Raw genomic sequence first — 72,089 nt, forward strand, 5'->3', positions numbered from 1 at the left:
TCGATCTCTATTATACTGGGATGAAGTAGGGGAGCGGAAGATGCTCGGACCCGAAGTGGTCCAAAGGACCAAAGACATAGTGGATCTTATCAGAGGGCGGCTTGTAGCAGCCAAGACAGACAGAAGAAATATGCAGACCTAGCCCGAAAGGACAAGGAATATGAAGTAGGGGACTTAGTACTGCTGAAGGTATCCCCTTGGAAGGGATTAATGAGGTTCGGAAAGAAAGGAAAACTAAGCCCAAGGTACATTGGACCTTTTGAGATATTAAGACGGATTAGGAAGTTGGCTTACGAGCTAGCCTTACCCCCAAACCTACACCAAGTTCATAATGTGTTCCATGTGTCAATGCTAAGGAAGTATCATCGGGATGCCAGACACATAGTGGAGTACGAGCAGGTGGATATGCAACCAGATCTGACTTACGTGGAGAAGCCAGTAAGGATTATCGATAAGAAGGAGCAGGTGCTTCGGAACAAAGTAATCAAGCTAGTCAGAGTGCTATGGCAAAATCATAATGTGGAAGAATCAACTTGGGAACTAGAGAGGGCAATGCTAGAAAAGTACCCCCATTTGTTTCTATTTGATTCCGGGACGGAATCCTTTTAAGGAGGGGAGACTGTAATAACCCCCAAAATTTTCAACTTTTTGTAACCCTTATGAATAGTGTTTTCGCTGAATGAGAAAACTTTTCATGCCCCACTATGTAGGGGTTCTGTTATGGATGTTCTGAGATTTTATTGGTACTCTATAGGGTATATAAGTGTATGTAAAGATCGTCAGAATCCAAATTTGAACCTTTCGATTTTTCCCAGAAATCCACTAGATACGGAAAGAATTAAGTATAAGGTAACAGGATAAAAAGGATTTAAATTCAAGGATTTTAATAGAGGGATCATAAAAAGGAATATAATGTATTGAGAAAGGTTAAGGGAACCTAAGTAATAAGATCCCGGGTATGATCCCTCAAACGATAAACGAAAATGAAAGTTAAGCGAACCGTATAACAGATCAGCGGTCATTAGGCAAACAATTAGGAAGTTAATCAAAGAGATTAGAGGGGATGATGTCATCCAACCAATGAGAAGAGGACAAAGAGGGGAGGATGACATCACATGATGACATAAGCATGACAAAGGGAGGAAGGAGATGTGGTTGGTTTATAACCACACAAAGATAAGGTTAATAAGGTAATTAACCAAAACAAATCAAAAGAAAATCAACCAACCAAAACAAAGCAAACACAAAAAAAAATCATTTCATTTCTCTCCACCAAGAAGCTTGCTCTCGGCTTTTTACATTTTCAAAGAGAAGAATTTTCAAAATCCAAGTTCCAAGCTTCCTAAATTGGTAAGATAATTCTCTAGTACTCCTTATGCATAGATATGGCTATCCTATGAGTTTAAGCCTCCAATTCATTCTCAATCTTCTCCAAGAAATCAATGAAGAAGACAATGAATAGTGATTTCAAGGTTTTTAACTTGATTTTTCTTGTTTTTCCTTTAAGATCCAAGCATCCCTAAGACTCCTCAAGGCTTCCTAAGGCTTCCTAGCTACTCACACCACTTCAAGGAAGGTATATCATCTCCAAACCCTAGCTTTACTTGGTATATTAGGATGATTTTGGTTGTTATGGTAATAGAGTAGCTTAATGATGGTTGGTTTAGAGTTGGGTTGGAATGGTGGTGAATGAAATGTTGAAATCTTATGGTTTGGTTAAAGGATTTAGTATAGTTTAAATTCAAGTTTTAGGAACAAGTATAATTGTTAATAATGAGTTGATTGGGGCTGTTTTAATGTGATATGGATGGACTTTGATTGTATTAATGGATTGGGGTTGTTTGATGATTGAATTCGAATGGTATAAAATTGGGAAATCGCGTAAACATAGCCGTCGTAATGTCCGATTTACTTTACACTGCTTTTGTACATAACATTAGGACTCGAGAACTCCCTGCTAGGTTTTGACCATTGCCATGTTTAGATAGTTCATGTTACGAGCTTCGTTTTGATATGTGGATCGTTTGATTCCGATGTACGGTTTAGGAGAAACGGCCATTTTAAGTAACGACGTTTCGCGAACGAACCATTACCCCTCGCCTTACTTTGAAACGTAGGTTAAAGGCCATAAAGGGTTAATTAATGTATGAAACAATTATGTTAAGTGTGTTAGGCAGTTGGTAAGACACTCACGAAGGAATCGCCTTAAAACTCGTAATGGTTAAATTATTAAAAATGGTGGAGCCGAGGGTACCCGAGTGACTTAAGAGAATCAGTAAGCGCAAAGCGAGCGTTAGAGTCTAATTTGGTTAAAGTATAGATTTACAAGTGACTTTGGTTTAATTCCAACTCACATGTTGTTTATAGGTTACCAGACTCGTCCCAAGCCATTAATCACCCTCAGTCGCTCAGGCAAGTTTTCTATCCGTTATACTGTTATTGTGTTGTATACACTTGTATATGCATTATCTTGTGATAAATGCATAATTGTTATTTAGAAAGTTCTTGCGATATATTGTAGTATATAATATGGTACATATGCATGCCTATTTCGTATTCTTGCCATATATATCTGTTGGTTCAGTTGATAATACATATGCTAGAGAATAGCGGTAATTTGCATATACCCTTAGTATAGGGACCCAAAGGTGAAAACATTTTCTAAAACCGGGAGTCGAGGATCCCGAGTAGATTTTATATATATATATATATTTATATATATATGGTTATAGTTTTTAAAACTATGAATCAAATAAGGTTTATTCGATAACTTTATTTTATTAATGAATATTATTTTGAATATTCATTCGAGGACATATGACTCCGTTTATTTTACTTTTTGAATATTATTTTGAATATTCATTCGAGGGCTTATGACTCCGTTTATTTTATTAATGAATATTATTTTGAATATTCATTTGAGGGCTTATGACTCCGAGTTATTTACTAATTAATATTCTTTATTTTATTAAAGAATAATGTGTCGGTAATCAAAGTTGATTTTGATTATTCAAATAAAGATATTACTTTCGTATAAGTATATCTTTGGTTATTTAATAGTCATTTCAAGTATAAGTTTTACAACATCTACTTCAATTATTTTTATAAAGATTATTCTTTATGGGAATATTATTTAAATAATAATATTCAGATATTTTTTTTATATATTGGGACTGGTTTATTTTATTAAATCAGCATCACTCCGAACATTCTTAAAAATGTTTTGCGAGTCTTCAAAATGATTTTTAAAAGTTAGAGCGGATCCCAAAACTCATTTTTATATTTAAGATCCTCCTTTCGAAGGGGATTTAAATACTCGCTCAAAACCTGAGGGATCCGGCTCTGTGGTGTGTTTTATATTCGCAACAAGTTTGCTGCCTTGATAAAAGAATTTTGATTACTTACCCAACACTCGGGAAGTAAAATTCTTGGAACAAGTTAATCCATTAACAGGCATCGCCTGGGAAATATCGGTGAGTTTTCCTTTCCAACTAGATATGACTTCTTGGTGGAGCCGTATCAACAAGTTTCTACTTGGGGAAAGTGGGGACGAGCTTTACGTTTCAGAGTCATGGATTTCATCTGAACTAGGAGTGGCGTAAGTGGTCGAGTAGCGCCGGCCCAGCCTTATTATATTGGCCCAAATGGCCTGGAAGTTCCGCTAAGGCGGTCCATTCCTTAGGAGTTCAGTGTTCGGTTGACAAGTAAATCCGATAGGTTCTCCTCTACATGTAGAAAATGGTGGGGTTGTACTACTACGACTGATCATCGTAAGTGGTCTTCCTGGCGCGGCAAACTCCCGTAATGAGTTCATCATCCAGTTGGATAATTCTGTAACACTACCCGTAGCATTTCGATCGAAAGGTTATGAATGGGTGGTTGCCGAAGCATTGACAGGGTCAAACAGTTTTATTGGTGTTTCCATTGAATGAAGTATCTCGTAACTTCATTTCTTTTAAAAATATTTCAAAGATTGAATATATTCAAGTTTTAATTTATGGTCTCATCTATGGGATGACCTCTTGAATCTTATTATACTTTGAGCAGTAGTAGTTCAAATAGATTTCTAAAAATGGTATAAGTATAGTGAAGTAATTGGTAACTTCATCTTCTTTTAAACTTATATCCAGTAAGTAATTACCTTACACATGATAAAGGATTCTAGTAAGTATCCATTCAGATGCTTGTATTATTGTTACCACTATATATTATCTTGCGAGCTGTAATGCTCACTCTTGCTTCATTTCTTCATCACACAACAACAGTTAGGAAAGATGGCCAGGCTCAAGCAGACCCAGCGCAAGAGCGTGGGAAGCGCCCCGCGCCTTCCCGTTGAGATCGTAGCTGCTATAGCTGCAGAGGTAGATCTACTTGTAGATCAGACATTCTACTTTTGGGAACCAAATATTGTATAATTATAACTTGTGGCTGATAATGGCAATTAACTGTAAATTTATCAAGTAATCATTTTGGGTTGTAATAACTTTTAATTGTGGATTCAAGGACTTGTACTTATTTCAATTTCATCTCTGAGACTATGACGTGTGGTGGTGTGTGTTAGTGTGGGGTCACAGCTTGAGGTTGTTTATTATTAATTAAGTTAAGTGATAATTATGGAAAGAAAGACCGTGACGACCCGGATCCCTGACCCCGGATCTGGGGGTGTTACAGAAAATCCAGTACAACATTCAAGGACAAAGCACATAGATATCAAGTATCACTTCATAAGGGAGCATGTAATGAATGGTACTGTGGAACTACACTTTGTTCCAAGTGAGAAGCAACTTGCAGATATCTTTACCAAGCCACTGGATGAATCCACCTTTTCAAGGTTGGTAAGTGACTTAGGTATGCTTAATTATTCTTAAATCTATATGAGATAATTTACAAGTTGATATGCAGCCAGAAATTTAATTGATTTTTCAGTCTTGGATGAAATTTTGGCTAAGTCAAAATTTACATCTCGACGGATGATCCTTATCCATCGAGTTTGATCATTCGTCGGTATACTATTTGCTAACAAAAATCAATTATTTTTCTGGAATATTTTATGACTCAACGGATAACAGTCTATCCTCATCCGTCGAATTGTCTTAATTTCAGCCGTTAATTCCCTGAATATTATCCATCGAGTATACTTACAGTTTGAAAGCATAACACGACAGATAATGGGTGGAATTTTTACAGTTTATTTTTGAACGGCTATTTTAGGCAATTTTTATTGGTTACTTTATTTTACTTTATTATTTTTAGCAGTTATTCTTTGAGATAGTATAAAAGCTTATTTCATTTCAATTACTTTTCTTTTATCATTCTCAAATCAACTGCTCAAATTTCTTTCTCTTTCAAAGCACTTACTCTTTCTCTTCAAGCTCTCATTCTCTAACAATGACACCCGTTGTCAAGATTATATCTCAAACTGGGTTATTTATGAGAAGAACAATTTCAATGCATTAGTAAACAAGGGTATTCAGCAATCTGGTGACTATCACAAGATGAAGGACTTTATGAAGAATTGCAAGCTTAGCTATGCCATGCTGGAATCACCCACAATCTTTTGTGAAGTTGTTGAAGAGATGTGGACCACTGCTACATACAACTCAATAGATAAGACAATCACACTCACCATAAAGGTAAAGAATTATGTATTAATAGTGATGTTATAAAAGCATGTTTCAAGATTCCTGATAACACTATGACCTCACCACGCATTGACACTGATATAATCAATATGCTTAATTCCATGAACTATGCACTTTCTACTTCTAAGTTAAGTGACATTAGGAGACTGGGCCTTAGGAAAGAATGGAGTTTTATGGGTGATGTAGTGACAAAGGTCTTTTCAGGTAAAATGTGTAATTTTGATTCAGTCAATATCTCCATGCTTAACATGCTCTACATGCTAGTTATAGATAAATTCTATAATTTCAATGACCTTGTTTTGTTTGAGTTAGGCTTTAAACTAGGAGAGTTAAATAAGAGAGGTAGAAATGTGTATTATGCTAGATTCTTCATGATGTTAGCTAACCATTTCTCTGAGGGTATTGTGCTTGAGAACCCTAACAACAAATTAGATTGTTGGGTTCAAGAGAGAAGGCTCATTGCAGATTTGAACAGGGCCAATCATCACAAGGAGGTGCCACTATTCTATTTCCCTGTAATGGAAGCACCTCAGGTAAGTGAGGTAAGTTCATCTATTCCTACCATTACTCCAACCTCACTAATTTCTTTGAGTTCTAGTGTGGCTATGGCAACTGTGTCAATGATCCAACAATTGCCTACCCAAGCTACCAAACCTGCAAATATTTCAAAATCCAAATCGAAAAAAGCCCCCTCTGGTATCTCTCAAAAGATGCCAGTTGCAAAATCCACCAAAACCAAAGAGGGGAGTGTGCAGGTGGGTAAGACAGGTGAGGGAAGGGGTGAACATAAAAGAAACCCTAAGGATAAGGATGGAAAGTTGAGTGGTTCCCAGCCTAGCCACACTGCAGTTTCCCAACAAACTGCAGTGCTTAAAAAGGATAAAAGCTCATTTCTAGCTGCATCCTCCCAAAAGGATGTAGTTATTGAACAAAGCTCTCAACCAAGAGCATAGGCCAAGAGGGTTAGGGACACAAGCTCACCCCAAACTTATGCCAGAAAGAAGAAATCTAAAACCCTTGGGGATGCACAGGGTACACATACTATGCAAATTGGTATTAAAGACACAGTCACTGCACCTTCACAAATTCAGTTTGATGTGACTCCAATAAATGTGGAGTCACAGCCAAAATCTCTAGTAATAGAAGCACCTCAAACACCAAACTCACCCACAAACTCACTGGATGTGGATATGATAAATACATCAATTCCTGATTCCCCTTCTTTAACTTTGTTGGGGAAGCCAAAATCTAGTACAAGTGAGCATCATCTTTTTGATGATTTGTTGGCTCACTTGCCCATTCTTTCAGGAACTGTTGAATCATCTGTGCCCAAAATATCTTCAATCAGCACAGAGTCCACAATAGTTTCTATTCCTAGTTCATTCATTTCTACTCTCTCGATGGATATTGCTCATCCGTCGAGTAGTGATTGTATCCCGACGGATAAGCTTAATAACAGTTATCCATCAGATAGCAAAACCACTCACCCGATGGATATCACTCATCCGTCGAGTATCTCTGCACAACTTCAAACTTTATTTATTTCAAGTGCAGAAGAATTAGTGCTTATACAGTCACTATTAGGATTGAGAGAGAAGAGTATTTTGAGTGAGAGTCTGGGTTGCTCCCAGGAAAAAGGAGAGGAAATGAGTGAAATTATGCAATCCATTTCTTCAGGATTGGCAAAAGAAAGTGAGAGGAGTCCCACCTTAGAAGGTGAAGGTGAGGGTATGAGGGTGGGGAGCCAGGGTGAGACCCTGATGCAACAAAAGAGAGAAAACGAGAGAAATGCAGGTACTGGAGCTATAAGGATGGATGTCATTGCTAGTGAGTTAATGGATGTCCAGGATGCAGATAGGGAGGGATTATCTTAGCAATCTAAAGCTGTTATAGATTCCACCTCCCTTGATGCTGAGGCATTTACTCACCCTGTTCCAGCTTATCAACTTCTAGCTAAACAGGGCAATGACAATGCAGAAAGGATGCTCAATCTGGTGCATACCACACAGTCTATGATAAGAGCTAAGGATGCCATCACAGCTTTGCCCTTTACAGCTGGTGATGTGGATTATGAAACTGGTGGCTCAGCTGATTTCTTTGGTGATGAAAGTGAGGATAGTGAAGATGAAGCAATGGACATAGGGCGAGAAGTAGGTTCCAGTTCAAGATCAGGTATGCCATCATGAGTATTTTCAAAGCACTGTGATGAGCACTACTTCAAGACAACCCTAATCCAACTAATCAATCAGATAAATACTGGTCTTCAAACCACTTCAAATGCCAGCACCAAGAAGCTCCTTAAGGCACATCTAGCCTCTCTGCAACTTCAACAAATTCAAGGCTTCCAACATGCTAGGGATGTAAACACCATCAAGGGTGATATTGAGGAGATGAAGAAGGCCATTTCAGACAAAATGGACTCTAAGCTTCCAGAAGCTACAATGCTTGACATCAAGAGGCAATTAAGGAAAAATTCTGATCTTGCAACCAAGATAGATGCATTGGATACAAGAATGTCAGCCATGGAAGCATCTTTAACAGCCATTCATCTTCATCAAGCCCAACAGACAGATTTACTTCAAAAACTGGTGGCTGCTCAAACCCCCTCCTCTACTCAACTTGATGATAATAAAAAGGGGGAGAAAGGACCAAGTGAGGGGAAGAAGCTTCAAATTCAAATCAGTAAAGTAATTGTGCCTTCAATTACTATCTCAAAGTCACCAGTTACAAACAGTATAGATCTGATAAATGAAGCAGCAACCAACATTAGAGCAGCTGAAATAAAGCAGTTGAAGCCAATCAACTGGGAGAAGATTGATGAGGATATACAAAAGAAGTTTGGACTAGTCAAGGAGCCAGTAAAGTCATCCATCCATCACTCTCAAGTCAAGCAAATTTCTGTGAATGAAATGAGCATGGACTATCGGGAAAGGGGACAGTCATCCTGCATTAAATCTCCAAAGGCTGAAATAATTCTAAAACCAACGGTGAATTATTCAATATTATCATTGAAGAACCCTTTGGACATTGTGTATGAGACACCTAAGCCTGATAAAAAGAAGCTTCTGTCAAGGTCAATTGTTTTCTACAAAGATCAAGCTGATTCAGCTTCCAAAAAGAGAATTGCTAAAATTTTCAGGAATGGGAAAGAAATTTGTGTGGTGGCTGGACATCCTCAATTTGCTCAAGCAAAGAGAGAAGAAAAGGCTAGATTGAAGCAGGAAAAGAAGCAAGCTGCTCTAGATGCTAAAAAACAGAATCTTAGCTTGAGCCTAAGAGCAAATTGCTATCTTGGCCAAGCTACATGTTGTAAATTCATCACAACAAATTCCTACTCAGCCATCTGAAATCATTGAATCTCAAGATCCAAAGAAGCAAGTTGAATAACAGAAGAAGTCTCCAAGAATCAAGGAATTGGCTAGAAGAACCAAAAGGAAACTGGACATTATTGATAAGGAATTGGAGAATCAGTTTCCCAAGGAGTCCACTTCAACTACAACTCAAGCATCAAAACCCTCTATGGTATTTGAAGATATCAAGGTGGTGGATCCTTACAAGAACATTCATGGTGAACTTATTGTGCCTAAGGATGAGCCAATAGATTGGGAAAACATACCAATTCCTGACTTCAATTTACCAATCCTCAGCAAGCCAAAAAAAACAAAGTCAAGAGTAGTCAAGAAAGTGAAGTTGTCACCTCTCAAATCCAAATCTCTAGTTAAAACTCAATCTAAAGTCAACAAAGGAGATCATATTTACTTGTGTGACATCAAGGAGTTTTCTGATCTAAATCTCTATCTAGATGAACTAGAAGAAGTGAGAGGAATTGATGCATACAGAAACCTACCTGAAAGGTTAGTGTTCAAGTACAAGGGAGGAAAGGAGATTCAGTGGCCACTTCACAGGATCCTTCAAGAAAGCCCAGCTGTACTGATTAAGGTTTATTCATCTTTCAAGAAGAACTTTGGGTTCAATGTTACTGCAAGAAGATTGGTTCTAAAGAAGATTGAAGAACTACAGAGTGTTAGAGCTAAAGATGCACTCCCAAAGACTCTAATCATCCCTTACACAGGGAGAAGAGTGCATCTAAGGCCCTACTGGCTGATGGAGTTCATAGATGACAAAGGTGTGAGAAGATTTTTCAGATTAGAAGACCAATTGAGCATCTCTAGCAATGAGACTCTCTTGGAAATGCAAGAAAAGCTTGGAAAACAACAGAAAGCTTGGAAAGAGATCCAGACCTTCAAGAAACTAGATAAATCTGCTCAGGCTAGAGGAGCATCTTGAAAATGACTGTGAGCAAAACTTTGTACATTTTGTTAATTGAAGCACTTTTCAATATAATCTACTGTCTTTTAAAGTTGTATTTTTAGGGTGTTTTGTTATCATCAAGTATCTCTTAATTTATGGCTACAATTCCAGCAGACATAAATTGGGGGAGATTGTTGTGTATATGTTGTGTACTTGATGATTTCATGAAAAAACACCTTGGTAGATTTTACTTAGTGAAAATGTAGCACTCGACGGATGAGAATTATAGTCCTGATGGATAACTCATTTTAGTCCCGGCGGATGATGACTTATTATCCATCGATTGAGTAGCTTATGTAATAATAAGTCTGTAGCATATTTCTGCATACACATTGTTTAGAATCTGTAGTAGTACTTAAGTCATGTTGACTTTAACTAGATATGCAGAATAGGTTGATTAATTGTACATAGATGATGTCTTGTAATTCTGCATAAATGAAATAGGGTCAAGTGCCTGATTGCTACCCGACGGATAAACAACAATAAATTCGACGGATAAACAACAATGAATTCGACGGATGATCAACAAGCCGACGGATGATCAATAACTCGACGGATGATCATAAACCCGAAGGATAAAGAATTCAAATATCTGTTGACAGTGACAACACAGTCACATGCGTCGAGTGTATGCAAATGGAATGTGGTAGCTTATTCAACTGGGTTTTCGAGAACAAAGAAGCATTTCCATTTCCATGCTATTATGAAGATATTCAAAGATGCTGGAATAGAGTAATGAAGTAGCATTGTATTAGAATTGATAGTTTTTGTTTTATTATCCTGTCTTATTACTTTGTAATCTTGGTGATATATAAACCAAGAAGCAGTAATATAATAGTAACTAAGGAACTAAGCAACCAAGAGAGAAACATTTGTAAGCTGTATTCTTAGCATTTCTCTCGTTCTTAGTTGTTATCATTTTGTAAGCAGCTGTGAGCTTTTTGCACATAGAGTTCTCTCGATATATATTATATATCTCTGGTGGAATCATTCAAATCTACCCGAAAGTTTTTAAAGACTCTTGTTTTTAATTACTTGTGTTTTGATTCATTTCAAGTAACCATTCAACATTCTGCTAATCAATTCACACTTATATATATATATATATTTGAGTTAGGACATTTTATTCAAGAAAAAGTTTCAAGAATTCCATTCAACCCCCTTCTGTAATTCTTGTTACATTGTTAAGGGACTAACATATTCTTAGGTGCACCCCCGAACAAGGGGTTAGATTATATCTATTATAATCTAAAGGGTGACTGGCCGGATCCTCCCGTGCCTACAGAGGATTTTTCTCGTGCGCAAAAGGTAGTTGATAGGACTGGTGTTGGTGATGAGCAGTACAGGCGATTGACTAGGCGTATGGAGGCCATGCACGACATTCACAGTCATTTTGCTAAAGATTTGATACACGCTCTCGGTACTGTTTTCCGAGACACTGGTGTCGAGGTTGATTGGCCACCTAATCCTCCACCCGAAGAGAGTGATCCTCCCGCTAACTAGCACAGAAGTGAAATGGGCGGGCGAAATTACGTGAGAGAGAGAACCTCTTGGTGGAGACTTCCCTTGAACCAGTCGCGGAGCTCTCAATGACAATTCTTCACATTTTCCTCAGACAGTGAGGTCTTTTTCAGTCTCCCTCCTTTCCCTTCATTCTAAGTACTATTTTGGATAGTATTTATGGTTCTATTTTTTTTAAAGTCTGCTTACGAGATGAAGCCTTCCAGTTGTTATTTTATTACCGAGACCAGTGGGACCTTTTTGTTTGATAAAGAGATGGAATTTATTGCATTTTAATAGTCCTCTAGGAAGGTCCCCGATTATAAGTTCTCGTTGACCACGGCCTATAGGAACCAGGCTATATAGGATCTTATGGAACAAGATTTGATTCTGCAAGCGGTTCCGTAAGAACGAATATATTTCGAATCATTGTTGCTCATCCAGTCCCCGCCGCTGCAGTAGAGTTTACTTTATAAGAAGTCTATAAAATCAAATATGCTCCGTTTTTTCTGTTGCAGAAAAAAAATCCCTTCCTCCCGTGGGATCGAAGGCAGTTCTCCATGTACCGGACACGTAGCTTATCGAATCAGTTACGACACGGATGGGAATGTATGCCTGCAATCCTTATTATCACCTTTAATGAGGAAATTGAAAATTTTAAGTCTGAGGGTGATAATGTAAGGATTAATTTGTGTGTGTTCATATAGATTCATATAGATTCATGTAGCATGTTTAGTGTATTTCATTCATGTTTTTGCATGATTGTTCATTTAGGTCATTTTTGTTTGCATTTTTGTTCTTATTATTATGTGAGTCCATTTAGTTGCATTTGCATGCATATAACATGATCCCTTAAGTTGAGCTATTTCTGATTGATTAGTAATGTTAATTTGAGTGTGGTGATCACGAATAGAGGGTTGTTTAATTCTTAATGAATTGATTTACATGCCAGAAGAAAAAAATTTCACAAGTCTTATAGGTTGATTTTAAGTTAGATCATGATCATACTTGTTTGTTGTTGAGATTTAATCACTTGGTTATATTTAGAATTTGTGATATTCCCGTAATAACGTAGGAACACTGAATTTAAATCTGGATAAAAACTTGGATTTCATTGCCAGTTGTGAATAAGGCTAGGCGTCAAATGGCTAGTAGCCGGCTCATATTTTTATGAGTAGTCTAGGATTGAATGAGATGGAGCGAAAAACACTCATTCAGAAATCATTGAAAAGAGAAAAAAAAGAAAAAAAAGTATATGTTTATGCATAATTGACCAAGAGTGAGCTCTTTAATACTCGAGTTATTAAGTTCTAGGGGACTTTGTGCCTAGTGACCTAAGGCTTTGATAGTCTGGGATCCGCTAACCTAACGCTCGCTACATGGGTATTATTATATAAGTCTTTTGGGACCTCATTCATTGCACGGTCAATTAAGCATCTTTATTATGTGTTCAATAATAGCGTGAATCCTTTTATAACTCTAGTATGAAGGAGGTGTTGTGAGTCATTATGCATTTAACGTCTATTTTGTTTATAAACTTGTGATTGTTTTGATGAAAGATAAGTTATGGTTATTGATCTAGTTTCAAGAGTATATCTGTTAAGCATCCACACACGCACGTTTCTGGTTTGTGAGATTTATTCGAACTCTTTTAAAAGTCATGGCATTCTTAGAGGCATTCACTTGTTGGTTGGTTATGGTTATTCTGAGAGGATCGATGACATTATCATTTAGTTGCATTCACGTAGTTGCATTCATGCATTAGGTTTGTTTTATAGATTTGAGTCTGTTTATGCTTGAGTACAAGCATCAATTCAAGTTTGGGGGTGTGATAAGTGTATTTTATATCTACTTGGAACGCTTCATTACAAGCTTAAGTTGGTGTTTTGGACTCAAGTTGCTGGTATTTTTGATATATTTTTGTGTTATTGCATTTCAGGCATCAGTTAAATGAAGAAAGGAGTTTTTCAAGGAAATATGCTAAAAAAAGCTAAGAATTGGAAGCCTAGGCCATTCTCAAGTTGAAGAGAATCTCGTTATCTTCGTGTGGGCAGTTGAATCGCTTAATTCTGACGAGCAGAACTCAAGATACGGCCAAAAGAAAAATCAAAAGAAAAATCCAGAAACCCTGCGCGGCCGCCCCCAAAACCAGCGCGACCGCGCCGAGTTTTTGCCAAAAAAACCAGCGCGCCCGTGCTGATTTTAGCACGGCCGCCCCACCCTTTTTGCCGCAGAATCCTGATTTTAGTAGAAATTGATGATTTTGAGGGTCCAGGTCCACTAGGGGCTTATATATACCAATAAAAAGACGTTTTTAACGATTGAGAGCAAGGAGAGAGCAATAAGAAGACCTAATAGTACAATACAACGAAGGAGAAGAAGATCTTGTTTTTACTTGTGATTCTTTGCTTAAGTTGTAATCTTGGATGCCTGTTTTCTTTGTTGTTTGACCTAATACTCTTGTTAACGTACTTTGTTATTATTATTCAGTTATTTCAGACCTAGTGTATCTTAGTTTATTTACCATGCTTTCATTAGAACTCGTGGTGATGATGAGTTCGGTTATGAACTAATCGTTATCGTGGGGTTCTAACGAATTTACTTATGGATTTCTATAGTTAATTTGTTTCAATATCTTGGTGTATGGTGATTGATTAATATCCTATTATTGGTTGTGCTTATTCGTCTTATGTGCGTAGCTAACATATAAGAAGCGTGTTAATCTCTATTGAAGCGAAAGTGAATATAAATGTTTACAATTTTCCATGCTAGCATAGGTTCATGTATAATTGTTATGCATGATTCGTAGGTAATTTTAACGATCTTACTTGCCCTATGTAATCACGATAGATAACTTGTTCATTAAACCTTTATGTTGTCAAATTCTATAGACATATAGGGTCTCAACATAATTGGTGTCTATTCAGCTTCTATCTCTTTTATAGATGTATGGTAGTAGGGTATTCGTACAATGAAAGTTGGCATTTACTAGTTTCGTGTTATCTGATTAGTTGTCATCACCATTGCATGTTAAGGTTAAGAACAATGACTTTGAATGAAGTATTTAATGAAGTTAGAATCCCATGTTTGTCTCATATAGTTACTTCAATCACTTTTATTCTTAGTTAACTGCACGTTAGTTTAATCTTAGTTATAAACATATCAACTTGTTATTGTGTTAGCATTGAGCGATAGCCATACCATTGTTGCATAAGTGCATAATCTTAAGTTAACTAAAAGAGTCTCTGTGGGTTTGAATCTGATTTATATCTTATACTACTTGCGAACGCGTATACTTGCGTGTAATTTTAGCGCGTGTTTCTGCCCTAATAGGAAGCTTACAGAGTGGGTTATCAAAGAGGTTCGAAAGCACATGACTGACTATCATACAGTCCCTCCTCCACCCCTAGAAAAAAGGAGAGGGCATCTCGGGCTAACATCATTCATATAATTCTAGGAGGGTCTCATATCGGTGGAGATAGATGGAAGGCGATGGACAAATATGCCCAGGAGGCGAAGGACAAGCCCCAACGTCAACCATCTGAACCAAAAGCCCCCAGAGCTCTTTGAAAGAGAGGTCGATGACATCATGTTTACGGAAACTGATGCCAAGTGGGTTTATTACCCTCATACTGATGCCCTGGTGATAAAAATGAAGATTGGGATGGTGAATGTGCACCGAGCGTCGGTGGATACTGGGAGCTCGGCTGACGTATTGACTTATGATGCATATAAGAAATTGGGGTTGTTGGACAAAGACCTCACCTCGACAGGTGGGCACCTGTACTGGTTTACAGGAAACTCAATCGGAGTAAAGAGGACGATCCGGATCCCAGTGACTTTGGAAGAAGAACCTTATGCAGCCACACAGGTTGCCATGTTTACAATCGTAGATCAGCCATGTGCTTACAATGTTATAGTCAGCAGACCCCTTTTGAGGGCAATGAGGATGGTGACCCCGATCCATCATATGACAGTAAAATTCCCAACTCCCACGGGGTAGGCTTCTTGAAGAGCTTTCAGTACGAATCGAGAGTTTGTTATAATCAGGCACTCAAGGCAGCAGAGTTGGGAAATGTATTGAAAGACGATCAATCTGGATAAATGTGATGTCCTCATGAAATAGGCTAAGGGGAGGAAAGAACACGTCCTGAAGGCCGCGAGACATGTAACATGATCTCGATTGAGGAATTGCCAAAGGGCTATTTTGAGCATATGGGGATTCAAGTGGAGTCGCGCCCTGGGGTCTTGCTAATAGAAGCCTCTCACCCTATCATGGTGGGGCAAGAGGGGATTGTAGAGGAAGCAAGTGATGATGAAGATAGCTCTGAACATGTTACATCAAGACTCAAGAAAGGAAAGGTAATCAACCGTGAGGTTACCATGACTGCTGAAGTTTTGATCAGTTTAGGTCGAGCTCGTGAGCCCGTGCTCGAGGTTACAGAATACTTAACAATCACAGAAGAGGGGGAAACTAGTGAGGCTATGGCAGACTTGGATCCGAGAATACACCTGATGGTTGAACGAGATGGGGTCGCAGAAGACATGATCTCAATTTTGGCAGACCCGAATGATCCTTCCAAGGTGCTAAGAATAATCTTTAACTTGAGCCCCGAGCTGAGAGAATACCTGGCTCAATTATTGAGGAAAAATTTGGATGTCTTTGCATGGTCGCACTCTGATGTGGTGGGGATCGACCCGAGTGTCATTTACCACCGACTTAACTTAAATCCAAAAAAGAAAGGGGTCAGGGAGAACAGACGGGCGATTAGTGGAGAGAGGGCGGGGGCCCTCAAGGAAGAAGTGGATAGACTAATGGAGGCAGGGCTCGTAAGGGAAGCCTTTTACCCAATGTGGCTGGCAAACCCAGTGCCTGTCGAAAAACCAAATGGCAAATGGAGGACATGTGTGGACTTCACTGACCTCAACAAAGCCTGCCTGAAGGATAGTTTTCTTCTACCCCGAATCGACCAGCTGGTTGATTCCACGATTGGGCACGCATTACTTAGCTTTAGGGATGCTTAATCGGGATATAACTAAATCCCAATGTATGGGCCAGATCAGGAGCATACCATCTTTATCACTGATCGGGGCCTCTATCATTACATTGGGATGCCCTTCGGGCTCCTTAATGTTGGAGCAACCTACCAAAGGTTGGTGAATAAGATGTTCAAACACCAACTGGGAAAAACTATGGAGGCGTATGTGGATGATATGTTAGTGAAGTCATAGGAGGCAAATGACCATGTTCGTCACCTATCAGACATGTTCTAGATCTTGAGGGAGTACATGATGAAGCTCAATCCCCAAAAATATGTGTTCAAGGTCGAGTCTGGGAAGTTTCTGGGCTTTACTGTCGACCATTTGGGTATTGAGGCCAACCCTGCCAAGATACGAGCCCTACTTGAGATGAAATCTCCACGACGGGTAAAGGATATGCAGAGCTTGACAAGATGAGTGGCTGCTCTGAACGGCTTTATCTCAAGGTCCTCCGACAGATGCCATGAATTCTTTAAAGCTATCAAGGGAGTGGGGAAGAACTTTTAATGGACAAAGGAGTGTGAAGACGCATTCGAGAACATAAAGGAGCACCTCGGTAGCCTTCATATGCTGTCCAACCCCAAGGCAAGGGAAGTCCTGGTCCTTTACTTGGCCGTCTCCGACTTCTCAGTTAGTGCTGTGTTAGTCCGGGAATATGATGGTATCTAGCTCCCGGTATATTATGTGAGCAAAAGACTAGCCGACGCAGAGACTCGGTACACAAATCTCGAGAAGCTGACATATGTTCTAATCCTAGCCTCTCGGAACCTCAGACCCTATTTTCAAGACAATAAAATAGAAGTGAGAACCTCTTATCCACTTAGACAGATGATGCACAAGTCTGAGGCTTCTAGTCGAATGTTGAAGTGGACAGTAGAGCTTGACCAGTTTGAGGCGGATTATAAACCTAGGACCGCATTAAAGGCCAAGCCTTGGCTGACTTTATTCTGGAGTTTCCCCCACACCAGGAAGTGGACCAGGGGGCCCTCATTATCATACCAGGGTAGAGGAGAGTGAGCAGGGGAAGCAGAACTGCGCCCCAAATCTTTGAAGGTGAATAAAAGAACACCTTTTTTAGCAACCATCTTTTCATCCAGCCTCACGCTAGCCTTGGAAATGAGGGCAGAGAATTTGAACGTGTTTAGTGACTCTATGATCGTGGTCAACCAGATAAATGGGGGGGGGGTACCAAGCTAAGGGGTCGATAACGGAGCTTTACTTAAAATGTACACAGAGGATAATTGGGATGTTCAACGAAGTGAGGCTGGAGCTAATCCCATGCGGGTAGAATGAAGGTGAAGACGAGCTAGCTAATCTCGGCTCGCGCTGGGAGGCCACTCTGTTAGGGATCGTTCCCCTTGATATACAGAGGCAACCTAGTGTGCCCGAATATGAGATTTGCACCATTGGTAGCGGCCTCAGCCCAACATGGATGACCCCCATTTTGGCTTATATAAAAGAAGTATCGCTTCCAGACGAAAAGAATGAGGCAAGAAGGATGAGATACAAGGCAGCTTGCTATGTGGTATATGATGGGACTCTATATAGAAGAGGGTTCAGTGTGCCCCTCCTCAAATGTATTGATGAAGATAAGTAAAAAGGTTGATTGTTAAAAATGAACTATTAGAAAGAAAATAAATGCGGCCCGAAAGAACTTGTCTTATATGGGTTGTAGTAGAAATGAGTTTGGATTTGAGGAACCTCGTGAATGTAGAAATAGGGCTCTTCCACTTTCCTGAGTTGCTCGGCCCGCTGTGGATGAGGTTTTTCTTATTATAACACGACCAGACAGATAAATAGAAGTATCCAAAGTCATTTGGCGAATGTTTCAAGTTGAGAAAATAACCCAGCTGCCTCGCGGTGAGAGGAGGAAACCCGCGCTTATGGTACATGATGTGCAAGGCGATAGCGGCCCTGTATCCATTCGGGTTAATCTGAAGTGGGGCGAGCTGGTAGTATATACAAACATCTTTGATGAAAGGGTGAAGAGGTGAAGAAATCCCAAGCCTGAGTAGGAAGATGGAAAAAACCATGCAAGGCACTCTACCTCCATTATCCTGATGCTTGAATCTATAGCATCGCATATGCGGCCTGGAAAGAATCACATGACCCTTGAGCTTGAAATGGTCAATGATATCGACTAGATAATTCTGGGTAAGTGAGGATGCCAGGTCGCGATAGGCTAAGATTTTTACCTCCTCTTAGGCCGAGCTCGAGCTCTATTCTCCATCTGAAATAATTTGTTTCCTGAAGATGATCTCACCCTTGAGCTCAGGTCATTAGGCATATATGGTTCAGGGGAAGTAGCATGGACATAAGTATAGTTGCAGATATTGATCTGACTTGTAACATCTGCCAACTCCTCGCTCATTGGGGGGTGCGAGCCATCCTCCTCGCCCTCGAGCACAAGGATGGTGTATTTTGTAGCAACCGATATTTTTCCTTTATTGGTATCATATTAGCTGCTGCCTAGATCACTGTCAGTTGATTCAGAATCGAGGTGAGTGGGGTCAAGATTGGTTTCTGCAGCTAACTTGAGACGAACCTCCTTTTGTCGAGCCATTTCCCTTAGGATTTCGTTTGCTTGCTCCTTGTCAATAGGGGCGGGCTTACGGCTTAAAAGCTCCTCTAGCCCGAGCGATGCATGAATATTGGAAAAATCCATAGGTTTTCTTCTCCAATTGTAAATGTTGGTCTCCCTTGTGTAATCTTCAAGGTTGGGGTCGAGATGGATATTCAACGAGCTGGAACCACTGTCACGCATTTCATTTTCGACTCTAGCTATGTTCATAGCTCCCTGTGGGGTGATAACGGAGCTGGGAAAAATAAGCTGGCTAAGGCATCCAAAGATAGAAGCGAGCTCGCGTTGGAAGTATTTTGAGCCTCACTGCTCAGGTGGATATTAATTGAGAGGAGAAGGGGTGGCTGAAGAGCGAGCCGGGCTCGAGGAAGAGCGAGTCGGGCTCGAGGAAGAGCGAGGCGGGCTCGAGGAAGAGCGAGTCGGGCTCGAGGAAGAGCGAGCCGGGCTCGAGGAAGAGCAGGATGATCCATAGGAGCGAGCTGAAGATACACTCGATATCTGTAAAAGATGGTGAATATTAGTGTGTGGCCCTAAAAAATGAATATAAAAATAGGGTCGCACCTAAGTGTGCTCGCGTCGCACACGAAAGAGGGGTCGCGCCTAAAAGTCTAAGCGAACTTGTGGGCTCGCATCGCAGTTTGTGAGTGTGTGAAGTCAAAATAGGATTGCATTGAACATGTGGTGTGTGCTCGCATGTGGCGTTATAATGATGAAGAAAAAACAACAAATATGAATGATTTCAGATCAAAATGATACCTATAGATGATACAAACGAAGATCCTGAATAATATATGGCCGGAGAGTAACGCCGCTGGTAGATGGTCATTGTGGTGATGATTGTTTTAGCCGTGGTAGATCCCTGAGAAAAATGGACAACAATTCGTTAGTGTTCTTGGAAAAGTGAAGAAATGAAATGCGGAACTCACATATTTATAGAGGATATGCGAGGGAAGGTTGTGTTGACACGTGTCATCATCTTAGAGGTTGACACAGATCCCCATGCCAGCTGTCTTACAGCTGTTATACATTCAAAAGACACGACCGTTGAAAGGAATGTGAGGCTGCCGGTGCGACCCCATTGGCACGCAATTGTAGGAGCATAAAAAATAAATGTTGAAAAAATTCCTAGCCTAAAACATGCGACCAGAAATTTTTGGGGTAGTTGTTATGCCCGCTTTTGGGGCATGAGCCCTAAACAGGTCCCTATGGCCATATTGAAGAATCGGGCTTAAATAATTGGATGTACGAGCTGGGCTAGCACATGCGTGTTGGGTTTGCACATGCGTGCTGGGCTCATGAGCTGATGGGTGAGTTGGGCTTATAACACGTGAGCTGGGCTCGTGTGCTAGCATCTAATGGAATAACGAGGGGGAAGTCCTCTTAATGGGTTGAAGAAGAATAGGTGCGGGCCGAGGTGACCAGGCCGGCTCGCACTTAGATAATTTATTTGAAAAAATGGAAAATGACTCATAGATGACTGAGTTATTCGTAAATTTCGGGGCTGACACGGGACATTCCTACAACCACGAGAAGAAATGCGGAAATGTCGCAAGATTGTAGGAAGCGTGTGGGGCCGGTCAAGGTTTACGTGACTAATCGGCTAAAGGCCTGATTTCGGTCTGGGCTTGGGTTGCACGAGTCGAAAAATCCTAACCCTAACCTAGATGACTTGTTCCTCAATAACTACGTGAGACTTGATCCCTATAAATATGATACATAGGCACTTGTATGAGACATGAGTCGAGACTTGATAAAGAATAACGAAAACCCTAATTTTTCTTGAGGAGTCAACCTACAAGTTCAGTCACCATCATATATACCCTTCCTCCGCCACAAAACATCATATTTAATCTTTATTCCGACCAATATGCTCTAAAATAGTGTAATACGAAATTCTCCTTATAACCGTCACGTTAACATAACAATTGTTGATCAGAGTTATCATAACAATTGGTGGATTAGAACTCAGGGCCAATTGTTGAACCAAGTTTAAGCTTAATGATTACCATTTACCAGCAATAACTTTTTTATTTGTATACATATAAAAAAGGGAAAAAGAATAAGACAATATGTTAATTGGATAGGAAAGTGAAGCCCACTTTGAGTCGGTGGACCCATGAGATTCATAATTTTTCCCATCCTAAAAGTCTTGTAATAAGGCAGTTGCAGTACTTTGGTTTTTTACGTACAAATATTTGCACCATTCAACACGTTAAAGGCGACTTTGAAAACGATGGTTACTGCTGCTATACACAAGAAGTCTCCGCGAAGTTTCCTTTGATAAATACTTACTCTCCTCAGTATTGTCCACTTACAAGCATTCTTGGGTTTTGTTTCCAACCTTGTTTTTGCTCTTTCTTCGGTACGCTCGTCTCCTCCCCCCTTAATTTTACATATTTTTGGTATATTTTCTTGTTTTATTTACTTATTTTCATAGTTTTACAAGTCAATGTTTTGATGTTATAATTAAGGTTATGTAAAGATACTTAAATATATTGTGTTTGCATACGTGGTGGTTGTATGTTTTTGTATGTATGTTCAGAAGTTGTGTGTTTATGGTTGATGAATGATGATTATGTATACAAGTTGCAAATACTGGATTATAAATTTGTGATTTTATGTTAACAGATTTAACTAAATTAGTGAGTGTTATAGCAAGTTAGTGCTGAGTACAGTTATTTATCAAAATAGCTTTGTGATCACTGACACACCATAGTGTTTTTATTTGTTCGAGAATTCTAAAAGGCCTTATTACTTGAGTTTCGTGTTGAATTAAGGTTTTTATGTTGCATGAAATTCAGGGGTAATGGATTTGATTCTTGTATCATTGTTAATGGAATATTGTTTCTTCTTGCAGTATTTCACGGTCATGGGTGGACCTTTGATGCTACCTGAAACAGTTTTTATATGAATTGCTGCTTTTTTTGAATTTCGATTGAATAACAGAGTTTTATCATCCTGTCTCTGCCGTGTCTTGCATATAAATTAAGCTATGAATTACAGACAAGAGAAATTTGTGCAGTAAGTCATTCTTTTTTGAATCATTGGCCTTTAAATGGCCTCTATGATTGCTTGTGCAGTCTTATATATATTTTTCATTGTTATGATGTCCTAACTTACAATCTACTTGTGTTATATGCTTCCTCAATATTTGTAAATGTAAACTCTGAACCTCATTTTTTTATTGAATCACTGAACTCTTGCTTGAAATTACCCTATGTTCAGGTTCCAGGATTGGAAATCAGAGAAAAGCTCTGATGTACTGATATCTGATAATGAAGGAATTCAATCGGAGAAACTTGGATTATCAATGAACGCAGTCTCACGCAAGTTAAGACGAAGCTTTAACCGCAGTTCTGAGAGGATAGAAAACCTGCATAGGTCATTTAAATCTCAATCCTTCAGTAGCCTTTTGGCAAAAGGCGTGGGGTCTAGCAAAACAATACTTGATCCGCAAGGACCCTTCCTACAGAAGTGGAATAAGATATTTGTAATATCCTGCATCGTTGCTCTGTCTCTAGACCCTTTGTTCTTTTACATTCCAGTCATCAACGATGTCAAGAAGTGTCTAGTGCTGGATAAGAAGTTGGAAACTACTGCCTGCGTTTTGCGCTCTTTTACCGATATATTCTACATAATTCACATTTTCTTTCAGTTTCGTACTGGTTTTATTGCTCCATCTTCACGAGTTTTTGGAAGAGGTGTTTTAGTTGAAGATGCTTCTGCAATAGCAAAGAAATATTTGAAGTCATACTTCTTGATTGATATTCTAGCAGTCCTTCCACTACCGCAGGTAATGATAGACATTGACACGGTTTTTGTGCTTTTTTTTTATAGTGAACTAAGAAGTATTATCTTTGCTTCCTAATGTCTGTAGGTTGCAGTTGTAATCATCATTCCACATATGGGAGGCTCACATCCGCTGCACACTAAGAATTTGCTGAAGTATATTGTTCTTTTTCAATATATACCCAGGGTTCTTCGAGTCTTCCCATTGTATAAAGAAGTCACGCGAACTTCGGGGATACTTACTGAAACTGCATGGGCTGGTGCTGCATTCAACCTTTTCCTCTACATGCTTGCTAGTCATGTAAGTGCTGTTGCTAGCTAACACGAGCACATCATACAAAGAATAGATGAGCTACTACGAGACAAATAAATAGGCTCAAAATTCCCTACACCTGTACATGCACATCTAACATCACTATTCATAATCTAGTAGTTTTTTTAGACAAATTACTACTAAGCTTTATACATAGGCTACGTTTGTTTCGTGGGGTATATAATGCCAGTGTTTAAAAAAAAATTCAGATGAGGATATTTATCCAGAAAAAAAAACACAAAAGACACGGCCTATTTTTGTTTATTGACTATGCTTGTTATCCAGAAAAAATAAAGAACAAAGACACAGGCCACTAATTAGCTTTATACATTGGCTATGTTTTTTATTGACTGAATGACTTGCACTTTCTGAATTTATACTGTATTAAATTTTATTTATTTCAAGAACTAAACCCAGTTTCCTTTTTGGTTAATTACCTTGAGATTAATTATACTCAGGGAGAGAGTGAGATCAATAGTCTCCTCATATTGAACTAAAAGGTGATTGGAAAAAAATATTCCAGAAGGTTTATGCATCGTAAGTGCAAATTCTAGATTAAACAAATCCTTGCAAACAAATATAGATAATGTTTTCCTTAATCTGTATTCAAATATTGATAAACTTTATCGTCTTCTTATGTTATTGATATTCTTTCATTATTAGAGCTCTATATGACTTGCTGAACTTTCAGGTGCTTGGAGGCTTTTGGTATTTGAGTTCGATAGAGCGAGAAACAACATGCTGGCGTAAAGCATGCAACAATTCTACCAATTCTGAGGACTGTATACATTCTTCATTTCATTGTGATGAGAATAAGAATTTTGATTCACTTTTGAATGTATCATGCCCGATAAAAACACCAAACAAAACACTCTTCGATTTTGGAATTTATCATGATGCTCTTGATTCTGGAATTGTTGAGTCCATGGATTTTCCCCAGAAGTTATTTTATTGTTTCTGGTGGGGCTTGCAGAACTTAAGGTATGAGTACAATAAACTCAAGATGGTATAATTTAATAACATGAAGCACACCATAAGTATTCTTAAGGCGTTTGTATGAATATTAGTTCAACTTTCTTAATCTTTTTGTAAGGGGAAATAATAGTTAAAATGGGTACATAACTTAAATATTTCTCAAAAGGCACTTCTTTTTATCTTACTTTATTTTGTTCGATATTGTAATATTGATCTGTTTCCATGTGTTTCACATAAAAATACGTTGATTTTGCAAAATTCATGTGCATTCATCTACTTGTATAGTAATAGAAGCAGTCAAATACATGAGGCCTGGCTTTTGAATGACTGTAACCACAGTGGACTCTCTCGCCTATCTTGATCCTTGTCATGTTTATGTGATAGCTCGTTTATTCATCAAAAATTGCAGTTTAATTTAAATTGATAACTCTCTATGTTAGTCTTGAAAGCAGTGTGTGATTTTTCATCTATTCTATTTTGCAGTTCGCTAGGCCAAAATCTACAAACAAGCACCTATGTTTGGGAAATCTGCTTTGCAGTATTCATTTCTATCTCTGGCTTAGTTTTATTTTCGTTTCTCATTGGAAATATGCAGGTTTGTAGTACTATTTCTTTAAGTTTTACATTATTGAGACTTAAATGTTCAGTCAAAGTTATAAATTGCAGTTCATATGACAATGTGTTTGTTAACATCAATGAATCCTTTGCGCCTGATATCACTCTGTATGGATAAAGTATTTCTTCATTGAAATGAAACAAAATATGTTATTACTCTTTGTTTCCTTTGAATTTTGGTTATTTTTAAGTCTACTCTTTGCATTCCAGACATATCTTCAATCAACAACTAAAAGGTTGGAGGAGATGAGAGTGAAAAGACGAGATGCAGAACAATGGATGTCCCACCGCCTGCTGCCGGGGAATCTGAGAGAAAGAATCAGGCGGTATGAGCAGTATAAATGGCAGGAAACTAGAGGTGTTGATGAAGAGAATCTGATCCGTAACCTTCCCAAGGATCTTAGAAGGGATATCAAACGGCACCTTTGTTTGGCTTTGCTGACTAGGGTGGGTTTCTCTTTAATTATCTCTGACATAGTAGCCTCTAGTTAATATGATAATATAGTCTAAATGTTCTATTAGGGTTGTTTTTCGGCATTTGGTACTTTAATATCTCTGGAACATATACTTTCAATTCTAGAATGTCCTGTCTACAAAGGTTTAGTTTTGTGCTGTGGTGATCTTGAAAAGCGGTTTGGACATTTGATGATAATTGATCAATATATATTGTAGATATTAAATGTTATGGCTTTTCAAGGTGCAACTAAAATGATGGTTAGTTTCAGCTCCACATTAACACTTATGTATCTTATTTTTTCTATTTTGAAAGGTGCCCATGTTTGAAAAGATGGATGAGCAATTGTTGGATGCACTCTGTGACTGCCTTAAGCCGGTGCTGCACACTGAGGATAGCTATATTGTACGAGAGGGGGACCCAGTGGATGAGATGCTGTTCGTAATGCGAGGCAAGTTACTAACTGTTACCACCAATGGAGGACGGACAGGCTTCTTCAACTCTGATTGTTTAAAAGCTGGTGATTTTTGTGGAGAAGAACTACTCACTTGGGCCCTGGATCCCCATTCGTCATCAAATCTCCCAATTTCTACAAGAACAGTTAGAGTCCTCTCAGAAGTTGAGGCCTTTGCTCTTATGGCCGATGATTTGAAATTTGTTGCGTCTCAGTATAGGCGACTCCACAGCAAGCAGCTACGCCATACATTTAGGTTTTACTCACAGCAATGGAGGACTTGGGCAGCTTGTTTCATACAGGCTGCTTGGCGACGACACTGTAGAAAGAAGATGGAGGAATCACTTCGAGAAGAGGAAGATAGGTTACAAACTGCACTGGCCACAGGCACTGGTAGCTCACCAAGTTTAGGTGCAACAATCTACGCTTCAAGATTTGCTGCTAATGCACTTCGTGCTTTACGACGCAATGGTACAAGAAAAGCAAGGATTCCAGACAGAGTACCACCAATGTTGCTCCAGAAGCCAGCAGAACCTGATTTTACTGCTGAAGATAAATAAACAGTACATAATCTCATGAGTGTTCTCATTAAATGTCAAAATTGTAAGCATTTAGTTATTGTTCTTTCAATTTCTTAGGCCCTTCTGTATTGTAAGTTGTATATACCCTTAACTTCGGTTTTTCTTTTTAGGCCATATTCTTGCTGCATTCTTTGTGTTGTAAATCTCACTAACAAATATAGCAACATATAAGCAAGTGTATAAAGAATTTAGCAAGTTTAGGCCAAGACCACAGTTAACAAAACAAAACATGCAGGTAAACAAAAACAAAATCAGTAACTGAAATAACGAGGAGAGAAAGAAAGATGTACCTGAAACCATAGCTTTTAACAGTGACTGAAATAAAGGTTCACAGATACAAAATGCCAAGAAAAATGATCACAGCTGAGTCACCAGGCCTTACTCGAAGTCCTGACTGCTCTTGAAGAGAATATTGCCCCTACCTGCTGCGTTTGGGATGCGCACAATATCTCCACCAGGATAAAACAGCTCGGAGTTTATGTTAACAGCAGCAACAAAAGCTCCACTTCGACCAGCACCTCAGTCACCGGAAAATATCAGCACTTCAGGACTTGTGGGAGAGAAATGCAGAGAGGTTGAAGAGAAGAGAAGAGAATGTAGTGTGTATATTTCTTATACATTCAGTTTAGCCTCTATTTATAGGAGAGGAAAAATGAAACTGTCAACACACTTAATGTCTGAATTAAACTGCTTCATTAATGAAAAAATCAAAACTGATCAGATTTTGAATTTAAATTATTTGTAACAGCTTTTCACATTAACACCCACATTATTATCAGAACTTAAGTTAAGTTCTGATTTGATTCATCAGTACTTAAGTTTTGATTCTGATATCAGAACTTGTTAAGTTCTGATTTTATTCATCAGTTCTTAAGTTCTGATTCTGATATCAGAACTTATTACAGATCAGATTATTTGCAGGTTCAATGTAATTAGACTAAGCCCACTAACAAAGTGACTTAGCCTATTTCAGTACCCAGCCCAATAATCCAGTCACCGATAAATAAATTCGAATTAAAATAATTCTCAAATAAATAAAATCCTCGCCCAGGTTGCCTCGCGTACGCGAGACGCCGAGACATTCGCCCATCGACCCGACCCGGTCCGGTCCGGTCCGGTGCGGTGCGGTGCGTGGCGGGGCGCGCGTGTGTGTGTGCGCGTGAAGCACACAACAACACAATGGACCATCACACACCTTAGTAGTTGTATACTACTCATGTGGGTAATACCATATAAAGCACACAACCCCCTTTATTTATTTCAATGTGGGACAAACATTCTCAAATTTTCCAAGCTTTTTCAAGCTACTTTCAACTCTCATTTCATATGGATTTCATTAAGAAAATTCTTAAAACCATACATAAAAATTTAAGTTCAAATATCATTGAACAATTTCCAATCATTAGATTTTAGGATTAACATCAAGAACATAATTAAATTAAGCTCTAAAATCCTAATTTTCTAACAATCCCCCACAAATCCATACAGAAATGCGATCAATTTCTCATCATGACTTGTTTTTCAGAGTCGGTACCCTTCCGGGTTTGAACCCTCCTAATTCCTCTACTTCAATGGCTATCGGACTCAGATGGAATGTTTCACCTTGAATCTTAATCCGTTTGGTATAACCATATTCCATAGACGATGACAAGTCAAAGGTTATGGTGCCAATCTTCGGCTTTGAGACATTAATGGTCATGTCTCGATCCTGTTCATCGAATGCTTCAAGGATTAACCCTATCCTCTAATTGCGACCACACAATTATATTCGCTTAGCTGGGCATCTCCAGAGATATACTGCCTCTATCTCGTCAAATGACTTGATCCCATTCAGAGTTTTAACACTCTTGCTTTTCTGGCAGTGTCAGTACCTTCTAGGTTTACAGGGGATAGACTCAGATACTATAGTATCATCTATGTAGCAAAGGTACTACCAACTCATCCTTACAGCTTGTTATTACCCATTGAATACACTTCGAGGGATCTCCTCTCATGTGTATTGGGTTCCCACTGTTGATGAATTATGATGGGTTGACAGTCCCATCCCCAACCTTGACTTAAGGACCACTGCAGGTTCCAGTCCTTTAGTAAGAGGATCAGCTATATTATTCTGAGTTCCTATGAACTCTATAGCTATGATCCTATCAGTCACTAAACCCCTTATAGACTTGAGTCTAACTTGGATGTGTCTCTTAGTTTTAGCATTATGCTTTTTACTGCTAATTTTGTCGATAGTTGTTCGACTATCACAGTGAATAGCAATAGCAGGAAGCGGTCTGCTTACTACAGGTATTGCAGACATAAGTCCGTGTAACCATTCAGCCTCCGTCCCTGTGGCATCAAGTGCACACAACTCAGCCTCAAAAGTAGACCGAGTAACTATAGTCTGTCTGCTTGACTTCCTGGATATTGCTCCACCAGCCAAGGTGAACACGTATCCAGTCACTCCATTGGAACCAGACTTCTTAGCTATCCAACTTGCATCACTGTACCCTTCAAGCACACCAGGAAATCTCCTGTAGTGTAAACTAAGGTACATTGTGCCTTTTAGATATCTAAGTACTCTATCAAGAGCATCCCAATGAGTTCTGTTTGGACAGCTTGTATATCTAGCCAATTTAGACACAAAATATGAAATATCTGGTCTAGTACAGTTAGCAAGATACTGCAAGCTCCCAATAATCTGAGAGTACCTTAACTGAGACACAGGCACTCCTAAAGTATTCTTGACAAGGGAAACTTTCGAATCATAAGGTGTACTAGCGATTCTACACTGTGAATAACCATATTTCTCAAGTATAGATTTCTCTATATAATGAGATTGAGTCAAGGTTATTCCTTCAGTGGACTGAATCAGTTTGATTCCAAGAATCACACTTGCCTCACCCATATCCTTCATTTCAAAATGCCTTTTCAAGAATTCTTTAGTCTCGTTAATAATCTCAATATTGGTTCCAAACAATAAAATGTCATCCACATATAGGCACAAAATAACACACTCATTACCTTTAACTTTAGTGTAGACACACTTATCACTTTCATTAATCTTATAACTGAAAGGCAATATAGTTTCATCAAACTTTTTATGCCAATCTCTGGGAGCTTGTTTCAAGCCATAGATGGACTTGATCAACTTACATACTTTCCTTTCATTGCCTGATGCAACAAATCCATCAGGCTGATCCATATAAATCTCTTCTTCAAGTTCACCATGAAGAAAAGCCGTCTTTACATCCATCTGATGGATGATAAGACCATGGACTGAAGCCAATGCTATAAGCATTCGGATTGTTACCATTCTTGCAACCGGAGAGTATGTATCAAAATAATCAATTCCTTCCTTTTGCTTAAAACCCTTAGCTACCAGTCTAGCTTTGTACTTATCTATTGAGCCGTCAGGGTTCAACTTCCTTTTAAAGACCCATTTGCACCCAATAGTAGAACACCCAGGAGGGAGATCAACCAACTCCCATGTTCCATTAGAAACAATAGAGTCAATTTCACTCTTGACAGCGCCCTTCCAGTGCCTTGACTTAGAAGAATCCATAGCTTGCCGGAAAGTTAAAGGTTCGTCCTCGATGTTGTAAGTGATGAAATCACCTCCAAAATCCTTGACTACCTTTGCACGCTTACTTCTCCTTGGTTCCTCTAGTTCCTTAGGACTAGAGCTACTACTAGATTCCGCCCCCACATTTGTCATCTTTTCCACATGATCAGGAATAGAACTTGATGTGTGAGTAGAATCTTCCTCAGAAGTCATTTCAGGTATTCCAGTCTTCATAGGGTAGACATCCTCAAAGAATGTCGCATCTCAAAATTCAACTATCGTGTTTGCCACTATACCATCTATGTCAGATTTTAACACTAAAAATCTCATAGCTGTAGTGGTTTCAAGATAGCCCAGAAAGATACAGTCAACAGTCTTTGGACCTAGTTTCTTTCTCTTGTGTTCAGGAACAAGCACCTTAGCAAGGCACCCTCACACACGAAGATACTTAAGACTAGTCATCCTGCCTTTCCATAACTCCAAGGGTGTTTTATCCATGTGTTTCAGAGGGACTCTATTCAAAATATGGCAAGCCGTATTTAGAGCCTCCCCCACATGTATTTAGGCAACCCAGAGTTAATAAGCATACTATTAATCATATCTTTAAATGTTCTGTTCTTTCGCTCAGCAACCCCATTAGACTCTGGTGTGTATGGTGGAGTAACTTCATGAACTATACCATTGTTTGCACAAAATTCATTAAAAGCATTACTCGTATACTCACCACCTCTATCAGATCTCAACCTTTTAAGTAACTTACTAGTTTGTTTTTCTACTTCAGTTTTATATATAATGAATTTACTAAGTGCTTCATCCTTATGTCTAAGTAAATAAACATAACAGTATCTACTACTATCATCTATAAAAGTAATGAAGTATCTAAACTGGTCCTTGGTCAACACACCACCAAATTCACAAATATCAGTGTGTACTAAATCTAACAAGTCTGAATCCCTAACAACGTTATGAAAAGGTTTCCTTATCTGTTTAGCAGACACACATACTTGACATTTAGAATTCTTTTCTATGGTATATTTTGGAATCAACTCTAAGTTCATCATGTTCATAAGAGCACCAAAGTTTAAATCACCTAGTCTAGCATGCCATATATTTGAGGATTCAATACAGTTAACAGTAGGAATAACATTATTATTCAAATTTCCCAAAACGGGATCCGCATTAATAACAAATAAACCATTTGACAAGTAACCCTTGCCAAAGAATGTACCAGTGTGAATAAGAACTACTTTATTACACTTGAACGAAATTTCAAAACCACTAGAAACTAAACAGCTTCCACTTATTATATTTCTACGCATGTTGGGAACATGATGCACTCTCGTCAGAGATAGAATACGTCCTGAAGGGAACTTCAGATCCACGTTTCCAACTCCATGTACTTGAGCAACACTAGCATTCCCCATCTTCACAGTCAGGCTATGACTCTGTTGATAAGATACAAATAAACTAATATCAGCACAAATATGTACATTAGCTCCAGTATCTATCAACCATTCATTTGACAGATAGGTAGAAAATATTACAGGGCTGTAGGATACATACCGGTCAACGTCGGTTTCAGAAGCCGTAGCCTCACCAACAACCATGTTCACTACAGGCCCAGTTGCGGTTCCAAGCACAACATTTGCTTGCGCTACCTCGGTTTTCTTCACTTTCTTCGTAGGGCAGTCCTTACTCCAGTGCCCAACCTGCCCACAAGACCAGCATGGTTTGTTTACCTTGGGTTTCTTGGCCTTGTCCTTGTCACTCTTAGGTTTATTACTATTAGCTTTCTTAGCAAAAGCCTTCCTCTTTTGTCCTATAGTTGCTATGTTTACCTTCGAGGTACCGTGTTCAGTTGGCATCACATGTCCCTGTTTGGACTTGTGTTGTTCTTGCACCGAGATGTCCAACATAAGGTTGGTCCAGGTGATCTCTTCTTTCTGTCTTTTCAGGGAGAGAGAGAACTCTTCTCAAGACTTCGGGAGTTTTTCAATCACACTCATCACCTTGAACTTCTCCGGGAGATTCATTCCAGACTCCTTCAAAACATGCACTATCATCTCGAACTCATGCACCTGCTCAGTCATGGACTTATTGTCCACCAGCTTGAACTCGAGGAACCTTACCACAGAATACTTTTCTAGACCTTGTGAGTCAGTATTATGTGTCTGGTCCAGCTTCTCCCATAAGAGTTTTGCAGAGTAGGCATCAGAAGAATAGACATCAAACAAAGTGTTTGTTAGTGCCGCCAGAATGGCCGCCCTAGCCACTCCATCCTTCTCAGCCCACTTCGTAAAAGCCTTAACTGTGTCAGCCTTCTCTTGATCCACTACTGGTTTCTCATATTCCACAACCGGCCACAGACCCTTTATAGTCAACCACAACTTCATCCTTTTCTGCCAGCGAGAAAAGCCAATGCCACCGTTGAATTTCTCCGGTAAACCGGTTAGTTCAACAGCTTGTGGGAAACTATAGGTGGTCCAATCAATGGCCCCAGCAGTTGCACCCGAACCGCTACCACCACCAACGATAACCTCACTTTCGTTAACCATTATGCTAAATTCTATATAACTAATATTCTCTTCAAGAATGTTGTAAATCTCACTAAGAAATATAGCAACATAGAAGCAAGTGTATAAAGAATTTAGCAAGTTTAGGCCAAGACCACAGTTAACAAAACAAAACATGCAGGTAAACAAAATCAGTAACTGAAATAACGAGGAGAGAAAGAAAGATGTACCCGAAACCATAGCTTTTAACAGTGATTGAAATAAAGGTTCACAGATACAAAATGCCAAGAAAAATTATCACAGCTGAGTCACCAGGCCTTGCTCGAAGTCCTGGCTGCTCTTGAAGAGAATATTGCCCCTACCTGCTGCGTTTGGGATGCGCACAATATCTCCACCAGGATAAAACAGCTCGGAGTTTATGTTAACAGCAGCAACAAAAGCTCCACTTCGACCAGCACCTCAGTCACCGGAAAATATCAGCACTTCAGGACTTGTGGGAGAGAAATGCAGAGAGGTTGAAGAGAAGAGAAGAGAATGTAGTGTGTATATTTCTTATACATTCAGTTTAGCCTTTATTTATAGGAGAGGAAAAATGAAACTGTCAACACACTTAATGTCTGAATTAAACTGCTTCATTAATGAAAAAATCAAAACTGATCAGATTTTGAATTTAAATTATTTGTAACAGCTTTTCACATTAACACCCACATTATTATCAGAACTTAAGTTAAGTTCTGATTTGATTCATCAGTACTTAAGTTTTGATTCTGATATCAGAACTTGTTAAGTTCTGATTTTATTCATCAGTTCTTAAGTTCTGATTCTGATATCAGAACTTATTACAGATCAGATTATTTGCAGGTTCAATGTAATTAGACTAAGCCCACTAACAAAGTGACTTAGCCTATTTCAGTACCCAGCCCAATAATCCAGTCACCGATAAATAAATTCGAATTAAAATAATTCTCAAATAAATAAAATCCTCGCCCAGGTCGCCTCGCGTACGCTGAGACATTCGCCCAAATCGCCCTTCGACCCAACCCGGTCCGGTCCGGTGCGGTGCGTGGCGTGGCGGGGCGGGGCGCGCGTGTGTGTGTGCGCGTGAAGCACACAACAACACAATGGACCATCACACACCTTAGTAGTTGTATACTACTCATGTGGGTAATACCATATAAAGCACACAACCCCCTTTATTTATTTCAATGTGGGACAAACATTCTCAAATTTTCCAAGCTTTTTCAAGCTACTTTCAACTCTCATTTCATATGGATTTCATTAAGAAAATTCTTAAAACCATACATGAAAATTTAAGTTCAAATATCATTGAACAATTTCCAATCATTAGATTTTAGGATTAACATCAAGAACATAATTAAATTAAGCTCTAAAATCCTAATTTTCTAACACTTTGTGCCTAAGATGATCGATGTATATAATCCAGAGAACCAGTTTTGCAGTTTGCAAATCATTTGTTTAGAAAAAGATGAAACAAAAGCACAAGTGATAATCTCTTGATAGGCACGTTCATCTTTCCCAGTTAACTGAAGTATCCCGTCAAGTACAAGCACCTTTCCATATGCGGGCGACTACATACAAAAAGCAGCATTGTTAATGATTCCGGATTTGTAAAGTTTTGGGAGATTTTTACAAAGTAGATGGGCATCTTATTATAAGAGTGCCCCAAGATGACATAATATAACTAGGCTCATAAACGATCCATGCTCTTAGTGAGCTACTCCAGGTCGGCTCATAAAAATTTTGAATTTGGCTTGAAAATAATCGAGTCGAGCTTGAGCTCGAATTTTTCGAATTTTTAATAGAGCCCAGGTCAAGCTTAAAATTACTCGGCTCGTAAGGTTCACGAGTCTTATCGAGCCTCTATTATTTTTAATTTTTTTATTAACTAAATATATTTTCATATAATTATTTAATATTTCTTATATATTATTTATTTATCACCGAATCGAACTTAAGCCGAACTCTAGCTGAACCGATCATATTTTGAGTTTTTGTTAATATTTAGTGAACTTTTTACGAGCGGAGTTTCAAACTTGAAACTATAGACTCGATCTCGAATCCGAACTATTTTAATCGAGTTCGAGCCGAGTCTGACAATGTCCTACTTATATTACTTCGTCCCACTCATTTCTTTACGTTTTTTTTTCACTTACTTGACACGCATTTTAAGGTTATTATAAAATATATAATTTTGTAATTTTTTTTAAAAAAAAATTCTATATAAAAATTTGAACATTACATTTTTATCTAGAAGAAAATAAATAAATAAATAAATAAATAAATAACTACATTTAATAAGAATCTTAAATTACGTATCAAGTCTTCTTTCATCTATGTAAAGAATACGAAGGGATTATAACTTACTCATAGTAAACCTAAAATACCTCAAATGCAATGTGATTCGTATTGATTCGTTAAAATTCAAATGCAAAGTGAGGGGACAACGCAACGAGATCTGTAATTAAAGTAATTAAAGAATAAGACGAAATGTTTTCTTATTCCCTAAGGAGAGGAGAGTATCTAGTAAAATATATTGGAGGATACACATTTTTTATAAAATTAAATTATATATTTTTTTATATTATTTTTTTTAGAATATATAAAAATACTATCCGCCCACCCTAGACGTGTGACCACTACTTATTTTACACTTGCAAGTTGCAAGGTAAAAGGACCTTCGTTTGTTTAATGTCTTCCATTTAGCTTGCTATTGCATATAAAAAAGAAATGTAAATAATGAAAGATGCTAATATCAACTAATATCAACTAATATCAACTACACTTGCTCGCATATTACTGTTGTGACTTAATTTAAACTCTTTTTTTTATCATTTATAATGTAGACACTTAAAATATTCTCCCTTTTATTAATGAAAGTTACCAAATAAAATTGTATGTTTGCGATTACTAACGAATTGTTAACATATTTTAAAATGTTAAAAAGTCAAATATATTATAATAGACACGGGTGTTTACCAACAGAATAATCCGTTAGGATTAATGCAAAATTTATCCACCCAAGCTTATTAACAAAATAGGGTATTGTTCTGTGCTAAGTATCAATAACTCACTTTTCTTCTACTTTTATACTCCTTCCGTCACTCCCAATTATTATCGTTTCTGAGAGAGTGTTCGACACGTATTTTAAAATAAATAAAAAATATAGTTCTAATTTATTTTATTTTTAAAAAAAAATTCTGAAAAAAAGTTTAAACCTTCTATTTTTATTCAAAAAAAGAAAATTTCTATAAAAATTTATAGAACTATACTTTATATTCATCTTAAAATACGTGTCAGACACTCTTTCAGAAATGATAACAATTGGCCGGGACTGAGGGAGTAATAATATTGGAACTAAAGTAACTAAAGTAACTAGTAGAGAATGAAATTTTTTTGTGTGTAAACAATCAGAGAAACATGTTGGTAAATGTTGACGGGGGAATTTGATAGCAACAAATTTCGAGTTTTGTTTCCAGAAACAAGATTTGTGACAGTGGTACTTTGTCGAAGAACGCGAACAATGTTTGGTGATTGTGATTAATGGTGGCTGAGATTGCTTAGGGTTAGTGGTGGCTCCTTTAAACTCTCAGCTTATGACCCCTTGCAATTTGCCTATGTATCCCTATTGATAGGAAATCAAGCCAACATAGTTCTTGAGGAACAAGAAACCTAATGAGCTTAGATTTCTTATCCCGAAGCCCAGTAGAAAACCTACTGGAAACTGTCTTCTACTAGCTTTAGGAATGTCCGCTGATGAGGCCCATTCACAAATACCCAAGGCTCGTCTATAGCTTCAAAACTTCGCGGATAAGGCATCTCCCTAGCCAAGGATAACCCTACGCTACCGGTTATTTCTCTAATCTGTGGACGCAGGAATAGCCGTGGTTCACCCCAAATATTGGAGGCATCCTTGTCCCCCAGATAAGGAGCCCCTACTAGATTGCAGAACAAATGATCCCAAACTTTTGGATGCAAAGTGCAGGATACTCCGAAATCTCCCAATAAGGACGGTCGTTGACTACATAGATAAAGCTCCCAAAGCACACACCAACGTTCACACCACATCCCCAATGAGGACACTCATTGACTACAGGAGGAGGCCTTCCGTTCATGTGTTAGGGAGAAAACACGCGCAAAATTACACGCAAGTATACGCGTTCATGAGTAGTATAAGATATAAATCAGATTCGTTCCCACAGAGACTCTTTTTGGTTAACTTAAGATTATGCACCTATGCAACAATGATATGACTATCGTTCAATGCTAGACAATAACAAGTTGAGGTAATTATAACTAAGATTAAACTAACATGCAATTAACTAAGAGATTAAAAGTGACTGAATTAACTGTATGAGACAAACATGTGATTCTAACTTCATTAAATACTTCATTCAAAGTAAAAAAAAGAAATAAAAAATGCATGAATGCAATTAATCGTGAATGCAAATATCCCCTCAGAATAAATAAACCAACCAATGAGCACATCTCAATGAATGCAATTATTCGCACAAAGTTCAATCAAATCCCACAAATCAACTCACAAGCCAAAAACGTGCGTGTGTGCAATTGCTTAACAGACATACTCTCGAAACTAGATCAATAATCATAACTCACCTCTCGTCAAGACAATCACAAGGTTATAAATAAAATAAACGATACACTCAAAATGACTGACAACACTTCAATTTTTATCAGAGTTATACAAGGATTCATGCTTTTATTGATAACACATAAAAAAACAAACATGCTTATTTGATCGTGCAATGAGCGAGGTCCATAAAAGACTTATGCAATAATACCCATGTAGCGAGCGTTAGGTTAGCGGATCCCAGACAATAAAAGCCTTAGGTCACTAGGCATAAAGTCCCCTAAAACTTAAGAACTCGAGTATTAAAGAGCCCACTCGTGATCAATTATGCAAAACATATTTTTTTTACTTTTTTTTCTATTTTTTTCTATTTTTTTCTGAACGAGTGCGTTTCGCTCCATCTCGCTCAACCCTAGACTACTCATATAAATATGAGCCGGCTACTAGCCATTTGATGCCTAGCCACAACTAGCATTGCTATCTAATGTTTGTCTATAATTTTAAAAATTCATGTTATTTCGTCACTAAGAGAATAGCATAAATTCTAGACATAAACAAGTGATTAAACCTCGATAAACAAATAAGTCATGATCATGACCTAGCACTCAAGCAACCTATAAGACTTAGTGAAAATTTTCTTGTTTCTAGCATGCAAACCAACTCGTTAGGACTTAACATTCCTCTATACGACATTGTTAGGGCGAAAACACGCGCTAAAATTCATGCAAGTACACGCGTTCGCAAGTAGTATAAGATATAAATCAGATTCGTTCCCACATAGACTCTTTGGTTAATTTAAGAATATGCACCTATGCAACAATGATATGGTTATTATCCAATGCTAAGACAAATAACAAGTTGAGATTGTTTATAACTAAGAATTAAACTAACAATTATAACTAAAAGAACAAGAATGGTTGAATTAATATATATGATAAACATGGGATCCTAACTTCATTACTACTTCATTCAAAGTCATTGCTCTTAACCTTAGCATGCAATGGTGATGACAACTAATCAGATAACACGAAACTAGTAAACGCCAACTTTTGTTGTACGAATACCCTACTATCAGACATCCACAAAAGAGATAGAAGCTGAATAGTCACCAATTATGTTGAGATCCTATATGTCTATAGAATTTAACAACATAAAGGTTTAATGAACAAGTTATCTATCGTGATTACATAGGGCAGGTAAGATGGTTAAAATTACCTACGAATCATGCATAACAATTATACATGAACCTATGCTAGCATGACAAGTTCTAAACCTCAATATCCACTGTCACTTCAATAGAGATTAACACGCTATCTTATATGTTAGGTACGCACATAAGACGAATAAGCACAACCAATACTAGGATATCAATCAATCACCAAACACCAAGATATTGAAATAAATTAACTATAAAAATCCATAAGTAAATCCGTTAGAACCCCACGATAACAATTAGTTCATAACCGAACTCATCGTCACCAGGGGTTCCAATGAAAGCATGAAAATAAACAATATAAGAGTACTAGGGTTCAAAGAAAAATCGAAAACAAGCACCCAAGTATCGCCTAAATCAAAAAAAAAACAAAAGTCTTCTTCTCCATAGCCTTCTCATGCTCTCTAGGTCTTCTTATTGCTCTCCTAGGTCTCCTTGTTGTTAAAAATGTCTTTTTATTGATATATATAGGCTCCAGGATGACCAGGACTCTCAAAATATTCAATTTCAACTAAAATCAGGATTCTGGGGCAGAAACCGGGCGCGCTGCTACAGGACGCGGCCGCGCTGGAATAGTATTTTCAGCGGCGCGGGCGCGCTAACTCTGGCGCGGCCGCGCTGACATTCTGAAAAAATTCTGACAATTCTTCTTTTGGGTGTATCTTGTGTTCTGCTTGTCAGAATTAGGCGATTCAACTGCCCACGCGAAGCTAACGAGATTCTGTACAACTTGAGAATGGACTAAGCTTCCAATTCTGATCTCTTTTCAGCATATTTCTTTGAAAATCTCATTTCTTCCTTTAACTAACGCCTGTAATGCACAAACACAAAAACACATCAAAAATACCAACAACTTTAGTCCAAAATACCAACTTAAGCCTGGAATGAAGCGTTTCAAGTAGATATAAAATCCACTTATCACACCCCTAAACTTGAATCGATGCTTGTCCTCAAGCATAAATAGACTCAAACTATAAAACAAACCTAATGCATGAATGCAACTATGTGGATGTAACTAAATGATAATGCAATCGATCCCCTCAGAATAACCATAACCAACCAACAAACGAATGCCTCTAAAAATGCAGTGACTCAAAATAGAGTTTGAATAAATCTCACAAATCAACTCACAAACCAGAATGTGCGTGTGTGGATGCTTAACAGATATACTCTCGAAACTAGATCAATAACCATAACTTATCTATCATCAAAACAATCACCAGTTTATAACTAGAATAGATGTTAAATGCATAATGACTCACAACACCTCCTTTCTACTAGAGTTATACAAGGATTAATGATAATATTGAACACATAACAAAGACGCTTATTTGACCGTGCAATGAATGAGGTCCCAAAAGACTTATGCAATAATACCCATGTAGCGAGCGTTAGGTTAGCGGATCTCAGACTATCAAAGCCTTAGATCACTAGGCACAAAGTCCCCTAGAAATTTATAACTCGAGTGTTAAAGAGCTCACTCTTGATCAATTATGAATAACACATACTTTTTTTTTCTCTTTTTTTTTCTTTTTTTTTCAACTATTTCTGAATAAGTGCATTTCGCTCCATCTCATTCAACACTAGACTACTCATAAAACTATGAGCCGGCTACTAGCCATTTGACGCCTAGCCTTACAACAACTAGCAACGAAATCCAAGTTTTTCTCCAGTTTAAAAATCAGTGTTTTTACGTCATAACGAGAATAATAAAAATTCTAAATATAACCAAGTAACTAAATCTCAACAAATAAATAAGTATGATCATGATCTAGATCAAAAGAAACCCTATAAGACTTGTGAAATAATTTTTTTTTTATGGGCATGCAAATCAATTCATTAGACTTAAACAACCCTCTATTCATCATCACCACACTCAAATCAACATCAACTTATCAACCAAAAATAGCTCAACCTAAGGGATCATGTTATATGCACACAAATGCAACTATATGAACTCACATAAAAACACAAACAAAAATGCAACAAATATGTCCTAAATGAACAATCATGCAAAAATATGACTGAACTACAACTAAACATGCAATATGAATCTATATGAACTATATGGACACACAAAAACTAATCCTTACATTATCACCCCCAAACTTAAAATTTTCAATGTCCTCATTGAAGGTAATAATAAAGATTTCAGGCATACCTAGTTATCGGGAAGATCACCCTCCTCGGGTGAAGGATCAGGTGGCCAATCAACCTTGACACAAGTGTCTCGGAAAACAGTACCGAGAGCGTGTGTCAAATCTTCAGCAAAATATCGGTGGATGTCATGCATGGACTTCATACGCCTAGTCAATCTTCTATACTGTGCATCACCAAGACCAAACCTATAAACTGTTTATGGTGCATGTGAGGGACCATCTGTAATCACGGGAGAAACCAGCCGGTCACCCTTGAGATTTTCATAGATATATTCCAACCCTTTGTCAGGGGGTGCACCTAAGAATGCATAACTCAAGTGATCTGGCAGTGGGTTGAGCTCAAGTATGGGAGATTCTTTAATAGATGGCTCAATACGCTCTTGAGAAATTTTCAGCTCTACTAACCCAAGAGAATCGAGTGGAATATCCAAGTTCCTCTTCCACGGAGGTGCACTCAAAACCTGCAGATGCTCTGCTCCTCCTTCATCTTCAATAACTGATTCCCCTATTAAGGATCTCTCTAAGGTATCTAATTTTGGCAATGGCTCAAGTTCCGAATTTACTACAGAATCGACCATCTCTACTTTAAAGCATTCCTCTTTAGCTGTGGATAACTTTATTGCCTTGAACACATTAAAAGTGACCTTCTGATCATGAACCTTCATCGTAAGCTCTCCTTTTTGCACATCGATCATAGTTCGGCCTGTAGCCAAGAATGGTCTTCCCAAGATAATGGGAATCTTCTTATTTTCCTCAAAATCAAGAATTACAAAGTCAACAGGGAAGATGAGTTTATACACCTTGACCAAGACATCCTCTACAATGCCTCGTGGATATGTAATAAAACGATCGGCCAACTGCAAGGACATATATGTCGACTTCGAATCAGGTAGACCAAGCTTCTTGAAGATAGACAAGGGCATCAGATTGATGCTAGCTCCCAAATCACATAAACACTTGTCGAATGACAAGTTTCCAATGGTGCAAGGAATAGTGAAGCTTCCAGGATCTTTAAGCTGCGGAGGCAACTTTTGTTACAGCACAACACTTGTAATAACCCCAGTTTTTGGGAATTTTTTGAAACCCTTATGAATAGTGTTTTTGCTGAATGAGAAAACTTTTCATGCCATACTATGTAGGGGTTCTGATATAGATATTCTGAGATTTTATTAGTACTTTATATGGGATATAAGTGTATGTAAAGATCGTCAGAATCCAAATCCGAACACTTTGGTTTTTCCCAGAAATATACTAGATACGGAGAGAATTGAGTATAAGGTAACAGGATAAAAAGGATTTAAATTAAAGGATTATAATAGAGGATCATAAAAAGGAATATAATGTATCGAGAAAGGTTAAGGGAACCTAAGTAATAAGATCCCGGGTATGATCCCTCAAGCGATAAACGAAAACGAAAGTTAAGCGAACCGTATAACAGATCAGCGGTCATTAGGCAAACAATTAGGAAGTTAATCAAAGGGATTAGAGAGAGTGATGTCACCCAACCAATGAGAAGAGGACAAGGAGGGGAGGATGACATCATGAGGATGACACAAGCATGACATAGAAGGGAAGGAAGTGTGGTTGAATTATAACCACACAAAATCAAGGTTAATTAAGTAATTAACCAAAAACAACACAAAAATCAACCAACCAAGCCAAAACATTTCATTTCACCAAACAAAACACAAAAATCTCTCTTCTTCTTCTTCATGCTCTCGGCTTCTTTTCTTAAAAATTGAAGATCCAAGCTCCACCACTTACTATTTAGCAAGGTAATTATCTAAGCTTCCCCATGGATAGTTACATACTTCCTATAAGTTTAAGCTTCTAATTCCAAGCCAATATTTTTCTATAAATCATGAAAGAAGATGGTGAATAGTGTTTTTCAAGAACTAAAATTTGTGTTCTTGAAGTTTTGTTTAGATTAAGCTTGGATAAGGACTTTAAGGGTGATTCCAAGCCATTCTCTTGATTCTCCACTCTCCAAGGAAGGTATATCATCTCCAAACCCTAGATTCCTATGTATTATAAGATGATTTTGATTGGTAGGATGATATTGTAGCTTGATGTTTGTGATTTAGAGTTTGGGAGTGAAATGGTATTGAAATGGAATGGTAAATGTTGTTGTTTTGATTAAAAGAACTTAAGTATGGTTAAAGTTAAGCTTAGGCATAAGTATGAAGGTTAAAATTGAATTGGTTGGTGTTGTTATGATGTGATAAGGATGGATGTTGCTTGTATGTTGGAGTTGAGTTGAATTGGGTTGGTTTTGAATGGTTTTAAATTGGGAAATCGCGTAAACATAGCCGTCGTAACGTCCGATTTTCTTTAAACTGTTTTTGTGCATAACATTAGGACCCGAGAACCCCCTGCTAGATTATGACCATTGCCATGTATAGATAGCTCATGTTAAGAGCTTCATTTTGATATGTAGTTCGTTCGATTCCGATGCACGGTTTAGGAGAAACGACCGTTTCAAGTAACGGCATTTCGCGAACAAAACTTTTCCCCTCGCCTTACTTTGAAACATAGGTTAAAGATCAAAAAGGACTAATTGAAGTATGAAACATTTATGGTAAGTGTGTTAGGCAGTTGGTAAGACACTCGCGAAGGAATCGCCTTAAAACTCGTAAAGGTTAAATTATTAAAAATGGTGGAGCCGAGGGTACTCGAGTGACTTAAGTGAACCAGTAAGCGCAAAATAAGCGTTAGAGTCTAAGTTAGTTAAAGTATAGATTTACAAGTGACTTTGGTTTAATTCCAACTTACTTGTTGTTTATAGGTTACCAAACTCGTCCCGAGCCTTTTTTCACCCCAAGTCGCTCAGGCAAGTTTTCTAACCGTTATAACTGTTGTGGTGATGTATATATGTATATGCATTATCTTGCAATAGATGCATGTTGGTTAATTAGCAAATGTTGCAATATATTGAAGCATGCTGCTATGGTATATATATATGCATGCCTGTTTCGCATTCTTTCCATATATATCTGTTGATTCAGTTGATAATACCTATGCTAGTGGATAGCGGTAATTTGCATATACCCTTAGTACAGGGACCCAAAGGTGAAAATATTTTCTAAAACCGGGAGTCGAGGATCCCGAGTAGATTTTGTATATATGGATATAAATATATATATATATACTTATATATATATATGGTCATAGTTTTCAAAACTATTAATCGAATAAGGTTTATTCGATAACTTTAACTTTATTTATTATTGAATATTATTTCGAATATTATTCGAAGGCGTATGACTCCTTTATATTAAATGAATATTATTTTGAATATTCATTCGAGGACTTATGACTCCTTTTATTTTATTATCTGAATATTATTTGAATATTCATTCGAGGGCTTATGACTCAGTTTATATTATTTAATGAATATTATTTGAATATTCATTTGAGGATCTATGACTCCGATTATTTGCTGAGATATATTCCTTATTTTATTAAAGAATAAGGTGTCAATAATCAAACTTATTTTCGATTATTCAAATAAAGATAGTACTTTCATATAAGTATATCTTTGGTTATTTAATACTCGTTTCAAGTATAAGTTTTAATACTTCTACTTCAATTATTTTTATAAAGATTATTCTTTATGGGAATATTATTTAAATAATAATATTCAGTCATTTTCTAAATATTCTGGGGACTGATTTACTTCATTAAATCAGCTTTACTCCAAACATTCTATAAAGTATTTTCGAGTCTTCAAAATGATTTTTAAAAGTTAGAGCGGATCCCAAAACTCATTTTTATATTTAAGATCTTTCTTTTTAAGGGGATTTAAATACTCGCTCAAAACCTGAGGGATCCGGCTCTGTGGTGTATTTTATATTCGCAACACGGTTGCAGTTTTGGTAAATGAATTGATTACTTACCCAACGTTCGGGAAGTAAGTCCATCTATTGATTCGGCATAAGCAACATGGGCTCAGTGGGCGTCCATGATAGTGTAAGTGGCTCAGTGGGAGTCCATCAAATGCATAAGTGGCTGAGTGGCAGTCCAGAAAAACCCTGTAGAACTCTGCAAAAGAAGGAGGTCCATCATGAGTCAAATCATCCAGCTCCCAAGTAGCACTCATCAACACTGACTGTAATCGCTGTCTCATTTAATAATCCGGGTGTAGCGCCGCTAACGGTCCTCTGTCCCTCTGATCAAACAGATGCATAATCTCCCGACACTGTGCCCTCCAATACTCCACATCATCCCTCATAACTCTATACTCATGGTATGGTACCATATGCGGCTGAGCAACCTGACCTACTGACTCCTGAGAAGGAACCCTCGGAATACCTGCACCCTGCTGGGGTAAACCTAACTGTAGATCCACATCATGCTCTCCCATCCCCTCTACTGGAATCATCTGAACTATGTCCGGCTCTGGGGCATGCACTGGTATAGGAGGTACAATGGTGGTGGTGGTAACTCCTGCTCAATACCTAGTATAAACTGGTGCTCAATAGGTAAAGGAACCATCGGCTCGAAGAACTCAAATGGATCAAACATCTCTATGGGGTCATGCACTATCCCCTGTACTGGTGGTACCGGCTCCTGTGGTAATGGTGGTGGAGGTGGTAGAGGAGGAAACATATACTCAGATACTGGAGGTATGGCTGGTGCTACTGGCCCAGTGACTGTCCTCTCGGAAGATGCAGAATAACCAGAAGATGCCATCTGATAATATACCAAAGAAAAAAAAAGGTCATTAACAATCCTAAGATTATTTCCCTATTCTAATCTGACCTAAATCCTAACACTATTCATCCTAATTTTACTATCCCTATCTTATGTGATCTCCTTATCCTATTTTAATCCTAATGTTCTTGTTTTCAGGGACCAAACCTACAGCTCTGATGCCAAACCTGTAACGCCCTCCAGACCCGGGGTATAAGTCTGGGGGTTACTAGCTAATCACCAAACCTGTACAATCTGATTAACAATTAATAAAGAAATGAAATTAAACCACTTTAACACTAACCAGGATCTTTTTAGGTTGAAGTATGAAAACAAGAACCACTAACTACTTTTAATACAAACCAACATTCAAAGTCTCACAAACTCTCTTTATTACAAACCAATGTCTAATTCATTTTAAACTAAGTTCAACTTTTATTCAAACACACACACATACTATCTATCAACACTCCACCTGCTCGGGCAACTCAAAGCTTTCTTTCTGGATTGGGATCAACACCTTGGGTATAAGAGGATCCCGAGGCTTGACTCGCTTCTTTACCACTCGAGTCCTGATTGCTTTCATATTCCTTCTTAACTGAAAACAATAAGGTGAATAAGACACACTCAATCCCAAAATATCATTATCCAGTCCATCGCTTAGCAACCAGGACAATCGGTATGCTTTGATATATTCCAAACACTAAAATATATCAATCTCCATGTGTTACCAACAGAATATGAATCAAGAATCCAAAGAAACGGAGAAATCAAGAATTGAAATGAAATATGAACAAAGGAATAGGGATTGTATATTAGTGATCAAGAACAATAATCAAGAGAATGTAAATGTGATAAATATTTGAATCAATATCACTATTCTGAAAGTAGAATAGAGGAAAAACTTGCCTTCTGCGTGACTTACTGCAATTGAATCACTTATGTCTATCACCTTGGACTATTACCGACTCAACTGGCCTGGCTGGCTTAGCTTCTGTTGGCAAAACAGACTGGTTAAGTCACGTCGTACTTCATTTGCATCTTGAATCGACTTCAAACCGATCCTAACATCTACCCATGCGCTTATGATTGACTCATGTATTACATATAAGCAAGTAAGACTCGATTAACCACGTAATACACATAAGAACATAAGCACAGAATCATTTTTATGGTTAAAATAATTTTTAAAACCAAAATCGACTCGCTGATCGCTCAACTGATCGTTATCTGACTCGTTTCCCATTTTTCCGGCTTAGAGAGGAGCTTAGGCGTATTCCGCCTGGGTTCTGAGAGGGTTTGAGATGATGACTCCAGAGTACATGTGTATATAGAGGCAGCATAGTATAACCTAGTGAGTAGTGTGTATGTGTGTATCAGTAGTTTAACTTGTAGTAGTAGTTTAACTTGTAGCGATAGTGTGACTTGTAGCCGTAGTGATGACCAGTAGCCCGAGACTTTTTGTATCAAGCATTTACACCTGAAGCTGGTGTCACATATATATAAGATGAACTTTTTCAAATTCTTTTATTTAAATTTCAGTCTTTACAGTTTTACAGCATTTACTTTCACTTTACAGTTTTTCATATTATAATTCCTGTTGAAAAAAAACAATTATTTTATTTAACTGTTTACATTTCCAGTCTGTACACTCAGCAACTGTTTTCTTTAAATAAACCATGTTATGAATATAGGATAAATTGTTTTCCATACATATTGTCGATTGTTTATTAAACTGTTAAATAAATATCACTTGTTTTATTATCAGAAGAAGATGGCACCAAAAAGAAAGACTAGGGCTGAGACCTTTAACAGCAATTCTGAAGATCAGACTAATGAGACCATGAACCAAATGTTCCATCTGATGCAACAACAGATGGTAATGATGCAGCAGCAGATGCAGCATCAGCAACAGCAGATACAACAACAAATGTTACAACAGCCACCTCGTCCTGTGCTTCAATTACCACAAGTATTACCTGTTGTTACTTTTAAGCAGTTTCAGTCAGTTAAACCTCCAGAGTTTGAAGGGACTACTGATCCTATTAAAGCTACCACCTGGTTAAAAGAAGTAGAGAAAGCGTTCGTACTAGTGAAGGTAGGTGAGGACCAGAAGACTGATTTTGCTAGTTACTTGTTGAAAGGAGAGGCGAATTATTGGTGGGAATCTAAAAAGGCCTTAGAGGGTGAACAAGTTATTGCATGGGATAGGTTTAAAGAGTTGTTTTTAGAAAAGCATTTTCCTCGCTATGTGAAGAATCAAATGCAGATTAAGTTTCTAGAACTGAAGCAGGGAAATATGTCCGTGGCAGAATATGAAGCCAAATTTACTGAGTTGGCTAGGTTTGTTCCAGAACAGGTTGACACTGAAGAAAAACTAGTTCAAAGGTTTCAAGAAGGGTTACGACCATGGATTCGTGGCCAAGTTGCAGTTTTTGAATTAACGACGTATACCGCCGTAGTTCAGAAAGCTTTGATTATAGAAGGGGAAAGTGAAAGATCTCAGCAAGACAGGGGACAGGGAAGTTTCCAAGATCGCTCCAGCAGAAAGCCGGGATTCCAAGCCCGGGCAAATTTGAATTTTAAAAGGATAGGACAAGGTTCACAAAAGGCAGGTAATCGTTTCCAAACCTCCAGTCAGCAGGGAATGGTCAGAGTTCCAGTGTCGTACTGCAAGACATGTAATCGAAAGCATACTGGTGTATGTATCAAAAGGGATGTAACGTGTTATCGGTGTAAGCAGAAAGGGCATTATTCTAACGAATGTCCAACAGGTAGAACAGCAGAGATGACTTGTTTCCAGTGTGGAAAAAAAAGGGCATATCGCCAGAAATTACAAAGGATCAGCTATGGCAGCCAGTGTTCCGAGAGTGTTAGCATTACCTCCACCGCCGCCTAATCAACCCAAAGCAAGAACTTTTAACATGACCATGAAAGAAGCGGTGCAGAGTCCGAGTGTTATTGCAGGTACGCTTTTGGCGAGTTCCGTAATTTCAAAAGTATTAATTGATTCTGGAGCTACTCGTTCATTTATTTCTGAAGAATTTCTTGATAAGTTACATTATGAAATCGAATGGTTGGGCGAAACGTTAATTATAAAATTAGCGAATGACGACCAAGTTCCAGTAGATCGAGTATGTCCTGTGTGTGATATAGAAATAGTCGGACATCATTTTTCGGTAGATTTAATTCCTTTTAAGCTAGGAGAATTTGATATTATCTTGGGAATGGATTGGTTAGCATGTTATAACGCTCAGATAGATTGCGCGAATAAGAGAGTCAAATTGCGAACTGCGGAAAATGCAACGGTAATATTCAAAGGCGAAAAACAGCAGAAGAAATTTCTTACTGTGATGCAGACTAAATGATTGCTTCGACAAGGATGTGAGGCGTACATAGCTTACGTGTTAGATACTGAAAGAGGAAGTCGTAGAATAGAAGACATTCCAATTGTGTGCGAGTTTCCAGACGTCTTTCCAGACGAGCTTCCAAGGTTACCACCAGATCAAGAAATTGAGTTCACAATTGATCCAGCACCAGGTACAGAACCAGTTTCGAAAGCTCCATATCGGATGGCTCCAGTCGAAATGAAGGAATTGTCAACACAACTGCAAGATCTTCTAGACCGAGGTATCATACGACCTAGTGTATCTCCATGGGGTGCACCGGTGTTATTTGTGAAAAAGAAGGATGGCAGCATGCGATTATGCATTGACTATAGGGAATTGAATAAACTCACTATCAAGAACAAGTATCCCTTACCGAGAATCGATGATTTGTTCGATCAGCTAAAAGGAGCAGCATGGTTTTCAAAGATAGATTTGCGATCAGGCTATCATCAATTGAAGATTAAAGCTGAAGATATTCCAAAGACTGCGTTTCGTACAAGATATGGGCATTACGAGTTTTTGGTAATGACATTCGGTCTGACAAACGCGCCAGCAGCATTCATGGGTTTGATGAACAGAGTATTCAAGAAATATTTGGATAAATTCATGATTGTATTCATTGATGACATCTTGATTTACTCCAAGTCAGAAGAAGAGCATGCAGAACACTTGAGAATAGCTTTGGAAATTCTGAAGAAAGAGCAACTATACGCAAAATTTTTGAAATGTGAATTCTGGTTAAGAGAAGTACAATTTCTAGGGCATATTATCAGTAGAGAAGGCATCCAAGTCGATCCAGCGAAGATTGAAGCTGTGTTAAATTGGGAAAGACCAAGGACGCCGACAGAAGTTCGAAGTTTCTTGGGATTGGCAGGATATTATCGAAGGTTTGTCAAAGATTTTGCGAAAATAGCAACGCCGCTGACCAAGTTAACTTGAAAAAGTGAAAAGTTTGAATGGAGTGATAAGTGTGAAGAAAGTTTTCAAAAGCTGAAAAATCGGTTAGTAACCGCACCAGTACTTGTATTGCCAGACGAGCTAGGAAATTTCATCATTTTCAGCGACGCTTCATATCGCGGGTTAGGATGTGTACTGATGCAGCACGGTAACGTCATCGCATATGCTTCGAGACAACTTCAACCTCATGAACAAAAATATCCCACTCATGATCTGGAATTGGCAGCGATCGTATTTGCGTTGAAGCTTTGGAGACATTATCTCTACGGTGAAAAATGTGAAATTTACACAGATCATAAAAGTCTAAAATATATCTTTACGCAAAAGGAGTTGAACATGCGACAACGTCGATGGCTGGAATTGATAAAGGATTACGACGTCACGATTAGTTATCATCCAGGGAAAGCAAATGTTGTAGCAGATGCGCTGAGCAGGAAAGAAAGATTGAATCGGTTAACTTCGTGTGAAGACTTAATCAAGGAATTCGACAAATTGGAAATTGAGATTCGTATTCCCAATGAATCTACAGAAGCTATCTACACTATGACTTTCCAACCGGAATTGTTAGAAAAGATTCGCCGCTGTCAAAATGAAGTGATGAGTCAAGATGACGACCTGACGAGAGAAGAAATCACAACTCAGAAAGATAATGAAGGAATTTTACGCTTTGCGTCGAGAATCTGGATCCCTAACGTAGTAGAATTAAAAGAAGAAATAATGCGAGATGCGCACAATTCGAAGTATTCCATTCATCCAGGAAGTACAAAAATGTATCGTGATCTGAAAGAAAACTTCTGGTGGCCGAACATGAAGAAGAAAATAGATGAATGGATAAGTAAATGCTACACATGCCAGCGAGTTAAAGCGGAACATCAACGTCCGAGTGAATTATTGCAACCATTAGACATTCCAGAATGGAAATGGGAACATCTAGTGATGGATTTTGTGGTAGGACTACCAAGGACAAAGGCAAATCATGATGCGATATGGGTAATCATTGACAGACTCACGAACTCGGCACATTTTCTACCAATCAATGAAAGATTTTCACTCGACAAGCTAGTGCACATATATCTCAAAGAAATTGTGATGCGACATGGAGTTCCAGTATCTATCGTGTCTGATCGAGATCCTCGTTTCAACTCAAGATTTTGGAGACAATTTCAAAAATGTCTTGGAACTAAATTGAACATGAGTACCGCTTATCATCCGCAAACCTACGGGCAAAGTGAAAGAACTATCCAAACGATTGAAGACATGCTACGAGTTTGTGCGATCGATTTTGAAGGCAGTTGGGATGAACATCTACCCCTAGTGGAATTTTCTTATAATAACAGTTATCACGCCAGTATTGGAATGCCACCGTATGAAGCATTGTACGGGAGAAAATGCAGATCACCAGTATATTGGGATGAAGTTGGAGAACGCAAAATTTTGGGTCCAAAACTAATTCAACAGATGAAAGAAAAGATTAAACTCGTTCGAAAACGACTCGATGCAGCGCAAAACAGGCAATGCAAATATGCAGATCAAGCCAGGAAAGATATGGACTATCAGGAAGGAGAAAACGTACTACTCAAAATATCGCCATGGAAAGGATTAACCAGATTTAGCAATAAGGGTAAATTGAAACCACGATACGTTGGACCGTTTGAAATTTTGAAGAAAGTGGGAAAAGTTACATACGAATTAGCTTTACCGCCTCATATGCAGCATATTCACAATGTGTTTCACGTGTCCATGCTTAAGCGATATAATCCTGATTCTAGGCATGTAATCGAGTATGAGCCGATAGAAATCCAACCTGATTTGTCTTTTATAGAACAGCCGGTAAGAATTTTAGATCGGCGAGAGAAAGTGTTGAGAAATAAGTCTGTATATTTAGTGCGAGTGTTGTGGAGAAATCCTATGGTTGAAGAATCAACCTGGGAACTCGAAAGTGAAATATTAGAGAAACACCCTTATTTGTTTTCATAGAAGATTCTGAGGACAGAATCCTTTTAAGGGGGAAGGATGTAACGACTGCGAACTTTACGTTTATATTATATCATGATTATAATAAAATATGTGAATTAATATGTCATTTATGTGTGATTATCTGATAAACCCTAACTGTTACGTGATACGTATATTTCATGTCATTTCTGTATTTTTAAGCTATTTTTCAGATATTTTATTATGCATTTATAGGTTTTATTTCAAACATTTTACGACCCAAACGATGATTTTAAAGCCAGTATTTCAAATAAAATAATGGGCCTTATTTTTCATCAAATGGCTTTTACAATCGCCTTGTTCTGAACATCTAGATAATTTATAAATTTTCTCGTTTTGCGAAAAATGATTTTTTCGGGCCCCATTGGGTGTCAAAAACCCCACAAAAATCACATTTTTATTTTTATAAAATCATAGAACTTTCATTTATATTATTTCTTTGCATTTTTGCATTATTCACAATTTTTGGGAATTTTTGGCATATATATTGCATATATAAAATATTTATAAATTAAATTTTAATACTCAAAAATTATAAAAATTAGGGCCCAATATTTTTATTTAATGTATAATTAGCCCCTTAATTTTAATTAGGAGTATTATTTTTACTACTATAAATAGCCTAATTTTTATTTAATTAATTATAATTAATCATTAAAATCTGCAAAATTACCAAAAATTCTCTGAAATCGGGTCGGGAAGAACAGGTTCGGGTCGAAGAATCAAGTCATGATTTCTCACTGATTACAGCATCAAATCGTGTGATTCAAGTACTCAAATCGAAGGTTTTGATCCGTTCTTTCTATTTCTTGCATCAATTTCACGTTTTATTGCATCGTTTTTGATTTTTGATTTCTAGGGTTTATGTTCGAATTAGGGCTTTTTGATTCTGGGGTTATTTTGATGTTTTGATGATTGATATAGCTTTGTTAGATGATTTGCAGTCGATTCATGGTGTTTAATTGAACAAACGATGCTTGGATAATGATTCATGATTTCTAGGGTTTAGGTCGAATTTTCAAAACACAACTCGATGATTTCTGTGAATATTTGGTTCTTGTAATGTTAGGGCTTTGATTGTATATGTTCTTAGCTTCATTTTGCACTATATAACGTTTGATTTTATGTACAAATGAATGATTTGGGTTTTTGGCCGGAGTTCATGTCGATTTTGATCGGAGAAGATGACCCAAGGGTTATTCTGTGATGTTATTGCCAGAATTAGATTGTCAGAACAATTTGGAATTGAAACCCTGTGAAAAACGAACCAAACGGTTCCGTTTTTGGCCTGAAAGTGGCTCACCGGATTCTGCACCGGTGGCCGGATTCTGGGCAAAATCCGGCGTGTTCTTCACGACCCGGATTTTGACCCGTTTGACCCGTGTAAAATACCCGGGTTTGATCTGATTTTGTCAGGGATGGTTTTCTGACAACTGTTTCTGGAAATTATTTTTACTTTTTATTTTTATTAATTTTAAAAATCAGTTTTATTTATTTTGTAAATTGATTAATTAATTATTTAATTAATTAATTAATTTATATTATAAATAATTCTGAATTATTTTCTAAAAATCAGATTGAATTATTTTCTTAATTATTTATTATTTATTTATTACTTATTAATTATTTAAAAGTGATTAATTATTTTGATAATTAATCAAATAATTTTCAATAAATCATAATAAATTCATTTTAATTTCAAAAATTATAGAAAAATTATTTTTAATTCTGATTTTCTTAAATAATGATTTAAAATTTATTTTTGGGTTTTAAAAATTAGTAATAATTATTTATAATGATTAATAAATGGAATTATCAGTATTTAATTAATAATAATTCAACCGTTAGTCCGTTTTGCGTGAAACGAAAGCCTGTTAACTCAGAAAAATGAATCCTTTTCATTAAAAATAATATAAAAGCTTAATTTCTTTTAAAAGTTAGTTGATTTTGTGACTTTTTTGATTATCAGTCAAGTTACGTGCCGAGACGAGTCCGAAAAATTCCGGAAAAATGGGAAACGAGTCAGATAACGATCAGTTGAGCGATCAACGAGTCGATTTTGGTTTTAAAAATTATTTTAACCATAAAAATGATTATGTGCTTATGTGCTTATGTGTATTACGTGGTTAATCGAGTCTTACTTGCTTATATGTAATACATGAGTCAGTCATAAGCGCATGGGTAGATGTTAGGATCGGTTTGAAGTCGATTCAAGATGCAAATGAAGTACGACGTGACTTAACCAGTCTGTTTTGCCAACAGAAGCTAAGCCAGCCAGGCCAGTTGAGTCGGTAATAGTCCAAGGTGATAGACATAAGTGATTCAATTGCAGTAAGTCGCGCAGAAGGCAAGTTTTTTCCTCTATTCTACTTTCAGAATAGTGATATTGATTCAAATATTTATCACATTTACATTCTCTTGATTATTGTTCTTGATCACTAATATACAATCCCTATTTCTTTGTTCATATTTCATTTCAATTCTTGATTTCTCCGTTTCTTTGGATTCTTGATTCATATTCTGTTGGTAACACATGGAGATTGATATATTCTAGTGTTTGGAATATATCAAAGCATACCGATTATCCCGGTTGCTAAGCGATGGACTGGATAATGATATTTTGGGATTGAGTGTGTCTTAATCCTGAGGACCGGGATGACTGGTGCCTCGACGTAGGCCGTAGTGCCTGGGTACCCGACTGGATCTATATATTGAGATATGGATCTGTACTATATTCTGACTGATCAGCAGAATATAGATGCGAACTTGTGTCCAGTTTAGTTTATTTATACTCGCCAGTAATGGCCTTCTTTCTATTCTCGTGAGGTTATATCTTGGCAGATATACCTGGGATGGCATATTCATTTAAAATGCTTTAACACTATTTATATGTTTGTGGACTTGTTGAGCAACTTTTGGCTCACCCATTTTGTTGTTATTCACCTTATTGTTTTCAGTTAAGAAGGAATATGAAACCAATCAGGACTCGAGTGGTAAAGAAGCGAGTCAAGCCTCGGGATCCTCTTATACCCAAGGTGTTGACCCCAATCCAGAAAGAAAGCTTTGAGTTGCCCGAGCAGGTGGAGTGTTGATAGATAGTATATGTGTGTGTTTGAATAAAAGTTGAACTTAGTTTAAAATGAATTAGACAATGGTTTGTAATAAAGAGAATTTGTGATACTTTGAATGTTGGTTTGTAATAAAAGTAGTTAGTGGTTCTTGTTTTCATACTTAACCTAAAAAGATCCTGGTTAGTGTTAAAGGGGTTTAATTTCATTTCTTTATTAATTGTTAATCAGATTGTACAGGTTTGGTGATTAGCTAGTAACCCTCAGACTTATACCCCGGGTCTGGAGGCCGTTACAATTAAACTCTCCAAGTCCATTCCTGGATTTTCCAGAAGAAATAACTGTCTTGACATTTCTTCATCAAGATCTAAAAGTTCATCAGAACTTATCCTTTTACCAGTAGCAGAACTAATTCTTTTCCCAGTATCAGAACTTGTCCGGTGATTTGTGATTTCAGCTTTTCTTGATGTGAACCCTCTACCTTGACTATGACCTCTACCCATTCCAGAGCGTCCTTGATCATCCTTTTCATTATCCTTCCCTTTCAGTGTCTTGTCAGTCTTGCATTTGGACTTAATTACTTTCTCCCCCTTTTTGGCATCAACAGGTAGTAGAAGAGAGACAAGCAATTCCACTGAGGCTTGGATTTCATTAAGTTGTGATTGCTGAGAAGCTTGATTTTTTAGAATATAATCAATCTGAGCTTGTTGAGTATCTTGAGTCTTCTCAATATAAGCAATCCTGTCAAAGGTAGGTTGGAAGAACTTTTTCTTATCAATCTTTTGAACTTGTTCCTGTTTGATAAATTCTTCCTGAATCTTGTGTAGCTCTGCATGAGTAGTTGAATGAAGACCTTGTAGATGTTTAGTACTCAATGCAGTGACTCTAAGCTGGGTTTTGAAATCATCAGAATTTAACATTTCATCAGCTTTAGTCAAGTGCTCAGCAAGATGCTTTTCATTTGGAACACAGGAAACTGAGTTCCATTCCTTAGTCCACTCCTGTCCTGCAGGAGTTTCACTCCAAGGCTCTGGTGCTTCTCTGGTAACAAACTTCTTAACAAGTTCAGACTTAAGAATAGTTTGTTGAGGAGAATGTCCTGAAGGACCTGCTGCATCAGCATCTGCATTTGGATCAGCATCACCAGTATCTCCAACATTTGCAGCATCAGAACTTACAGAATCAGTATCTTCTGATAAAATAACAGTGTGAGTAGCAATGGAGGCTTCAGCATCCTCTAATTGCTGATCTGGTTCAAAGTTCTGATCAACAGCCATATCCTGATGCTCACCTATATTCTGATCATCAGCATCTAGATGCAGAGAATGTGTAGTAGATAACTCTGGAGTTTGAACAGCATCAGTAACAGGTGTTGTTGATGGATTATTTGCTGTTGGAGCTTCTAACCAAATTACTTCAGGCACAACCAAGTTTTGAACATCAATATCAGCACTTGTGCCTGGATCAACAGGAGATACAGATGGTGTGTTGACCTTTTCAGAAACAGTTGCCTGAGATGGAGTTGATGAAGAAGAAGTGACTTTAGAAAATTCCTTTTTTTGTGAGATCAGAGATTCCTGATCCCCTTCCTGAGTTGCTGCTTCTTCATCATCTGAAACAGGTCTTTTTTCCCTCTGTTTCTTGTATCTCTTTGTAGATTTGGATTCCTTGGGAGTTTCAGGAACATTCATTCTTCTAAGCCTCTTGAGAAGCCTAGATCCCCCAATTCCAGAATCCTTCTGAGAAGTCACTTTCTCAGCTTCTTTATCAACAGGTTCTGAAGAAGGAACCTGTTCCTCAGTATCAGATTCATCTCTCAAAGCAATCTTCCTTTTCTTTTGAGGTGTTTGAGGAACAGTCTTTGTCCTCTTAGGTTTGGAAGATGAAGGCTTCATAGTAGGTACTGAGGGATGAGGTTCTGATGGTTGAACATCAGGATAAAGTACAGTGTACTTAACAGGGTCATAGGTGATTAAGGCCTTTTTAACAGATAAAGGTATTAAGAGGGGTCTTAACACAGCCTTCTTATTATCATTAGATAATAAATCAGTGAAAGCTCTTTTATCTATTCTGAAGGATGGAATTAAATCACTAAAACTTTGGGGCTGATTACAACAGAACCTATGAATAAGCTGACAAAATCTGGCAAAATATACAGTATTTCGATCTTCTGTCATCCTATCCCCAATAAAACCTAAGACAGCACTTGCATAATCAAAATCAGTTTGATTTATAAGAGCATACCCGATTTGTTGGCTGAATATGGGAATTGCATCGAAATTTGAGCATTTGTTAGCAAAAGCCTTGGTAATGTAGTCAAAGAAGAAACTCCATTCCCTCCTTATGAAAGATCTCTTCAACTTGCCAAGCTTTGCCAATGTTCCCTCATATCCTAGACTGGCCATCATGTTCTGAAGAACCGGTTCATCAACAGTAGAATAAACACAGTTCTCAGGTAGCTGCAATGCTTGTCGAACCGTTGACAAAGTCACAACATACTCATTTTCCCCTGATGAAAAGATAATACTCGGGGACCCTTGAGCACCACCATCATCATATACTCCACTCCTCCAGAACTCCAGTACTTGAACTCCAGAGACTGATTCAGGCTCAGTTAGAGCGTACCCAATATCAGAACTAGTGAGAAAATCCTGAATGAAATGAAGTTCAGAGGGTGCCTCTGACGTGTTAAGTATAACAGAGAAGTTATTAGGAACAAACTTTGCTCCATGGAAGATTATGTCCTTGGGTGCCATTAAAATTTGAGAGAAATGCGATTGCCTGTATTGTGTTTGAGAAAATGTCTATATGAAAAATCGTCAGTAGATGAGAAAGGAGAAAAGTAAAGAGAGAGAGATAAAAGAGAAAAGTAAATAAAAGATTTGACAATCTTTTCTCTCTGTTACTTATACACAAAAAGTAACCGTTAGGACAACTGGCAGACATGCATTTGAAAGTAGTGGAGCATACCTTGACAACTGTCATACATAGATAAGGCAAGAAGTAATGGGCACGGTAAATAAGCAATAATTACCACCCACTTGCAGTTTTTCAAGAAAAAACCGTTCCACATACCCAGATATTCCATTAATCAAGGTGAATCAGTTTTAATGCAAAATTGAAACCGTTCCCACTTATTTAATTATTTCTCACTGCAACATCAATATTCTGAAAATAAATTTGAGTGAAAATGACCAAAATAAATCTGATGAGTAAGTACTGATAAAGGAAAATCAGAACTTAAATTAAAACAGAATTTACGTGGTCATCAGAATATGATTATTTATCAGGATTTACCAATGCATTACAAATTATCTCAGAGACAAAATATTGAAACAAAAACAAATTTCATTAATATATCAAGATAATACATTCATGAAATTGAAATTACATCAGAATTTATACAAGATTTCCCTAAGCTGCTAAACCTAACGTCAACAGCCTTTATCCTAGCTCAAGAAGCAGGGCAAGGCTGATGATGAAAAAAAATAGGAAGAAGAAAATAAATCACTTCTTCTTCCTACTCTCGACAAACAGAATGGCGAGTCGAATGATTCGCTCTTGCTGGCGGAGAGCTTCCAGCCTTTCCTCCTCCAATCGCTCCAGATGGCGATGGTAATCCATATAGAAGAACAGGAGGTGGGTGAGTACCTCCTGTGGGACAGAGTCCCATATCTCATCAGGAATGGCAGTGACGTGCCATTCCTGCTGCCAATCGGCACAACTTAGCTCCATATTGAAGGTTTCGTAGTTCAAAAACATGTCGTATCTGACCATGGTGTTTTTGAAAGAAAAAATATGAAGGTAAGGTGAGTTTATGAGAAAAGATTTGATGGGAAGGCTGATGTGAAGTGGTTGCTTATATAGGCAAGAGAATGCCAGGAGACGCAAAGAAATTTAGTGCTGACAGGTAGAATTAATTCTACTTCGTCTCCCCAGACTTGGAAAAAGAAAAACATTCATTGGAAAGAGAAAACATGGTTTAATGCGCACAAGAAGCAAGTAAAAGTTGACTGTTCAAGTACGAGTACCACTAACCTTAACCATAGTGACTATTAATCTTCCACTTCAACATATTCTAGTTTAGACTGAGACTGTTTCCAAATTTTATCCACAAATAAGTCAAGTAAGGAATCATACGTTAATATCAGAACTTAGACTTATATCAGAACTTAACAGTCATCAGAACATAATTTCTTAACTCGAAAAAGGAATGCCTATCTTAGGAAGTCCTCACACAAATTCTGATTTGTATTCTTCAGAACATAATCATCAGAACATGCAATCAGAACTTGTCCTCAGAATTTGTGCAATATGATACAATGACTGTTCATCTAAAACAACATAGATCACCACAGTGATTTTCATCATTCATATGGAGTGATTAGTGTGTGCATTAAGCTAAAATATCAGACAAAGAGTAAAGTCTGATTCACTTTAATACATCTTAGAAATAAGGCATAACTAAAACTTTGCTAAAGAGCTGTCATTATTCTGAAACCTACTGTTGAATGAGTTCATGCATGAGTCCACCTCAACTATTGTGTGCTAATTTTATGCATCTTTTTGAATTCCATTTTACAGTGGCTTCTCAGTGTAAGTGAGTCACGACTGCTTATCAGAATTTATGCTATTATCAGAGTATTTCTCCAGTAATCATAGAGTGTGAAAAGTCACCAAGAAAATATTTTAGTTACTTTTCTGATGCATATTACTTAATACCAGCAATGCACTTGGGTCTTCCCTTCCACATTTTTACTCTAGATCACAAAGGAGTACCTGATTTTTAATCCTTGATTCTTTTGCTTTTTCTTTTGATAAGTGAGGTTTATCAGCACTTAGTACATTTAACAGATTTACTAGCATCAGAACTTAACAGATGAGTAGCATTATTTTAGTTTGTGACTTAGTAATAAGATAGACAAAGTAAACTCAACTAAGCTCAATTATCAGAATTTGCTTGTGTCAATAGATTTCCACAGAAATAATTACTTCTTACATGGGATCCCTTGTTTATTGAAGACTACTGGGTCAGCATCTAGCATAGTTATCCTCATAGGATTGAATAGTTACTTAAACAGACATATCACTTATTAGAGTTTAGAAACATATATCAGACAACAGTCAGTACTTAAACACATTTGTCAATTAAGTACAGAATACACAAAGAAATTAAATTCTGTAAATACTGATCATAAAGTCTGATATAACAGAACAAAACTAAGCAAATTTAGAGAAAGAACCTGAAACCATTCCAAGTTCATTTACCAATTTTGTAAAAGAAGCTTCACACAATGGTTTTGTGAAGATATCTGCTAGTTGTTGATCTGTTGGAACAAAGTGCAATTCCACTGTACCTTCATCCACATGTTCCCTTATAAAGTGGTACCTGATGCTGATGTGCTTTGTCATAGAGTGTTGAACTGGATTACCTGTCATAGCAATAACACTTTGATTATCACAGTAAATAGGGATTTTGAAATATGTTAACCCATAATCCAGTAACTGATCCTTTATCCAAAGAATCTGTGCACAACAGCTTCCTACAGCAATATACTCTGCTTCTGCAGTTGATGTGGAAATTGACTTTTGTTTCTTGCTGAACCAAGAAACCAATCTGCCTCCAAGAAATTGGCAGCTTCCACTTGTGCTTTTCCTGTCAATTTTGCATCCTGCAAAATCTGCATCTGAGTAACCTATTAGTTTAAAATCTGATTCTCTAGGATATCACAATCCCAGATCAGCTGTTCCTTTAAGATACTTGAAAATTCTTTTCACAGCTGTTAAGTGAGGTTCTCTTGGATCTGCTTGAAATCTTGCACAAAGACATGTAGCATACATGATATCAGGTCTACTAGCAGTTAGATAGAGTAGAGAGTCAATCATACCTCTATAATCAGTAATATCTACTGATTTACCAATATCCTTATCCAGTTTTGTTGCAGTGGCCATGGGAGTGGATGCACTTGAACAATCTTGCATTCCAAATTTCTTCAGCAAGTTTCCGGTGTACTTAGTTTGACAAATAAAAGTGCCTTTGTAAGGCATATGTCATAGCCTATTTGTATATTCGAGGATTTAACTCAACTCAAATAAGAATGTAATAAGTAAATAGTGGATCTACCGTCAAAGAGATCTCGCAAAGTAATATCTGTCAAAGGATTCAGAAACAAGGTTCATCTACAGACTTGAGGACTTAATTCACTGGAAGAAGCTCAAGAAATTGATCAAGCCTCAGTGATATAAATCAAGATTGTGGATTTAATCAAGTGACAGAGATCTCGTCAGGGTATCAATTAATTACAAGGATTTAGTCTGAAGAAAATCAAGAGTATCAAGGTCAAGGCTTGAAGAAACGTCACGGAAGTTAGTCACTCATGAACCAGACAGTACATCGAGTGTCAACATTGAAGTGGTGGAATTATTCATAATTGACAGTGATTTTCAGAAGATTTTCAGAAGAATGGTTGCTGCTCAAGATTAGTATTAATTCTCTATTAATTAATTAAGTCATATAATTTAAATTAAGAAAATAAATTATATCTGTAAAGATTAATTTATTGATTAATTGAATTAATTGATTAATTAATTCAGAATTAATATTAAGGATTTTCAGAATTTTTATTAGATTAAAATCTATTAATAATTCAGTAAAATAATATGATTTGAACTACTATGACAATCGGTATGACAATTGATAGTCATACCGAAAGTCTTGCTAGTTCATTCTGATTGTCTTGCTAGCTATTGTGATTGTCTTGCTAGTTCAAAAGGATAGTCTCACCGAAAGTCCTACCAGTTCAAATGGATTGTCATGCCAGTTCATTTGATTGTCTTGCCGAAAGTCTTGCTGATTCAACTGGATTGTTTTGTTTACTTAAAGAACAGAAAGCAGAAGACATTCATGCTATTATCCATCCGAAAAATAGTTCAAGAACAAAGAAAAGCAGAAGCTGAAAAATATATCATCTCTTCTCTGCTAAAATCAAGATCACAATTTCTAGCTAGTAAAGTTAAATCCAAACCACTAGAAATCATTATCTTGTTCTTGTGTAACTATCTAGCGGATCAAAATCCCTAGAACTTAATCTCAAATTGCGTTTAGCATTTGAATCTTTTTATTAAAAAAATAGAAAAAGTTCATGTCGAATTTATTCTAGATTTGTGATAATTAATTTGAGATTAATTCCTTGTAATCGATACAGTTATTGTAACACCTTTCAAGTTTAATAATTTTTATTTAACTTAAATTTTGTTTCACCTTTTTTTTATTCCGTATTTAATTCGATTATTCGGTACTGTTTGTATTCAACCCCCCCTTCTACAAACACATTGGGACCTAACAATTGGTATTAGAGCCTTCTGATTAACGAACAAATCAAGATCCTAGAATTTTGTGATTTTTCAACTCCTTGAATTTTTATTCATTCAAAAATTCATAATGACTTCACAAAAAGTTGGAACCGTTAAAATTCCACAATTTGATAAAGAGAATTATATTATGTGGAAGAAGAAGATGCTTTTGTTTTTACAAGTGGCAAATCCCAAATATTCAAACTTGTTAAAGAAGGGGATAAAAACTCTGATGGTTATTGAACCGGAGGTGATGGTAGATGATGTTGTGATCACCAAAGTCAGAACCTATCCTAAAGATCCTGAAGATTTTACTCCTGATGAAAAGGAAGGAGCCTTCTTGGATGCCAGCCTTCAATTAATTTTAATTGATTCCCTTGATCCCTTAATGAACAGATATGTGATGAACTGTAAAAATTCCAAACACATGTGGGAAACTATTGAGGTGATCAATGAAGGCACAGAGGAAGTTAGGGAGAACAAGTTGGAGATCCTAACCTCTGAGTATGAACATTTTAAATCAAATCCAGGAGAAGGAATTACTGAAGTGTTTGAGAGGTACAATGCGTTGATCAACAACCTGAACATCAATGGAAAATTTTATTCAATCAGGGAGGTCAACAAAAAGTTCCTTTTAACACTGCCAACTCATCTTGACCATAGAATCACTGCCATTAGAGAAGCTAGAGATCTGAGTGAGATTTCTTTGGACAGGCTCTATGGAGTGTTAAAAACCTATGAGTTGGAGCAGATTCAACAGAAGGAAGTCTATGGGAAGGATAGAATGGTCAGCACATCTACTGCGCTTGTAGCTGAAGGTCAACAACAACAGCAATCTCAACAATTGGAGAGAATGGTACAGTGTTCCAAGGCTGAGGAAAATATGTTAGTAGCAGAATATGATCCTCCTACTACAAATCAATCAAGTGATGATTTTTATTCCTTGGAAGAGCTGGAGCAATTGGAAGACGAGTCAATGGCCCAAATTGTCAAGAGATTCTCCCATGTCAGATTCAAGAGGAATCCCAAGCTTAAGTACAAGTCCAACTACAACAAATTCCAGAAAGGTGGATCTTCATCCTCTAACACCAGCAGTGGTGGATACAAAACAGGGATGGTTGATCGGAGCACCATTAGATGCTATAACTGCAATGAGTTGGGACACTTTGCCACAGAATGTAGGAAGCCAAAGCAAGTAAGAAAGAACTCTGAAAGGGCTTATCTGGCAAAGGGAAGAAGCTGGGATGATACTGACAGTGAAGATGAAGAAGAAGGAAATCTTGCTCTTATGGCTATTGATGGAAAAGCTTCATCGTCAAGAATAGAGGTAAAACTTTCTGATGTTGAAATGGTTTATCATCTAAGAGGTAACTTAGATTGTGCACATCGTGATAATGAACTGTTAAGTTTACAGATCACAGACCTTGGGAAAGAGGTCAATGAATTAAGACTTGTGCACATTAATCAAGACAAATTAAAAGAACAAATATCTTTTCTAGAGAATAGAGTTGACTGTTATAGAAAACTCGAAACTATTCTCAAAGACAAGATCACCGGTCTTGAGACTAAGGTTAGAGCCTACTTCAATTCTTGTTCGAAGGCTAAAGAGTTCTACCGTAAGCAAGCTGTTAATCAAACATCTGGAATAGGTTATGATTACAATGATGCTATTGGAGAATTAGGCATAAACTCCCCTCCTCATGTCTGTGCTAAAGGGAGGGAAGTACCACATGTGCTTAAGGGTGTTGATGAACCCCTCTATAAAGCATCAATTGCTGAACCATTTGATGCGACCTCGTCTGTTATTCAAGAAGAAATACGTGTTGAAGATCATGCTAATGAGAACGTTGTTTCCAAGTCAAGTGTGTCGAAAGTTCCAGTCAAAGTTGTGAAAGCAACTGAGACTAACTCAGACACACATGAGTTGGATAACAAAAATGCCATGTCTGCCATGCATAAATTGCCTGCTATTAATCACTCTCATAAAGTATGTGGTGTTTCTAATTGTATGTCTTGTGCTTTTAATATGATGTATGCTTATTTTAATGGTAAGCATATTTCTAATGATAAGACTACTCCTCGTCAGCATATGAATAACAAGAAGCATGATAGCTCTAAGACTGCTAGTCCTTCTAAGGCTAGAAATGAGACATTTGTGCCTAAGCTTAAACAGAAATTTGTTAAGGCTGTTTACAAGGTCAAATGTTCGCTCATTGAGAAAGTTGAGACAATTAAAATTAAAAATGTTGTTTTGCCTGACAAATGACAGTTCTACAAAAATGCCAGGCCCAACCAAGTTTGGGTTCCGAAGAAGGGTTAATCCATTTGTGTTGCAGGGCATTAAAACAGGTGAAACCGGGAGTTTGGATTCTTGACAGTGGATCATCAAGACATATGACCGGAGATAGAGCCCTGCTATCAAATATGGATTGAGAAAGCTGGCCCCCTAGTTACCTCTGGAGATAACAGCAAAGGTTTATCTGAGGGATATGGCTGTTTGCAAGCTGGGAATGTTATCATTGAAAATTTGTATATTGTGCTAGGTTATTATCAGGAAGCAGTATCTAACATATAGCACCAGTGACGAGACTTGAGAATATTACGACATATTAGGCACCTGCTGCACATTACACTTGGAATTGGACTCTAGTAAGATGTGTACAAGTGTACTCCTGGTTGGTGAGTCAAAAGAGGAAGTCAGTGCACCACAGTTCATGGACTTTGCAGCTGCAGATCTATTGGACTATGCAATCTCTTCTTCATAATCTCACTTCAGGTTGGTATGAACTAGTGTACTGCTCAAGCAATCGTCATATTTATAACTCTCTAATCACTAGGCACAATCATATTATTTAATATGTGCAGTGAGTTTTAGGAGTAAATCAAATTTCTTTCTATATTAGTGATTTCTTATTTCATGTAAAATCCTTTGAAATCACTATTGTACATCATCTCTCTCAAAAGATTAAATGTATAATTTTTATTCATTATAGATCTTAAGTACATTTTATCTCTCTATATTGCCCTATATTCTGTGATACAGGTTCAGTCTCCAATGGCTTTCTTTCATTGACAGTCATGAGGTTGAAAACCCACAACGTCTATCCCAGACTGTAAAGACAAACACAGAAATAGAACCAACCAACACTCTCTTACCACTAAATGTAGTATGAATGAGCGTGAGGGAGATAGTGCCTTAGTGCACCACATAAGGAAGGTTCTGTAGTCAACCCAGTAGCTCTGTCTCCTACATAGATGAGTAGTATTTAAACTGAGACAACTGCTAGCCCCCATACATCTTCTCAAAAAGATGTAATGGCTGAAAAGGCACAAAAATAGTCACTAGATTCATTCTCTCAACAGGGTGCGTCTATTGAAATTTGCCTGTCTGCCAGGGTATCCGATGTAGTGTCACCACCTCAAACATAAACAATTCTTGATGCACAAGGAAAGGTTACACACACAAAGGATGAGTTGACGGAAACAAGAGTTTCGACCATTTTAAGGTCAGATTCGACTGTTCAAGGTTCATTAATGGACCAATTGCCTTTACAGGTGTTAGGAGAGGATACTGATCTAAAAGCCATATATCAGTGGTCAGTGTCTACCTCCCCAGGCTTAAATCCCCTGAATGCATCTGCGGATAGTGGATCTGACATAGGTGCAGATCGGCAACTTGTTGACAATGATTCAGATATTACCTGATGAGTCACAAGGAAATGTCTTCACAGACATTAGAAGGAAACTTTGATCTTTATGCTAAATTCGTTGGATCATTGTTTACCTTCCCAGAATTCAAATCTGGAACCCTAAAAGGGAAACTAGCAACTTGTAGATTATGACTCAGATTCATCTGACGAGTTTAACAAGGATGGGGATTTGTGAACTCCCATTGCACCACCTGTGACCTCCTTAAGGATGGTTAAGGTGATTTTCCTTGCAGGTACAACTGATTTTTGGAGCTATGAGAGGAGTGATACACTTGTGAGAATGAGTGTAAACATGAGTGGAGAGAAGAGTGAAACACATGTGAGGTACACTAAAATAGAATCACACACTCACAGTGAGGAAGTAAGAGAAACTACTTGTTATTTCTGTTCCAACCAAGTGAAATATGAGAACTCCTTCAGACAATGGCATACATTCCTTCTCTAAGGGGGAGATAAAAGCTTAAGAAATAGTTTGGAGGATTCCTCAACTAAGGGGGAGAAATAGCAGGGAGGAAGAAAAAGATCATATGTACACTACACCACACCATTGTTGTTTGTAACTACGGATCCTATTGTACGGGAGAGGTGGTAAACACAAGGTGATTTTCTAGTAAGGGAAGAAGCTGTTTTCAAAAGGGGAGTACCATTGGTTTTTATCTGCGAATCCTATTGTACGGGAGAGGTGGTAAACGAAGGTGATCTTCTTTAATCAGTTGATTCTCATAGGGGGAGAAGCAAGAGAGATATGGGCTTCTCAACAGGAAATGTGGTTGTACAAATGAAGATGGAACTACTTGAAGATATGTTCAGTCTAGAGGAACATCTACTTGGAATCTGGAAAATGTTAAATCTAGTCCAGAACTTTTCTACTATTTACTTTGTATTTCTGTTTATATCTTTTTCTTATTTGTTAGTTGAGTTATCCTCTTGGTATTTGTGTGTTATTGTCTAACAAACATATAGGGGGAGATTGTAAGGCATATGTCATAGCCTATTTGTATATTCGAGGATTTAACTCAACTCAAATAAGAATGTAATAAGTAAATAGTGGATCTACCGTCAAAGAGATCTCGCAAAGTAATATCTGTCAAAGGATTCAGAAACAAGGTTCATCTACAGATTTGAGGACTTAATTCACTGGAAGAAGCTCAAGAAATTGATCAAGCCTCAGTGATACAAATCAAGATTGTGGATTTAATCAAGTGACAGAGATCTCGTCAGGGTATCAATTAATTACAAGGATTTAGTCTGAAGAAAATCAAGAGTATCAAGGTCAAGGCTTGAAGAAACATCACGGAAGTTAGTCACTCATGAACCAGACAGTACATCGAGTGTCAACATTGAAGTGGTGGAATTATTCATAATTGACAGTGATTTTCAGAAGATTTTTAGAAGAATGGTTGCTGCTCAAGATTAGTATTAATTCTCTATTAATTAATTAAGTCATATAATTTAAATTAAGAAAATAAATTATATCTGCAAAGATTAATTTATTGATTAATTGAATTAATTGATTAATTAATTCAGAATTAATATTAAGGATTTTCAGAATTTTTATTAGATTAAAATCTATTAATAATTCAGTAAGACAATATGATTTGAACTACTATGACAATCGGTATGACAATTGATAGTCATACCGAAAGTCTTGCTAGTTCATTCTGATTGTCTTGCTAGCTATTGGGATTGTCTTGCTAGTTCAAAAGGATAGTCTCACCGAAAGTCCTACCAGTTCAAATGGATTGTCATGCCAGTTCATTTGATTGTCTTGCCGAAAGTATTGCTGATTCAACTGGATTATTTTGTTTACTTAAACAACAGAAAGCAGAAGACATTCATGCTATTATCCATCCGAAAAACAGTTCAAGAACAAAGAAAAGCAGAAGCTGAAAAATATATCATCTCTTCTCTGCTAAAATCAAGATCACAATTTCTAGCTAGTAAAGTTAAATCCAAACCACTAGAAATCATTATCTTGTTCTTGTGTAACTATCTAGCGGATCAAAATCCCTAGAACTTAATCTCAAATTGCGTTTAGCATTTGAATCTTTTTATTACAAAAATAGAAAAAGTTCATGTCAAATTTATTCTAGATTTGTGATAATTAATTTGAGATTAATTCCTTGTAATCGATACAGTTGTTGTAACACCTTTCAAGTTTAATAATATTTTTATTTAACTTGAATTTTGTTTCACTTTTTTTATTCCAGATTTAATTCGATTATTCGGTACTGTTTGTATTCAACCCCCCCTTCTACAAACACATTGGGACCTAACAGCCTTCTTCATTCTTCTTGACTTGAAGGCCCAGAAAAGAGCTAAGTTCCCCCATCATACTCATCTGATACCTTGACTGCATCAGGTTAGCAAACTTCTTGCAAATTCTGTCATTTGTAGACCCAAAAATGATATCATCAACATAAATCTGGACCAAAAGTAAGTCCTTTCCATGGTTGAGGTAGAACAGTGTTTTGTCTATTGTTCCTCTGTTGAATCCACTTTCCAGAAGAAACTGAGCTAAAGTCTCATACCATGCTCTAGGAGCTTGCTTAAGTCCATAAAGTGCTTTATCAAGCCTGTAGACATAATCTGGATGTTTGGAGTCTACAAAGCCTGGAGGTTGTTCAACATATACTTCCTCCTCCAATTTACCATTGAGAAAAGCACTTTTCACATCCATTTGAAAGACAGTAAACTTTTTGTGAGTAGCATAAGCCAAAAATATCCTTATGGCTTCTAACCTAGCAACTGGTGCAAATGTTTCATCATAATCAATTCCCTCATGTTGAGAATATCCTTTTGCAACCAGCCTTGCCTTATTCCTTGTAATTATGCCATCACTGTCAGTTTTGTTTCTGAATACCCACTTTGTACCAACAACAGATCTATTCTTTGGTCTTGGCACTAGGGTCCAGACTTTGTTTCTTTCAAATTCATTTAACTCTTCCTGCATTGCTTGCACCCAGTCAGCATCTTGAAGAGCTTCTTCTACTTTCTTTGGCTCAGTCTGAGAGAGAAAAGAATTATAAAGACATTCGTTTGAAGTACCTGTTCTAGTTCTGACACCTGCATCAGGATTTCCAATTATCAAATCAGGTGTATGTGATTAATCCACTTCCTTGCAAATGGAAGGTTTTCTCTAGAACTGGATGCTCCCCCATGATCCATGCTGTCTTCATTTTCATTTTCTGATGCTCCCCCTGAAACTATGCTCTCTGAGTTGGATTCTTCAGAATTTAGATTTTCAGCACTATCAGAACTTGGCTTATCAGAACTTGACGAATCAGAACTTGAAGAGCTAGATGTATGTTCTGATGTTTCTTGAGATATGGTAAGATCTTGAGTATGCTCCCCCTGCGTAGGTGCATCTTCCTTTGGCGTAGCCACCACAGTTTCAATAACATCAGAGTTTAATCCATCAGAGTTTACAGTATCAGGACTTAGACTGTCAGGATTTTCAGTATCAGAATTTGAGTCTTCAGTTTCAAATCTCAGCTGATCATGGTCAATAAAATCTTCAAGACCAGTAATCTTTTTGTCATCAAAAGAGACATTGATAGATTCCATGACCACTTTTGTTCTCAAATTATAGACTCTGAAGGCTTTTGTGGAAAGTGGATATCCAACAAATATTCCTTCATCAGCTTTTAGATCAAAATTGGATAGCTGTTCAGGATGAGTCTTGAGAACAAAACACTTGCATCCAAATACATGAAAGTACTTCAGATTTGGCTTCTTTTTCTTCACCATCTCATATGGTGTTTTTCCTTGCTTGTTAATGAGTGTTGCATTTTGAGTAAAACAAGCAGTCTGCACAGCTTCAGCCCAGAAATAGATTGGAAGCTTTGCTTCTTCAGGCATTGTACGTGCAGCTTCAATGAGAGTTCTATTCTTCCTTTCAACAACTCCATTTTGCTGTGGAGTTCCAGGAGCAGAAAATTCCTGCTTAATTCCATGGTTTTTGCAGAACTCTTCCATTATCAAATTCTTGAAGTCAGTGCTATTATCACTCCTTATTGTTTTCACAGAATCTTTGACCAATTTATCCAGATGTTTGACATGATCAATCAAGATAGATGCAGTTTCACTTTTTGTGTGCAAGAAATACACCCATGTGTATCTTGTAAACTCATCCACTATGACCAACGCATATTTCTTCTTTGCAATAGACATGACATTCACTGGACCAAATAGATCAACATGTAGTAGATGATAAGGCTCAAGAATTGATGATTCAGTCTTGCTCTTGAATGAAGATTTTCTTTGCTTGGCCTTCTGACAAGAATCACAAAGGCCATCAGGAGCAAATACTGACTTTGGCAGTCCTCTCACAAGATCTTTCTTGACAAGATCATTTATATTGTTGAAATTTAAATGAGAGAGTTTCTTGTGTCAATTCCAGCTTTCTTCAATTGATGCTCTACTCATCAGACAGATTACAAAACCATCAATGCTTGTTGAAAGCTTTGCTTCATAAATGTTACCACGCCTGTATCCTTTTAGAACAACTTTGCCTTTGGATTTACTCACAACTTCACAGTGTTCTTCAAAGAAATCAACATGATAACCTCTGTCACAGATTTGACTTATACTCAGCAGATTATGTTTAAGTCCTGAGACCAGAGCTACATCTTTAATGATGACATTCCCAAGATTGATATTGCCATATCCCAATGTTTTTCCAATGTTGCCATCTCCATAAAAAACACTTGGGCCAGCTTTCTCCACAAAGTCTGATAGCAGGGCTTTATTTCCAGTCATATATCCTGAACATCCACTGTCCAGAACTAGGATATTTTTCCTGTTGCCCTACAATCACAAAGACCATTAATTATTAGTTTTAAGGACCCAGACTTGCTTGGATCCTTTGGCCTTATCAAGTTTGTTAACATTTGCAGCGGATTTAGCATCAGAGTTTATGTTAACATTTTTCTTATCAGAACTTACACTATCAGACTTTGAATCAGAATTTACACTAGAAGGAACAATGGAAACTTTCTTCAAAGAAGGTTTTAATTGATAATAATCATAGTACAAACTATATTATTCCTTTCAAGTATAAATGGAATGCCATTAACTACCACAATGAAAACAAGGATTTTGTGGTTTAAATCTAACAGACTGACTCTTAACTCCTGATTTTGAAGGTAAGGAGTTTATGTTCTTATTCTTCCTGCAAAAAAAAGCCAGATGGTTAGAACTTCCACAGTTATGACATGTTTTACTAGGAGCATCAGGAACAGGTTTATAATCATTGCCTTTATTTACACCTTCTTTTCCATTCCTATTTTTCTTAGGTGATTTAACCTTGTTTGCATTCTTAACATTTTTCAGCTTATGCTTAAGCTGCTTCTTAGTCATTAAGCCTACGTTTACTTCAACAGTCTTTTCCTGTTTTAGTTTGTCAGAAGTTAATTCCACTTTAACTTCTGATTTCTCATTATCAGACTTTATAGTTACAAACTTAACATGTTTTAACTTTGCCTTTTGCTTAACAACATGCTTAATTTCTACAGTTCCTTTATCATTCTTATCCTCTCCATAACCTAAGCCCTCTTTCCAATTTTCACTACTTAGCAAATTTTGAGTTGTTCTGCCAGAGTTAGTCCAAGTCCTGATTATCTCTCTTTCCTTTTCTAACTCAGTTTTTAGAGATTCATTCATTTTTAGCACTTCATCCCTAACATAAAAAGCATCATCTCTATCCTTCTGAGTTTGATGGAACATAACTAACTCTTTTTCTAAGAAATCATTTCTTTTCTTAAAAGCAAGATTTTCAGAAGTTAATCTTTCACATGTTAAAGTTTGATCTCTATAACTAACAAACATGGTTTTAAGATATCTTCTCAACTCATTAATATCATCAGTATGAAAAGCATAAGTAGTCTGAGGTACCTTTGTTTCAGCAGCTTCAGAATTGCTCTCAGCACTTTCTTTATCAGCATTTGCCATCAACGCATAGTTCTCCTCACTTTCAGAGTCTGAGGTGTCTGTCCAGCTTTTCTGTTTTGTGACAAGAGCCTTGCCTTTGTCACCCTTTACCTTCTTGCAATCAGGAGATATGTGGCCTTTCTCACCACAGTTATAGCATTTGATATTGGTATAATCTCCTCTATCAGACTTTCCTCCTCTGCCTTCAGATCTTCTGAAATTCTTCTTATCAGAACTTATGCCTTTCCTGGAAAACTTCTTTCCCTTCCTGAACTTCCTGTATGCAATCTTTGTGATCCCTTTCACCATAAGAGCACACAACTTCATCATCTCCTCATCAGCATCATTCTCAGGCAAGCTTTCAGAATCTGAGTCATCATCACTTTCAGAACTTGATGACTCAGTATCAGACTTTGTGAAAAGAGCTTTACCCTTGTCTTTCCTTGAGGTAGCTGCCTTGGGGGATTCTTCTTCAGCCTTAAGAGCAACTGTCCTTGACTTTCCTCCTTTCCTCTTGCTCCTTTGTTCCATCTCAAGTTCATGAGTCTTGAGCATTCCATAAATTTCATCAAGAGTTGTTTCATCAAGACTGTAGTTGTCTCTTATTATTGTTGCCTTCAAATCGCAATATTCAGGAAGAGCTAACAGGAATTTAAGGTTTGAATCTTCAAGATCATACTCCTTATTAACCAGTGACA

At 37.4% G+C, this 72,089-nt stretch overlaps 2 protein-coding genes across 2 annotated transcripts; both read left to right on the forward strand.

The window, feature by feature from the left end:
* The first annotated feature begins 14,955 nt into the window (after positions 1-14,955).
* LOC141698702 (uncharacterized) lies at positions 14,956-15,456 on the forward strand. The gene has a single exon (XM_074503472.1). It carries the CDS (start codon positions 14,956-14,958, stop codon positions 15,454-15,456), a length of 501 nt encoding a protein of 166 aa, XP_074359573.1.
* Positions 15,457-21,281: 5,825 nt separating this feature from the next.
* On the forward strand, positions 21,282-26,382 carry LOC141708269 (cyclic nucleotide-gated ion channel 1-like). The gene is made up of 8 exons (XM_074511790.1): positions 21,282-21,436; positions 21,932-22,095; positions 22,300-22,867; positions 22,952-23,164; positions 23,868-24,157; positions 24,635-24,746; positions 24,977-25,213; positions 25,536-26,382. The coding sequence occupies exons 2-8, from the start codon at positions 22,067-22,069 to the stop codon at positions 26,232-26,234; spliced, it is 2,148 nt and encodes a 715-aa protein (XP_074367891.1). The 5' UTR covers positions 21,282-21,436; positions 21,932-22,066; the 3' UTR covers positions 26,235-26,382.
* The last annotated feature ends 45,707 nt before the right edge of the window (positions 26,383-72,089 follow it).

This window comes from Apium graveolens, chromosome 2 (genome assembly GCF_009905375.1).
Source record: "Apium graveolens cultivar Ventura chromosome 2, ASM990537v1, whole genome shotgun sequence".
In the NCBI taxonomy this organism is placed as follows: domain Eukaryota; kingdom Viridiplantae; phylum Streptophyta; class Magnoliopsida; order Apiales; family Apiaceae; genus Apium; species Apium graveolens.

Bases quoted from the DNA above. Each gene is read 5' to 3' on its own strand.
- LOC141708269 (XM_074511790.1), top strand. From the start codon at position 22,067: ATGAATTACAGACAAGAGAAATTTGTGCA. The intron at 23,165-23,867 runs GTAAGTGCTGTT...CTGAACTTTCAG, and splicing joins TCTACATGCTTGCTAGTCAT to GTGCTTGGAGGCTTTTGGTA. The intron at 24,747-24,976 runs GTTTGTAGTACT...TTTGCATTCCAG, and splicing joins TTCTCATTGGAAATATGCAG to ACATATCTTCAATCAACAAC.
- LOC141698702 (XM_074503472.1), top strand. From the start codon at position 14,956: ATGCCCAGGAGGCGAAGGACAAGCCCCAACGTCAACCATCTGAACCAA.